Here is a 72,089-nt window from a genome sequence, read left to right as displayed (position 1 = left end):
AATCTCAGGTTGTGTAGTTGACTGATTCCTGCTTATCCACGTTTTCGTCTGTGTCCTAGGGACCCTGAGAGCAGGGATACACATCAGTTATACTCAGAAGGGCCTACGCTCCGTTTAATATTCTGCGGTCACTGCCTTGAAATTCTGAATAATTTCTGAGCAAAGGGCCTCACATTTTCATTTTGCACTGGGTCCTGCCAACTGTGTAATTTGTCCTGCCTGAAAGCATGCATCTTGGACATCCCTTCCCCTGGAAAGCCTTTTCTGATTCCCCAAGAGAGCACTGCCTGCTCTTCTGAGCTATTTTAGAGATCTGAGTTTTTCCCTCTAATGAGTCATATCACACCATTAGCCAGTCGTTCTCTATTCAACTGGAGCCCATTGAGGGCAGGAACGAAGATGTGTTCCCCTTGCGTCTTCAATGCCTAGTACAGCGTCTGGCATGGTACACATAATAGCTATTCAATACATACTTCCTGAAAGAATTTCAACATTCTGAATGCACAATTTATATATCAAATAGACTTATGAACTTAATAAGTAGTTATTAAACCTTATTATGTGCTAGGCTCAGGATAGATAATTTAAATTACACAGAGCAAAACAAACAGGGTCTTGACATGGAACACTCAAGTGTGGAGACAGACACTTAACAAACAATCTAAAAATATGTATGATTATAAACTGTGGTGATTTCCCTAAAGGCAAATATAGGGCACAGTAAAAGAGAACAATGGTCCTGAACTTGGGTGCCCCCCAAGGAGCTCGATGGTAAGTCAGACTTGAAGGACTGAGTTATGGTGCCTCAAGTAACCAGAGACTTCCAAGAAAGGGAAGAGTCTGTGCTAGGACCCTGAGGTGAGAGAATCTGCATTCCCTGATTTAGGAACTGACAGCAGGCCAGTGCTGAGCGAGTTTGCTGGGCATAAGGGATCCTGGCAGGAGGAGAGCTTGAAGAGAAAGGCAGGGCCCAGATCTTCCAGGGCCTTGAGGGAATTTGGATTTTACTCAAAATGCAACGGGGAGCCTTTGAAGAGCTGTAAGCATTAGAGTTGCACCACCCACCTTGTCTTGTCAACATGATTTCTTCAGCTGCATAGAGAAAGTAACTGGATGTGAGTGGACAACAAGAGTAATGATGAGGGCAGGTGTCAGGAGAGCTAAGGGAGGCCACAGCAGTGATGCAGGGAGAGAGAGGGCCAGCTTGGGCAAGGCGGCAGCAGAGACTGGAAGACAGATGGTTCGTGAGGTATTTGGGAGGTAGAACTGGTCAGTGATTAACATGGGGAATGAGGGAGAGTGAGAGGCTCTGAAAGACACCCGGGTTTCAGGCAGGGGTGACTGGATGGATAGAGGGCTGGTTATCAAGATGGTAAACCCTGAGAAAAGGACGCACCTGAGGTCAGAGTGGGGTGGGAGTCAGGAGTTCAGGTTTAAGTAGTTGGAGGACAGCATAATGTCAGAGTTAAAGGGGCACTATTAACAGTTTCCTGGTACAACAGGCAAACACTGGGAAACAGTCACTCGATGTGCACAGAGCTGTTTCTCCTGGAGACAGAATAAGAGTGGGAACCAGAGTGGGGAAGAGGAATGACACCCCTCACTCCTATATGCAGTGATCCACTTCACACTTGCTCCAGTCTTGGTTCCTGTGTTGTTCTTCTCAAAAGGACTCCCCCTAGAAGGTTCCTTGGAATTAAAGGTGGTACTGGTACCTGTTTCTGTGGTTGGCTGTTGAGAAACCAGACCAATATGGTGAGCACTGGTCCGGAAGCAGCCAGCACCTAGAGGAAGTCATCAGCTCTCCGTCCTACTCTGCAGGAAGGGGGCTGTGGGGAGAACTGCCTGCACTGGGCTGGCCGCCAGAGGAAGTGGTGCTCCCAGAGTCCTGGCTTCTGAGAAGGCCAAGAACTCAAGAGCACGTTCAGTGATGTGACTGAAGGTATTGTGGGGCTTCCGGAACTTCAGGGGACACAGGGAAAGGGTTGAGGGGGAAGAATGGGTGGAGTTTGGTTCAGAAGGGAAATCAGATGGGGATGGGATAAGCTGGTAATGACAGCAGGGGTACCATACTTGGACTTAGAGCAGTGATTAAACTGAACAGGAATGTGTCCTTGAGGAGATGGATGGGCAGGCAGTGTAGTGCTGTGGCCCCGAGCACGTCACCAAGTGGAATGGAGGTCCCGGGACCGCTGCTCCCTCAGCAGTGATAGAGCTGGAATGCAGGGCTGAGAGTCCTGCGGGAGCTGCTCTCAAACCGTGGGCGGGTCTCCAGCCCATGCGAACTCAGTTAGGGGAATTTTGACCCGTTTGGATATAGACTTCTCATGTCAGAAAACCATGGAAGGAATGATATTCTGGGATTGGATGGGCTTCAAGCATGCTGTTTTATTTGTGTCACTTGATAACCTCTGCTCCTGTCTCCCACATAAACTAGAAAGTCATGACAATGTCTTGGATGAGAGTTGGTGGCTCCACCCTGGGTGGACACTGAGGCAGTCTGTCTTACATTCTTATAAATTGTCGTTGGCTGGGAAGTGAGCCTATTGGCCAGGCCATCTTTTTAAATGACCTTTCTATACTAACCGACACATGGTGAGTGGTGTACAATACAGTGTTGCAAAATAATAACTTCTACATAGTCCTTGAGGTTGGAGACAGAACAGGACATAGATCTTTCTTGAAATTGCTCTTCCTTTGCTCCTTTTTCTTTTATTACTTCCAATGGTCAAAATGTCCTTTGATGAGATCTGGTGGCCTGGATGAGAGACTCATTCACACATCTTCTAGTCTTTATATTGATTATACAATTAATCTCCTGGAATTGTGCATTTGGAAACACAGAAACTGTGAATTCCCTTATTCTTGGTATGAGACCATCAAATGTGGGGAGGTGTGGGCTAACTACCCAAAGAGGACCCACTTTTATTGTTTAGAAAAAAGACAGTGGAATAGTTTCTACTTAGAGTGGAATAATAACCTATTATTATATGCTAGGCACTGGAATTACAGTGTAAGATAAACCTGCCCGAGAGTTTACAGTATCATAGGACAGTTACTGTGCATTATGACAGTCACTTATAGTGGCAAGTCTGGTGGCTATGAGCACACAGGTAGGTGGCCAAGCAGGTAAAATAACAACAGCCAGACTGAGCTGTGAATGTTGAATAGAAGTCAACCAAGTAAGACTGTAATGTAAGTCCCTGAACTTCAAAACTTTAGTCATACACCCCTGTCGGAAAGTTTTTGAACATGGACCCCAAAATATGAATATTTATTTATAAGTGATATTTTATCACTGCTGTGTATTTTGATACAAAATAAATGATATTATGTATAATTCAAATACATGGATACAAGTAGCCTCCACTTTTCAAAAGTTCGTGTTACACCACTTTGCTTTTATGAAAGAGCTTCATTAGTACCTGTCTTCACTACCATAAAGAAATCTGAAGAGGATTTTCATTTTCATTAAAAAAAAAGATAAGAAGAGAGAACAGCATTCAGGGTTTGTTTTGCAATGAGCCCGTGTAGAGGCAGCATGCCCCATGCAGTGAGAGAGGCCTGCCAAGCTCCTTCCCTAGGAACTGCACTCGGCATCTCAGGTCCGGCCACGGCTCTGAACTGTGTTGATGAGCTTCTGGGCTTTACCTCCATTTATTATGTGCATCTGTTAGGAAGATGTGTCCTAAGGAATCAAAAAGCCTGAGAGGTTATTTTTTGGGTCTGGGAATGCTCAAATTTTTTTCCATATAAATTAAAGGTAATTGCTTCTTACGCCATTTGGCTTATGGAAGGTTTCATAATAAAGCTCTACTTTGGGATACTGGGGGAAGCCTGCATATATATTCAATATTTATGAGCATATATAATAAATACTACTTTGAAAGATGAGATAAATATACAAAGATAGAAGTTCTAATCTTTTTTTCTCCCCTTGCAGCGGATTCTCTAGTGCAGCCCCTACACTGGGGACCACTGGCTGAGGCCAGTCTGAGCCCAAGATTGTGATCCTAAGGCTGCAGTGGAATTTGGGACCATGTTAACAGAAGGCTCTGCCACCAGCTCTTCTGAGGTACATCTGGGTCTGAGAACCATGGGCCTAAGGTCAGTGTCAGATCATTTGAATTCTATCCACAAAAGATTCTAATGTGAATGTTTCCATTGCTTGGGAAAAGTCAACTCTCAGGCAACTTCCAACACTTAGAAAGATGAAAACAGCACCATCTCTTACCAAAGCAAAGATAATTTTCCCCCAAATTTCATGTTTTCTTCCTTTTTAAAAATATCATTTCTATGTTACTGAATAAAAGTATTTTGGCTGAGGATCCGGGGGGGAATTCCTCATTGGCTTGGCTGAATTTCTAACATCTCTTGCTAATTTTGACTTACTGGCCTGCTTGTTTACTCGTGAAGGAAGGCTTGTGCTCTTCTGACTGAAATCTTCCAATCATGAAGGTGGTGGCAGGGGCTTGCGCTGCCTGGGCCAGCACTGTGACACAGACCATCTCTATGAGGGGTCTAGCAACTTCAAGGGTGGTCTGTGTGTAAAGAACCCAGGTGAATGCACAGATACAGTGTTGCAATGGTTCCCTAAAAAATAACTCTGAGAGCAGAACCCCTCCAAGAAATCAGCCTATGAGTATGAAGTTCCTCGTGTTGGGTGAGCAGAGCTGTTTTCTCCCTAGACTTGACCTTCCCCTTCCTTCTTTGTCAGGGCAGCCTCCTGCTGGCCCCACAACTCCTCATGGTCTTTCTTAGACACCAAGACTAACGATGGCTCCTCAAGCAGGTATGCTGGGCAGAAGGCCCAGGTGACAAAATTTCAGCATGACTTTTGCTCCTTTGCGGAAATCATTTGGAGATATTTTTCTTCCTCCAGGAGACAGATGCTCTTTCCCTAACCAAGTCCCCAGGCTAACAGATGTATATTTATAAGTAAATGGAACTAGGGCATCTGTGAAAGCACATTTCCATATCTAAATATTTATGGCGACAGAGGGGAGTATGGAAGGGGTAGCGTGAAAAGAACAATTAAATGTTTCAGATATTCTAATTTAAAAAAAAAATTACACTTTCTGGTTGTATTACATATCTGCAGCTTTCAGGTCTTGAATTTTATAGATACATATTTTTACAGAGACGTGCAGGCCTGTCTCCACAGGTAATATGCACACACGGGTAAGTACAGGAAGTGGCAGATTGTCTTATTCGAGGTGTGGGGGCACTCGGGTCATCACCTACAGAGACCAGGGGGGGATTAAGCTACACAAAAACTCAGCAAACAAAGCCAAGGAAACAAGCTAATGAGAAGGTTCCAAAACCTAGTCATAGAACAATACTTTATTTTTTAAATAAAATAATGGTTTCTCTGGATAACTACTGCCTTTCTTCTGTCTCCACTCTAACAAATTTCTCTTCTCTTTACTTGGAGAAAAATAAAAATTTTAAATGCTTTCCCTAGATCGTTTACTTCTTTTTTACTATTTGGTTTCCCCAACACACACACCCTTTTTTTTTTCTTAAAAGAGACAACAGTGGATACTAGAAGTCAAAGTTACTTCTTTTTTTTTTTTTTTGGCCAGAGAGATAAAAGGCTAAAAGTTAAGGGCCTTTGGCATGTGTAGGGAAATCACTAGGGGAGATGAGAGGGTGGGGATAAAGCAAAGTGGTTTGGGCCAGGAGGAGGTTCCAGCTAAGCTCTGGTCCCTACAGGCATCCAGATAAGTCTGGTGGGAAAAGCCTGCATGGAATTCATTTACTCAGTGGGACTGAGAAGTCACCTGGACACTCGTCTTAAGGAACAGGAAGGTCAGATACAATTAGCCCATTTCATTCTCTCACTTATTCATCCATTTGACAAAGATTTCTCCAGCCCCTGTTGTGTGCCAAGTACTCCTCTCAGAGCTGGGGATACAGCAGTGGACAAAGTCCCCTTGCTCATGGAGATATGTTCTAGAGGGGAGAATAGACAAAAGACAGAAGGGTAAATATGTGGAATGTCAGAGGGGGTAAGCGCTAAGGTGAAAACTGAAGGTGGTGAGAGAGAAATGGGGAGAGTCCTGAGGGGAGTGAGGGAGCACCTCCCCTCTTGATGAGGAGCCCAGTGGGCTGTGCTTAGGGATGCTCTGGGATGCTTAGGGATGCTCAGGATGCTCTGGGATGCTCAGCAATGCTCAGGGATGCTTAGGGATGTGTAGGGATGCTCGGGATGCTTAGGGATGCTCTGGATGCTGATGGGTGCTCAGGATGCTCTGGGATGTTCAGGGAAGCTAAGAATGCTCAGGGATCTTCAGGGATGTTCGGGAGGCTCAGAGATGATCGGGGATGTGGAGGTTGGCCAGCAGCACCCACAGCTGCAGAGGCAAAGGCCCCTGATTCTGGCTGCAATTCAAAGCCAAGACACCTCTTACTGCTTCTGAGTCAGATAAAACCTCAATAGAATGTAGAGGCTGGGAAGGACCCTGAGAAGCTGTAGATTATGGTATTACAACTGGAAATGAGGTGTTTCCCATAAGCTAGGCTAAGTCAGAATACACAATGCATTTTTCACTTGTTTGTTTATTCAGTAAATATAAATATTCACTGAACACCTACTGTGCACCAATTTTCTAAGAACACAATTCTTTTCTAATTGAACTAAGAATGACATAAAAATATTACCACAAACTAATTGCTATTAGAGCAAAAGATAAATACAAACACCTAGGCACAATCTGTTATGCTTAGAAGCAATTCTCAACCTGTTAAAAATCATTATTTAATCTAGTCCTGGTCATACTCAGGACCAAGGTAAAACTAGCTTACTAATTGACTTCTCTTAAGCTCAAAAATCTTTCTTGGGAGTATTTTAGATTTTGGCATTTTGGTCAGAGCACACTGTTTTCAACACCAGTATCATCAAGGAACTCATCAGAAATGCAGAATCTCAGGCCTGCCCCAGAGCTACCGAATCAGGACTGCACATTTTAATTAGATTTCTGAGTGATGTGTGCACATATTAAAATTTAAGAAGTACTGCTACAGACAATATCTAGTCTTTTTCTAACAGGAAATCTCTCTTTAGATCTTGCAAGGAAGGCCACATTGTCCTTCTGAACTCACAGCTAAAAGACCTCCCCATTTCTGTTACCTGTAGGTCTATGCTCTGTCCTGTCCCAGTGGCCCAGAGGTCTTCCCAGCAAGCCCTGCCCCTCTCTGAGTGTCAGCACACACTTGCTACCTCTAGATTCCACACACCCACCAAGAACTGGGGCAGAAGGTGGTTAACATCCATACTCAGCCCACCATGGTGGCACTATTGTGACAATGGGGTGAATCTTTTTAGGGTTCCACCTCCTGCCTGTTCCTTCCCTCTTGATTCAAATCCCCAGAAGCTCATTTAGTCCGTGCATCTCTGCCCCTTCTTGGTTGGGGGCTCCCTGGCATGCCCATTTGGACTCCACTCCCTGTCTGCCTCTCTGAACTGCTGCAGAATGAATGTCTAGAGCCTTGGGCCCACTTATAAATGTAATCATGGCAGAGAAACCAGTGGCGGCAAAGCAGTCAGGCTGACTGGACTGTGCTGCAGATCCCTTCTGGAAATTTGCTCATCTCATGACCATGAATCCATGCCAGGCAGCTGCTGCCAGCTCCCTCCTCCAAGCTCTTACTCCTAGCTATCCAAGGCTGTTGTTATACTCATCATGGATAGTCCCTTGTTTTAAACAAAACAAAATAAAACCCAAGAAGAGGCATGTTATAGATATAGGATCACACACATTATCTAGTACATGCCCACTTCCTTTCCCTAGTCAGCTGGGATCATTTTTCCCTCCTCTATGAGGTATTTCAGCTCACTGTATTTGCTGATTAATTACTATTTGTGCACCAAAATGTTTTTCTTCCTAATAGCTTGATTAGGTTTTTAAAAATCATTCATATGTTTAATGGGGAAAAAAAAGAAAAGAAACCAAGATCTCCTATCCAAAAGCTGAGTTTAAAAAAATAATGTTTTAAGGGACTACACATTTTTTTCCCCCATGAATATTTTAAAGTATTTTAACAGGTACAAAATTATTTCTCAGTCTTCCTGGTAGGACACTACCTGAGTTATGGGGTGTAACTTAGACAGTGAACTAATCATATTTATAGAGAACCTAGTAGGCAGGGCTCCACGAGAGAAAATAATAATGTGCCTTGCCAATCACACATAATGCCTGTCTCGACACGGCGATGTACGTGGGTAGCGTGAACTCAGCACAGCACCGAGTCCTTTCCCCATGGACCCCAGGGAGGCCTGCGGGCTGAGAGCTGGAGCCCTCCCTCTGTGAGGCTAAGCTATTGAGTACTGGAAAGCAATGGATTCTTGGGTCTGGTTGGCTGTTTTTGTGCAAATGAAATAAAAGTTCTATATAGTATGTTTTTCAGATCGTGCTACTTATGACAAATGGCAGCATTGTACAGTACACTGATGTCACCTGGAAGTAATCTGGAACCCACACATGACTGCTTTCAGTGAAGGTGACCATCCATGAATGTCTACCCCCACCTTGGACACACTGTTGGGAAGCATTTGCATCTACAGCACGAATTCTAGCGAGTGCCACCCAAGGGCACTTCCTTATGCCCTGCCACTACCGACCACATCCAGTGCTTTCTCTCTGACCAGCTTTCACATACTGTGCAATTACTGTGCTGTCTTCCGTCTTCCTCTCCCTTGACTGTTCATTAGGCCCAGTTATGGGAAGCTCTTGGAGGAGCAAAGTTGCTCTGCCTTTGAAGGCCAGAACACACACAGAGGTGACGACCATGCATATGCTCGGAGGGCAGCCAGTGGCGATGCTTGCGGTTCCGGGGCAGGACGTGTTCTCATCAGGAAGCCTGCGGTAACTTCCTCCTCTGAGCTTACGCACAGTCAGGGCCCACTGCCATCACTGTTGCTTTGCCCAGCATTTTGGAGGGATGAGGAGATTTCCAGTCCTGTACATTCCAGTTCAGTGGGTACGACCAGGACAAACACATTTTATTAAACTGAGAGCAGTCTTGGAACTTTCTCTATTGAATGTTAGAGGTATGAACAGCTATCTGGTTGCGTGGTCTGGGAATTCTGCCACCCACCCACATAAGTGAAAATCCAAAAAAAGGTCCTTATCCTTTCTAACTTCAAAGAAATAGATTTCCAGTATTCTTAAAGTTCTGGTAGCATTTATGTTACATTAGTATATATTTAGCAATATAGTAGCATTTGGCATTTCTTGTATTTGAAAGTTATATGTATCTATTTCAAAGAAAATGCAATTTTCAAGAATCCTGAAGAATACTTGGTCCTTGGCTTGATAATTGCTGACTTAAGAAACTAGTCTATGTCATGAAAATATCTTTTACTTGCAATTACTGCTGCAAAAAGGATGCATTTCTTTTTTTTTTTTTTTTTACTTTATATTATGGAAGATTTCAAATATACACAGAAGCATAGAGATAAGAGACGGTTTAAGCAGCCCATATGTACACCCGTCTCACAGCTTCAACAATCATCAGTTGATGGCCAGTTGAGAGCTCTGGCAGCTCTAGGCTGGCACTCCCACCTGGCACCAATCAGGGGAGCTGAGTAGCAGCTGCTCCCTTTGTTGGGCATGTGCTTGCCAGTTTGCCATCTGGCCCATTCACAAACTCATGTCACCTGCCTGGACCCTGTGGCTATTTGAGTTTGCAACTCCTGTGCCTCCCCTCCAGCCTTCTCCCTGTTCTGGCTCTTTGGCCCCCAAAAGAGCTGAGCCTGAAGTGAGGTGGGGGGGCTGGGGAGAAGGGTAGGCTAGGAGGAAAGCAGAATGGATGATCCAAAGACAACATCTTCATTGGCCTCAATTCAAGAAGCTGTGAATTGAGTTAGACCATGATACAGGAACCAAGAAAGCGTAAGTAAAAATAAAAATGAAAACAAAGAACAGGAAGAGCAGTGTGGGTGTGAGTCTGGCATGGGTTGAAGAGGCACAGGAAAAAAATGGAGAAGCAGGTAGGAAAGATGAAGAACTGAAAATGTTGAGGAATGAAGGGCAGTAGTAGGGGAGAAGGGAGAAAAGGGAAAATAGGGGCAGGTGCACAGTGACTATAACAGTGACTATTAATGACTATTAAAAACCAACTTCTTTTCCAGTGGATAATAGTCTTCACAAAGTATAATCCCCAGCCTGCTTAGGAATTTCTGGGGAATTCTTCTGTAAATGCAAACAGACCAGGGCTCCTTCTCTCCCTGTTCCAGACAACATTCCTTTTACTGATGGTCAGACCAGTTCTCTAGGTTTGGGACTTGAAGGGTAGCAAATGGGACTTAAGGCCAAGAGGATGTCTGATGCTTGTTGCCTTTGCAGCTAGGTGTTCCCTTCCCTCCACTGAGGGTGCTCGTCAGCTGTTGCAGCGTGACCAAGAGGCCCAGAAGAGGCCTGCCTGCTTCAAAAGAACCCCACGGGGTAACTAAAGGGCCTCAGCACCCCTTCATGCTACTCTTTACTGGTATCAGAAATAGCTGAAGGGTGAAGGAGTGATAAGGTGCAGAATGGAGAGTCATTTGGTCCCTGAAACAGCTTCTAGAAATCCCCCCAAAATGTGCATGTAATTGTTGGAAAGCAGGAAATCTGAGAATAGAAATTAGTCACATAAGATCTGCTTTAAGAAAAGGCGGGGAGGGGGAGAGGGGGACTTTGCTTTCTTGGGGAGAACAGAGCAATCTGATACGGGGAGGATGTAATATACTTACGGAGAACCTACCAGCAGAACCATCCTGCTGGCCTTACAGCAGAGCCCCAGGAAGCAGAGGGCCAATGGTCTAAGCTTGGAGCATCACCCAGATAAGGAGGTAATTTCCTCATCTTCAGACAGCTAGTTTTAGAAGAGGTACCAGGTTAAAGGGGAAGACGGTGAACTTCCCCTTCTTGTACAAGAACTTGGACTATATTTGTTCAGTTGTTAGTACACGCCTTTCTGGAAATGTTATCAACTCTTCCATTTGGATCTTGCATATTTCTTATTAGGATATTCCTAAGGATTTTATTTAGTGTTTCTATTGAAAGTAAGAGTCTTATTGAAATTTTCAACTGGTTAGTTCCAGTGAGTCTAATGTTATCTTCACTTCTATGTAAATCTTTAATGTATATATCTTGCTGGATCAATTTGCAGGCATCTTATTTAGGAATTTCACCTTTGTTCATATGTGACATTGCGTATCATTTTCTCATGCTCTTTGCCTAGTTTCGCCATGAGAGTTCTGCCAAAAATCATAAAAGGGAATGAGTGGGATCATATACCTTTCTAAGCTCTGGAACAGTATTCACAATATTAGAGGTATCTCCTCTTGAAAGCTTGTTAGAATGTACTTTTCAAAATTCCAAACCTAGTGGCATTTATTAGGAACATATCTTTGCCTTTTCAGATTTTGAGTGTGTGTGTATGTGTTTTCATGTCAGGACTCAGAAGAAGACCAAATTTTGGCTAATATTTTTTATCTCCACAGAAAATCATAACTTGCACTTGTATTTTCCATTGTATTTCAAACCAAGTCACAAAAAGTATTCCTTTATGGTTTTAGAGATTTCTTGAGCTCTGTTCTTTCTCAATCCTAATTTTGCTTGTGTATGTGTTTTCACCCTTGTTCTTAACAGGTTTGCCAAAGATTTCTCTGTTTGGTGAAGAACTAAGTTTTTGCTCTGTTCGTCAATCCCACTACTTTTTCATATTCATAACATTTTGCTTAATGAGTTGCTTTGTTTCATTTTTCCTTCTAAGGGTTTGCTTTGTTATCTTTTTCACTCTTTGAGTATACACTTTGTTTATTTTCAGTCTTTCCTATTGAAATAGACCTTTTTCCTACCCACCCTTACTTAATATTTCTGTCAGGAGTGGACCAGATCCACTCCTCATTCAAAGTGGTCACACAGGAGTTAGTCTGAGGATTATTGCCTCTTGGCAAAAAGGCTCCCTCCCTCTTGCAGTTGCTGAACTGAGAGTGTGTACACCAGGCACTATAGGCGACCCTTATGTTACATTCACATCTAGAGAGTTTACCTGAGAATAAAAGCAACATGGAGGAAACAACAATTAATGATATTTTTTTTTGAGCTCCTGGATCTAACCATGTCTGAAGTCCACCCTGGACTTTTTAATACATAAGCCAGTATGTTTTCCCATTTGCTTAAGCCAGTTTGAGTTGGGTTTCAGACCTTTGTAAATTAAGGAATCCTACTCTGTCTTCTGATAAAGATATTGATATCTATAGATTTTTCTCTGAGCATTGCCTGTATGCTGTAGGTTTTGATACATTTTTGCTTATTGTACTTCATTTCTAAATAGCTAGCAATTTCTATCTTAATTTCTCCTTTAAGTTAAAGACTTTAGAGATTTTAATTCCTGTGGGATTGTTTTAAATTTGTTTTTTTGTTTCTCTATTTGATGTTGATTTTCTTACATTGCAATCAGTGACTGTAGTTTAATTTTTGCTTGATTAGAAATTACAGAATTTGTTAGGATTTTTTTTTGTGTTAATACATGACAGTTTTAGGAATGTTCCATGTTTATTTAAAAAGTATGTGTATATGTCTTATATCTACATACAGGTAACTTTGTTTTTTGTGTAAATACTTTGTAACCAATAATACATGCACACTAGTTTAAGTTTATTAATTGTATGACTTGAATCCTATATATCTGTATCTGTCTGTCTATTTTAATGGGAAATGTTCTAAAATATCCCTTTGGGATTATGAATTTTATTTTTCTTTGTACTTATACAAGTTCTTGCTTCATAGAGCTAAGGCAATTTGTTGGTTACATCAGGATTCATGTTGTAATTTCCTGGATAATTGCCCCTCTTCAGAATATGAAATATATCTTTTTTTTTCTTTTGATGCCTTTTTATTTCTTTGAATTCTATTTTGTCAGATATTATGTTGTCACACTTGGGGTTTTCTTGTTGCCATCTGTTTTGTAAATCTTTTCTCCAAAGATTTCTTTCTGTGTTATATCTGTATCCCTTATAAGCAGCCTATAGTTGAATTATCCTGTTTTTGTTTTTCACCCCATCTGAGAATATTTAGTTGGTGAATGTAATCCACTTATTTTATCCTAATAGAGTTAATTTCTGAGAGTAGAAATAAACTCTAACCAGTTGATGTTATAGTTCCGCTCAGGGAGATACTCCTGTACTGTTTTTTAGATTATTTCCCTATTTTTCTTTCTATTATCTTCCTCAACACAGATGTTATACTTTTTGGAGACGTTCTCTACGACTTTTCATTTTCCCATTTTCCCTCTCCTTGTCCTTTTGAACTGTCTTCTCAGACAATTCCTTGGCTCTATTCTCCAGTGCACTGCTTTTAAGCTTTGTGTCTTTTACTATTAGAACCTCTGTTGCAATTGTTATTTCAATAATCAAGATTTTTTATGTTCAGTTTCCCTGATTAATATTCATATAACCGAAGTTTGTTTTAGGGATATGTGATTTTCTTATTCCCTCTAAAGATAGATACTATTTATAATAACATTTCCTTAAATGTTTCCACCTCTTTTTTCTATCGGCCCTGTTTTCTTTCACTTGAGCTCCTTTGTGTCTAAGTTTTGGTGTCTCTCTCAGGTTGTTTACCTCATATGTAGGTACTTCTGGCATGGGCTCACATTTGTATTTGAGACTATCTTGCCTACTTGCATATATTATGCCTTTCTATGTCTCTGGTGATGTAGGGGGAGAGGCAGAGAGCACTCTCAAGGTGCTGTACTAGTCAGTAACTGGTACTGCCATGCCCCCTGGGCAGGGGCTGCTTCTTGGAACCAAAGTGCCTGTGTTAACTGCTCCCACACTGGACCAAAGGAAACCAATCCCACTGTCATTCTGCAGTATCTCAAATCTCATTCTGTACTTTCCTGTATCCCCTGGGAGCTGGGAACACCTCAGAACCGCACCCACCATGGATAACAGGCCTCTCTCTCTGTACTTGGGCTGCTTTGCTTTGATTTGATTTGATTATGAATGTGAAAATGTTTAATGTGCCAGATCAGACTAGTGGCCAACCTCCTATTCACTCCTGGTGTCGTTTAACAGAACTGAGTCCTTTCAGAACCTAAGTTTCAGAAAGCCTCACATTTTTAATGCATACATTAAATATTTATACCTTGAATTTGCCTAAAGACCATCCCCTTTTAAAAGAAAGGAAACATTTTCTAATTTAAAACGAGATGTTCCTCAGAATTATACTGCACACTTCAGTGTGTTCCATGGGGTTCATAAATAGTCAAAGCAGCACCTGCTCTAAATCTTAATTGCTTTCTTCCCATGAAAACTGAGGTTGGAGGTGTTGGTGAATTGATTTGTATCACATAATACGGCTGCAGACTCCGCTTTGGCATACACAATAGAGAAAACGGAACACGCTGCTGAAATTTTTCCCAAGAAGGAAAAGCTTAATTATAATTGTTTCAGGTACTCAAGTCAAGCAGCTGCTAATGAACATGATGGTGTTAGTACTACTTATCATCTGATGTCACACATACGTGTGGACATCCAAAGAGACCAAGGAGGTGGCATGATTTGTCTGATAACAACAGAAACATTCTAGAACCTGGCAACTCGGTGTAGCATAAACTGTCCTTTACATTCAACCTCGCTGTTCCTCTCACTTCAGTGTGTCCCTCTGGGTAAAGGAGCCCTATTTCTGAGCCCACCCGCTCTAGTCTGGGGGCACACTGCTCGCCTTCTCTGGACCTGGCTGCCTCATCCCTTGAGAAGGCTAGAGTCAGGCATGGGGAGCACACAGTGGCTGTCACAGGGGTTGCTGGCACCAGCTCCAAGACTCTATGAATAAAATTTATGTCAGAAAAATGTATGGGGAAAGGCCCCTTTTGTAAACTAAACTGTATTTCTAAAATAACTTTGATATTTCCTCCTTAAACAAGTAATATGTGTACTTCAGAAAAAAATATTAAAAAGGCAGAGAATTGAAGGAAGAAAATTTCCTGTTCTGCTTAATCAATTGCATTTTAAATGTCCTGGAGGGAAAATAAAAACCTTAAAAATCAAAAGTGAATCTTTGTGTAATATGGATGTTTATTAGATTTTTCATGTAGTAAATCTACTCTGAAACAGGTTTCCTGGTATTTCCTGATAGATGCTCACCTATTCATACAGCCAGAATTTCTAGAATCCTCTAGTTTAAGGCCACGTCTCATCCCTACTGCTGTCTATACCACACGTTGAGTTAATGCTACACCTTCCTGTGCATACCTGCAGCACCCTGTGGGGCAGAGGCCCTCGTCCTGTGATGGACTCGTCATCCGCCTGGCCTATGGAAGCTCTAATGATTCAGTGATTCAATACCAATGATTCAAATACCAACTGAGCTTTCCTACCATCATATTATAAATCCACTTAAGGAAAGAAACACTTTAAAAGCATGATTTACTTTTGGAGATGATTTTAGCATTTTTTTTCCCCCCAGTTACTTGGGCAGCAGTAGGATGTAGGGGGGGCCGGGTGGGGAACAGGTAACTCCCCGGGGAAAGGTTGAAAGGGTCCTTCAGCTGAAAGGGCCACTTGGCCCACGTATTTCATTAAATGCTGAAGTGCAGTAATCAGATTCAAACATATACCAATGAGCTAGCTGGAGAACTTACAAGTGCACAGACCATTTCACATCTTAGGTCTTAGTTCAAATGTTGTGCTGACAATCCCTATCTGAAATAGAACAAGGAGCCCCATTATTAGCATGAAAGGAAGCCAGGCTTATTAATTCAGTCACAGTCTCGCAGATTCCCCGTTCAGCTTCTTGTGTTAATGAAACATGCGTAGTAGTTGACAGTAGCTGTTGAAACTAGCTGTCATGTTTATAGTTTACCAGAACTTTTTCTCCTGAGATTTCTAAGAATGTGACAAGGATTTCCCAGTAAGCTAGTATTTTACTTCCCTGGGTTTATTTGCAATGTAAGTAAATGCAGGATGTGAGGGAAAAAATGTGTATTTTTACAAAGAACATTAATCTGATACTCCAAAAATATCTTTTCTTGCATAAAAAGATAGGTATTCATTGCATTGTCTTATTATTCAGAAAGCATATCATTTCAGAACAGGTTGACTGGAACAAGCAAATGAATAGTGCTTAAACACAAATCATGAGATATATTCATGGTAGGCACATATTCACAAATATGTCTATTTTAGGTCTTCACATAGACACGGTTTGGAAGCCATTTTACTTGTTTTGGGTGTATTTACCACATATAAGTTATCTGTGTTTATAATTTCCAACATATTTTAGACAACACCACCTGTGAAGTATTAATTTACTATTGGAAGTAACTTATAAAACACTAGAACTCTGTGGCTGTTGGGATCTACCTATAGTGAGTTTATAAGGGCTTAATCATTTATGAAGGGCCTACTTGGCATTGTGCTAGTAAAATAAGACCCAATCTCTAGGTCTTGGGGAGATGATGCTTCAACAGAAGGACAATATGTTCTGGGGTGGGGAGGATCAACTGTTACAGGTGCTGGTAACAGATACACATCTGGACTAAATGGTCCATTTGGTATCTCAAGGTGACATGCTGACTCACAGTTATAAGGGTGTAACCCATTTGGTTTCCCCACATCTGGACTAAATGGTCCATTCAGTATCTCAAGGTGACACGCTGACTCACAGTTATAAGGGCAACACAATAAATGGAACTGTTTAACAGTGACCCCAAGGGCAGAGTGAGTGAAGTGGGTTCCAGTGACTATCCTGAAGCTCTTCATACAATTGTGTTTCTCCCTAAAAACTGCCAGCTATGACTGATGCACGTTCCCTCATTCCACACCAACCAAAAGACACAAACAGAGTTCACAACACTTCTTACAGATCTACACACTGCCTTGCTATATCATTCTTGTATTTGAATGGAACTAATCTATTTCCAGTTGTATATTTTCCTTCCTTGGATGGGTTAAAAAAAAAAAAGATAGCAATGATTTCAACCTGCCTATTTAGGGTTTCTCAGCAATTTGTGTTTTCTCAGCAGTCTGTGGTTCAATGTGTCAGAGGAGTGGTTCTCAGCTGGGGCAACTGTGTCGCCTCAAAGATAACTTAGTAATGTCTGGAGACATTTTTGGTTGTCATTGGAGGTGGGTGGCATGCTGCTAGTGTGAGAGAGGCCAGGGATGCTGGTAAGTAAACAGCCTATGATGCACAATACAGCTGCCTGCAAGAGAGTTATCCAGTCCCAAATGTCCACAGCGGTGAGGTTGAGAAACCGCCCTTGTTGGAGGATAACATGACGTTTTTAAAGCAGTAGCTAGAGAGAAAAATTGGAATGATGGTCTGAGTGGAAGGGGTTAACACTTTTCCATAATTTGGTCTCTCCTTGAGAAAGCTTAAAGGCATCTCTATCCACTGCTAGACACCGAAAGCAAAATCTACAGCAGGAGGCGACATGGCTTGTGACCTGTCTGAACTGGGAGTCACAGCACTGCTGCTCTGGGGGCAATTCCTTCCCTTCTAACCCACTCACCTACGCATGCACCCACCCTCCCCTCTCTCCCAGTGCAGTGAACCTTCTACCCTTCACTGTCTGCACTTTTGGCAATCCTGGGTTGCGTATCAATTCTTAAATGGTGTTTAATACCACCCACCAGACACTCAACTCCAGAGTTCACATCCTAATTTCAGACAGCTGAATAGTTCTTCAAATTAAAGAATTTTGATGGCAGGAGCTGATAACAACTGCGTACATTTTTTTTCTGGCATTCACAGAGAGACGTGCATTTCAAAAGGCTGCCTCTTCTTTTCAGGATATCATCAGAAGAAAAATAAAGCAATTTACCTTTTGAAGTCTTCCTATTTTTTTTTTTAAAGAATAGGTTGGGGAGTGACAGAAAGAATGAAAAAAGGAGCTTTCTCCGAAGGAAATATTCGAGACAGATGACTTGATTTAGGGCTCTTACATGCACTTAGCTTTTAAATAGTCTGAATAACTCAGCAAATCTGAAACAAAGACGGTTCTAAAAAAGAAACCCATGGCTAGGACTGTGGGTAATAAAATTTGCTTTGAACAATATGATCACTGTGTGTGAGTGTTTCAGATGATGACCAGAAGATACACACAAAAATCTTTGTTCTTTGGTTCTGTTCTAATCTTAGAACGAGATTAGACCTTGTGATCTTGCCACTGTGGAATTTTGCTTCCCATGGAAATAGCCTCTCTTTTCTTAACAGTGATAAGAGGATAGTACTTCAAACAGAGATGTCCCAAGCTGGAAGTGCCAAAGATGTGGCACATGCATGGCACAACTGTTGGTCCCCCCTGCCTTCCTTTCCTATGGGCAACCGTTGAGTAACCAAGGTCTCTTTCTGGTTGAGCCCAAGCAAGGCCCCAGAATCCTCACATGGCATTCCTTTCTGTCTATAGCACCTGACGGGCTCTTAATGTTGAATGGAAGATTATCTGGATAGAGGCTCTTCACTGTCCTCTTTGTCACCCATGCCACACAGCCCAACCCATACTGTTGATGAAATGTAGCCAAGAAAGCACACTACTCTCACTGACCAAAAACACCTGTAAATGCTGAATCATCACATGAGTTAGTTGGTTTGAATAAATGCAGCACATCAACTGCAAAAATAGCTGCAGCAGCTCCCTACATCCACATTTGCTGTAGTATGACTTTGCAGAGGCTCACATTGAGATGGGGCCATTTTGCTCCTTGAATTTGGCCTGGTCTAATGACTCACTGTGGTCAACAGAATGCACGGGGAAGAACAATGTGACAGTTACTAGCCTGGGCCTCAAAAGGCCTTGAACTCTTCTGCTGTCTCTAGCTCCTCTGCTCTCATCATGACACAGTGAGAACATGCCCCTCTGGTCTGCTGGAGACTGGGACAAGGGAGCAGAGCAGAGTTAGCACCGTGGGTGGAGCCAAGGCCCCAGATTTGGAAGAGAGCCAACAAGATCACCAAAACCAGCCGGACTGCCACAGCACAACGCTGATGTGCGAGTGAGCCCTGCTGAGCCCAGCTCAGATCGACAGACCCAGAGGTGTGAGCAAACGAAATGTTTATTATATTATACAACTGAGATTCGGGAGTGGTTTATGAACCAGGAATCTCTGATGGATATAACACAAATCACAGTTCAATTTCCCTCTCTCTCTCATGAAGCCTTCTTAACCACTTCAGCCAATAAAAGCTTCTCATTTCCCTGTGCACTCTAAACACTTAATAAGTCAATGGTTCCCAGCCTTTGTTCCAGTGACAAAATTCTATGTATCACTTAGTGATTTTCTTTTAATATCTGTTAGTTGAGAAAATGTATCATCATCATGATTACCTGAATTTAGTAACTTTTGAGTATTTTCATAATCATACCTTCTGCATACATTTTAAAAGAGTAGTGCATATATGGTTGAGACATTATTCAGCCAAGAGATAGTGGTTGGTACAGCTAGAGGCTCAAAACCCTCTTATTAAACATTAGTGCTATTTTGGAATTTGGACCCCAAATATGGAAACTTTCGGTCCATGCTTTTTGACATGCAATGTTAAGAGGTGAGACTTAAATGTTCTCTCAGGTATCCATGGCATTGTTCATGTTTGGAGAGGAGGGACTATGCCTTGTCTTCCCCTTCCCCTGCTTAGAGCCCCACCTCCTAGCATGTACAACAGTGCTGTGTGCACAACAGCAGCAGTGTGAGTGGCGCTGGGGCCAGTTACAAAAGCCTTGTGTTGCTATAAGGCTGCAGTTTATAATCTTAGGAGGGCAGACTCTGGGGTTAGTATGTCTGGGTTCAAAGCCTGCTCTGCTACTTACTAGCTCTGTGATCTTGAGCAAGTCAGTTAACTTCTCTGGACCTCGGTCTCCTCATCTGCAAAATGGGCATATTAATAGCACCTACTTTATCAGGCTAATGAAAGGGCTAAGTATATTCATATGTGTAGAACACTCAGACCACTGACTGGCACATATTAACTTATATAAACTTGCTAATATTAACCTGTATTATTATTAATGTAACATAAGTATTAACTTATATTATTATTAATAATGAAATCCTTAGAAAGATTGCCTGGCACAAGTAAGTGCTTACTAAATGTTTTTTATTAGTGTTGCTATTGTCATTATTGTTATTATTAATAATAGACCTTCAAAGTTCCCGAAGAGCATTGATTTATTAAAAGAGGTTTTTGCTAGTAACACTGCTGAAGATATGATCTAAGCTCAGCTCCTTGATCTGACTAATTTTGAGGGTAATTTGGGCTAATTTTGGTACTGGATTTCATGATAGGAGACATTCATGCTGAAGAAACAGCATGCACTCTTTCTGTTCAGGGAGTGCTTAACAGATACTTGCAAAGTGTTTCCCTGTTAAACACTCTCCTCTGATCCACAGAGTTGCCCAAGCTCAGCTTCTGTACCATGAGCCTTCACAGTCAGAGGAAAGAGTGGTAAGAAGCTGGAAGACCTAACCCTTACTTTTACTTCCACAGCATTTGCTTCCACAAAATACACTTTACATTTTTCTTTCCACTTATTTTAAAAGCCCTCTGTGTGGCCATTATGTAATCATCTGAGCTACTGAGAAGCTAATTGTGCCCATGACTGGAATGATTATATCTAAAATCCCTCTCGCATTTTCAAACACATTGACCCTTGAGCCATGTGGGGGTTAGGCGCACTGACCCCCTGTGCAATCAAAAATCTGCGTATTTTTACTTAACTACTTACAACAACAAAAACTTAACTACTAACAACTACTTTTGACAGGAAGCCTTACCAATGACATAGTTAATACATATTTTGTATGTTATATGTATCATATATATATGCATATATATGATATATATGTATCATATATGTATATTTTTACAATAAAGTAAGCTAGAGAAAAAGCAGTATTTTCACAAACTGTTACAAATCTCCAAGATATTTTACAATGCATTTATCAAAAAAAATTCATGTACAAGTGGACCCACGCAGTTCAAGCCATGTTGTTCAAGGTTAACTGTATTTGTGAACTATAAGCAAAGGCCTCCAGCAAAGTGTCATTTAGGTTACAGTCCTCTGAGCCCCTTCATCGTTCCCAGTGTGGCTGCCCTTGTCCTTGCACGTGTGGCTGCTGACATGTGAGGATCTGCCACACCAGCCCTAGAGAAGCACAGGTTCTAGAAGGGAGGAGGTCTGCCGTTCCGGAGTGCTCTTCCGGGCTATCTGCCACAATAGCTTTCACAACGGGGGCATGTGTCTATGCACACAGCACAGATCCTAGGTTTGAGGTATGCTGAGAAGGCTTGTATGTCTTATGAATGACTGAGGCTCTGCCAAAAGAAAGTCTGAAATAGCTGAAACCCAAACGATGCTGGTAATGTTAATGTGTGCAGCCACCCCAGTCACTCACCGCCATCCTAGCGAGTTCCTTTGGTACTTTCCTGAGGGCACATTTCAGTGGGTAATATGGTGGTGACAGATGAAGGCAGAGCTCACCTAGAGCCCAAGGAAGGGGATGCCAGCTATGTGGGTGTTTGCCCCCTGCAGCAATAGTCCTAGAACCAGCCCTGCTGGAGGCCTTTGCTTATAGTTTGTTGTACTAAGAAGAGAAATCAGAGGCTGCATCCATTTTCAACTGAACTTCAAATTTCATTCAGTTTTAATAAAAATTAAATTCATATTTCATTCAGTTTGTAGAACTTGAAAAGACTTTGACAGGTCATATTACCCACTTGCCTGCCTCTGATAAGGCAGATAAGGAAATGGAGGCACATGGTGGGTGGTGATATGAAACAAGATTGGCCAAAGCTTGATGACTTGAGATTGGGTGATGAGCATATAGAGTTGTGTTTTACCACTCTCTCTGCTTAGCATTTTCCACAATAGAAAAGTTTTTTTAAAAAGAGAAGCATCTATCCTATTAAAAAGGCTAAACAAGGAGATTTCGTTTTCTTCAAAGGCAATGTATTTTACTGTCTCATAACATTTGCTTTCAGTAAATGCTTCCTATTTCTTTTCATATCTTCCATGGCCACTTGAGTCTACTCTTTATCTGGTATTCTGTGTCAATGAGAAAAGGGCCCAGACTCCTCATTCATGCACTTCACAAAGTTTATTGAACAACTGCTGTGGACAGTGAAAAAGACATGAGAGTGGCCCTATCCTGTCCTAGAGCTATTTTACTGGGCAAAATGGGGTGCAAAATAAATCAGCAAGAAAAAGAACAGATGATACATGTTATACTGTATTTTTGTAAAGGGGACTTGATATAGAATACTGGAGGGGTTGTATCAAATTAGATGGTCAGGAAGGATCTCCCAGAGGAGATAACATTAAGCTGAGATCTCAAATAAAAAAGCAGCCAGCCATGAAAGTTTAGAAGGAAGAACATCCCAGGCAGAAAGACCAGGCAGTAAAAGGCTCTGAAGAAGAACAAGCATGGTGGTATTTGAAAACCAGAGAGATGGCCCCTGTGACTGAGTACTGTGGGCAAAGGGGACTGAGGCCCCAGATGAAAGAGAGAGAGAGAGGCAGAGGTCAGCTCAAGGCAGACTTGGAAATCCATGGTAAGATGACTGGCTTTTATTCTAAGTGGGTTAGGCAAGCATTAGGAGGGTTTTCAGCAGGAAAGTGAATGACCTAACTGGAGATGAGAAGAGAATGCTCTGCTGCCATGGGAGAATGATCATGGGCAGAGCTAACGCAGGCAGGCAAGTCTGGGAGCTCTTGCGGCTAGCCTGACCAGAGGAGGTGGTAATTAGGTCAGAACTACAGCAGTGAGATGGGGAAAAGGGATTGAGTCAAGATATTTTGGGAGTGCAGCTAACAAGTTTTGCTGTTGGCCAGATGATGGTAGGGCGATGGTGAGGGAAAGAGAAGTTTTGAATTTGGAACTTGAATAGTGCAGTGGATGGAGATGCTGCTTGCAGAAATGGGGACAACTGGGAAAAAAAATGGCTATTTTGGCATTTGCGTGGGTCGAGGGAGCAGGGGTGGGCATCATCTACATGCTTTCAGTGGTTAATACTAAGTAACTAAGGACAATTTTGTCATAAAATGTGGGTAGCAGCTTCTTTCATTGGCATTATATTTAGATGTATAAAGAAAACAGTCACCTTTGCAGCAGTCTTTTTCAACATGACCAAGACTAAAATTGTTTCTTACATAGATTAGTAGAACCTAACATTTGGTTGTATTTTTTTTTTCTTTTACAGTCTTATGTGCCACAGGGCCCAAATGAATGTTTTTTCATGATAATGTTTTTCATGCAATGATGATAACTCACATGGGGTAAGCTGACCTCCATCTTCCAGATCACATCAGAACAATTATGCAGTTCCTGGCTTAATGGCTGTCTCCATCACAATGTATGCTCCTCAGAGACAGGCCTGTCTGTCTTGGTCAGTGTTCGGCATACCTTGGGTGCTCAATATTTAAGTAAACAAATGAATAAAATGTAAATGAAAAAGCTTAATTTTTAGAGAATTTTTGAAAGAAATATTCCAGTTTTGATTATTTAAAAAATAAGGTAGCACAGAGAATTCCACTTCCAGGAACATGAAGTCTTTTCTCTCTTCCTCCTGCTAAGTACAACTAAAACAAACAAAGGCTTTGGAGGTGGTGAAAGTAAGGATGAGAAATAGGGGCCTCAGGATGTGAGGTCCCTAAGTTCTGGGGGTTTTCTTTTGGCCTCATATGTCCTAAACTAGATGCTGAAGAAGGCAGTAACTCAGAAATGCCCAATGGTGTGGACAAAAGAAATCCCCAACAAAAGCCTGCTTTCTCCAGCCAAAGGACCAGGAAAGGTGTAACCTTGCAAGACAGAAAACTTGTATACAACAACCTTTCTTCTTCAGCCAAACACCTCAGAAAAACTGCAGCCCCAACCCCACTCACGGCAATCCAAGTGGGTCCTCTAAAAAGATCTAACATTCATGTCATTAGTGTCCTAAAAGGAGAGAAGAAAGAGGGTAGGGATGAAAATGTACTTAAAGAAATGATGGTAGAAAACTTTCCAAATTTGGCAGGAGGTATAAATCTACATATTTAAGAACCTGAGTGAAACTCAAACACAAAAAAAACAATAAATCTATACAATGACATATCATAATTAAACTATGAAAAATAAATAAGTAGAAAAAATCTTGAGAGTAGCAAGAGAGAAACAACACTTTACCTATGTAAAAACACTTAGAATGACAACATATTTCTCATCAGAGACCATACAGCCAGAAGGAAGAAGCACAATATATTTCAAGCCATGAAAGAAAACAACTGTCAATCCAGAATCCTGTATCCAGCAAAAACTTCCTTGAATAATGAAGAGGAAATGAAGACATTCTCAGATGAAGGAAAAGTAATAAAATTTGTTGTCAGCTGACTACCTTAAAAAGAAGGGATAAAGGGAGCTTTCTAGACAGAAAAGACACAATGAAAGAAGAAACTTCAGGAGTCTGGCGGCTCAAAGAGAAAATCTCATGGGAAATAGCAAAATATACTAAACTGAGCAAAAATGAAAATACAACATATCAGAATTTGGGGGGTACAGTTATAGCAGCACTGAGAGGAATTTATAGCACTGAATGCATACATTAGCAAAGGAAAAAGCTCAAGCCAATAATCCCATCTCAAGAATCTAGAGAGGAGCAAAATAAATCCAAAGCAATCAGAAAAAAAAAAAATGAACAGCATAAATCATAGAAACTGAGCAAACCAATAAAACAATGATGTAGTTCTTTGAAAAGATCAATAAAATTGACAAACCTCTATCAAGTTTGACAAAGTAAAAATAAGTGGAGACACAAAATTACCAGCATCAGGAATAAGGCAGGGAATATCACTACAGACCTTGCAGATATCAAAAGGAAAATAAGGGAATACTACAAACAGCTATACACACGTAAATTTGATAACTTAGAGGAAATGAACCAATTTCCTTAAAAAAAAAAAAACCACAAACTACGACAACTCACCCATTATAAAATATATAATTTGAATGGCCCTATAGCTAGTAAGTAAATTGAATTCATAATTAAAAAGACTTCCAAAAAATAAACTTCAAGGCCCTAACAGCTTCACTTGGAAAATAATATCAGTTGTTTAAAGAATGACCATCAATTCTATACAATCTCATCTGGAAAATACAATAGGAATGAACGTGTCTCAATTTATTGTATGCAGGTAATAGTAACTTTGTCTGATACCCAAATCATGCAAAGACAGCACCAAAAAACAAAAACAAAACAAAACTAGACCAATATCTATTATCATTATTGAAATAAAATTCCTTCACAAAATATTAAGAAATAATTCAGCAATATATAGAAAGAATTATGCACTCTGATCAAGTGGGATTTAGTTCAAGGATGAAAAGCTGGTTCAATATTTGAAAATCAATCAATATAGCATGCCATATTAAGAGGCTAAAGAAAAAAATTATATTGATTATACAAATTAATGCAAAAAGTCATCATTTCACATAATTCAACATTCAGTCGTGATAAAAACTCTCAAAATAGTAACAACAGAAGGGAATTTCTTCAACTTGATAAAGATTATGTACAAAAAGGCTTCAGCTAACATTATATTTAACACTGAAAAACAGTGTTTTCCTCCCAAGATCAGGAACAAAGCAAAAACGTCTGCTCATCACTCTAATTAAACATAGTGCTGGAAGTTTTAGCCAATTAGCGTAAGAAGAGGAAATAAAAGGTATACAGATTAGAAAGAGAGAAAACTCTTTCTGTTTGCATATAACATGATTATCTATGTAGAAAATCCCAAAGAATCTCCAGAATCTCCTAGGGTGAGTGAGTTCAGCAAGAACACAGGGTGCAAGACAAACATACACAAATTAATTGTATTTCCATATACTAGCAACAAACACGTGGACACTGAAAGTAGCAATACAACAAACACCATTTTCATCCTCTCAAAAAAGATTTAAATACCTAACATAAATCTAATAAAACATATACAAGATTAGTATGTTGAACACTACACCATACTGGTACAAGAAGTCAAAGATAAATAAATAGGAGACATACTGTGTTCATGGACTAGAGGACTCAATAAATTGATCTTCCTCAAATTCATTAAATTCTTAGTGATTTCTTTTTGGTAGATATAGACAAAATTATTATAAAATTTATATGAAATGACAAAGGATCTAGAATAAAAAACTTTTGGAAAAGAAAAACAGAGTGGGAAGAACCAATTTACCAAATTTCAGGACTTCCTGTATAGCCACAGCAATCAAGTCTGTGTGGCATTGGCAGAGGGACAGACACACAGATCAGTGCAACAGATCAGGGCTGAACCATTTCCCTAAAAAAATTCATATGTTGAAATCCTGTATTAGTTAGGGTTCTTCAGAGAAACAGAACTAGGCTGCAAATACATATATTTCTTATAGGAATTGGCTCATGATTATAGAGGCCAGGAAATCCCCTAATCTATTGTCCGCAAACCAGAGAATCAAAGCCAGTGTCCTAATTTAGTCCAAGTCCAAAGGCCTGAGACACATATATATACATCTATATTTATATACACATGCACATACATGTATGTGCGTGTGTATACATATATATATATATATATATATATATATATATATATATATATATATATATAGGAGAAAAGTAAGAGATTTACTATAAGCAATTGACTCACAGGATTATGGAGGCTGAGAAGTCCCAACATCTCCATCACAATGTGGATATCCACAAGAGCTGAGGGTGTAGTTCCAGTATGAGTCTTAAGGTCTAAGAACCAGGAAAGCCAATAGCAAACTTCCAGTCCAAATGCCAGCAGACCTGAGAACTAGAAAGAGCCATTGTTTTGGTGTAAAGGCAGGAAATGAACTATGTCCCAACTTAAGGCAGTCAGGAAGGTGTTCCCTCTTACTCTGCCTTTTTGTTCTATTCAGGTCCTCAACTGATTAGATGGAGCCCATCCATATTAGGGAGAGCAATCTGCTTTACACAGGCTTCCATTCAAATGTTAATCTCATCCAAAAACACACTCACAGACACACTCAGAATAATGTTTGACCAAATGTCTGGGCTCCCTGTGGCCCAGTCAAGTTGACATAAAATTAACCATCAAGATTAATGATAATAAAATGATTTAAAAAAAGAAAAAAAATTAACCATCAAAAATCCTAATCCATTGTACCCCAGAATGTGACTATATTTGGAGATAGGTCCTTTTAAAGAAGAAATTAAGTTACAGTGAGGTTGTTAGGGTGGGTCCTATTCCTATATGATGTCCTTATGACAAGAAGAAATTTGGATATAAACACGTACAGAGGGAATATCATGTGAAGACACATATCAAGTTAAGGAGAGAGGCCTCAGAAGAAACCACCCCTGCCGACATCTTGACCTCAGATGTCTAGACTTCAGGACTGTGAGAAAATAGATTTCTGTTGGTTAAGCCACCCAGTCTGTGGTACTTTGTTATGGCAGCCCTAGCAAACTGACGTATCAGAGAATCCAGAAATAGATACACACAAATGCACCTTACTGATTTTTGACAGAGAAGCAAAAGCAATTCAAACGATCTAAGGCAATTGGACTTCCTTAAGCAAATATAGGCAAATCTGAGACTTCTTTATGAAAATAAGCCTTCCTTAGGCAAATGTTTGACCCTTTACAGAAAGATGAATTCAAACAGATCGTGGACTTAAAATTTTTTGAAAAAAAAAATAGGATAAAACCTTCAGGTTCAAGGGCTAAAGGATTCTTAGATTTGACACCAAAAGCACAATCCCAGCAAAAAAAAAACCAAAACCTGATAAATTGGTCTTTATCAAAATTAAAAGCTTTGTCCTATGAACGATCCTGTTAAGAGGATGAAATAGTAAGCTAAGAAAAAATATTTGCAAGCCACGTATCTGATGAAAGACTAGTGTCTAGATTATATAAAGTACCCTTAAGACTCATCATAAAACTAAACAACAAAATCCAATTAGAAAATGGGCCAAAAACATGAACAGATATTTCACCAAAGAGAATATACAGATAGTAAATGAGCACATGAAGAGATACTCAACAGCATTAGCCATTAGGGAAGGGCAAATTAAAACCACTATGAGATATCACTTCACATCTATCAGAATGGTTAAACACAGTAATGACATCAAATACTGGCGATATGATGAAACTAGATCACTCATACATTGCTGGCGGGAATGTAAAATGGTCCAGCTACTCTGGAAAACAGCTTGGCTAAATATTATAAATCTTTCAAAAGCTAAATATGGATTATCACATAACCCAGCAGTGACACTCCTTGCGAGTTATCCCACAGAAATGAAGATTTATGTTCACATAAAAGCCTATACGTGAATGTTTTATAGCTGTTTTATTAGAAGTAAAAAACTGGAAACACTCAGATGTCCTTCAGCAGGTGATGGGTTAAACAAACTATGGTGCACCCAAACCATGGAATACTGCCCGACAATAGGAAGGACAGAAACACTGATACATGCAACCACCTGGGAGAGTCTCCAGAGAATAAACTCAGTGAAAAGGTAATTAAAAGGTTACTTACTGTATGATTCCATTTGCATAATTCTTAAAGAGAGAAAATTGTAACAGTGAAAAAAAGATGGGTGGTTCCCAGAGACTAAACAGGTGATGGGGTGGGAGGAAGATGAGAATCCTGGTAATGGTGAAAATGCTCTGTGTCTTGACTATTTCTATATTGGTTGTCAGGTTGTGACACCGTTCCACAGTTTGCAAAATGCTATCATTGGGGGAAACTTGGTAAAGGATATGTGGGATGGCTCTGTGTTATTTAATACAACTGCCCATGAATTTATAATTATCTCAAAATAAGTTTAATTTAAAAAATGAGTTACAAATATTTTAAATATAACAGCATGCAAAATGCAAGTATGACCCTGAGGGCTGGAAAGGCTTGTAGTGTTTTTCTTCTAGCCCAAAATACCATATACCACACAGAATTCATTAACTCATTTTGGTTTAAATAACAGTTTTACTTACAAATATGTTAGGATTTATGATTATGTGAATAAAATGTGTTCAGAGGCTGTTCAGTGCAGGCTGAATTTATTAATGACTTGCAAAATATAACCGAGAACATCCTGTCCTTAAAGGAATCGACTGCAGCAACTCTCCACAGCCATGAAGGAACTCTCAGCGCACGCTGAGGTCTAGCTGTTCTTAACAAAGAAGCGCTCTGGCCCTTCTTCCGTGAAGCCTTCTTATATTTTGTAAGAGATTCACCTTGAGGAGAATCCTAATGTAGTCTTTTGGGAGTGTGGCCATATATCCTTCTAGTTTCTACCACAAGGACCAACACATGGCAGGTCTGTAATAAATAAATGCATGTTGACTTGGCACTGACATTTCCTGCTTTACCTGCTATGCTGTGAACCGCCTTTCCAAGTGCAGAAATTTGCAGCAGATCCCTGAAGTGGAGAGGTGAGGGATGTGAGGACATATGAAACAAGTATGCATGAGAAAACTCTTTGCTACCCAATTAAAAAGGTAAGAGATGCCTGACACTTTGCTCACCAGGGAAGATATGTGAAGAATTCGCACCACTCTAGCGTTTCACTTTTAAAGGCCCTGGATTCTTAACAGGTATTCTCTAAGGTAGGGTGCTAGATTATGCCACTGGGCATTCTCCTCCTCTGAGGAGAGTGATGCCTTTGATGGAAACGACTTAACCCTCTCACAGAATGGTCTTCAGCCACATGTCTCCTGAGTTCTGCTGCCAGCATGGGAAGTTAGGGGTGACAAAGTGCCAGAGGCAGAAAGACAAGCAGTGACCCCGCCCGCTGTTTAGGTAAACATTGACATCCCCAGCTCTCCAGCACCATCAGTGACAGGATGCAAATCTCCCCATTTGCAGTGAAGTGAAGGCTATTTTCCTTCACCTACATGTTCCTTGTCAATATTTGAAGTCTAATCTCAGGAGAAGAAAGACTGTACTATATTTTCACCTTTTGCTTACATGGGACATATTAGGTCATAAGTCTCTGGTGGGTAAAATTTCTGCTTTATATACATTGTGTTTGCCATCTAGCCTGATACCTTGCATAGTCACTTAAGGGCTGAGTTTTTGAATTGATACTTTAGGCATTCATCCCTTCTTAATGTGAGTGCTGATACTTTCTGAGGCTGAGGGCTTGCATGGCATTTGAACTTCTCAGAAGGGAGTGGTTACATGGAGAGACTCCCGCGTCAGGACTGCCAAGCTGTGGCCAGACGAGCCCTGGCCTGTGCTCTCGGCAGGTTTGCTTCTCCCCGTCTGCTGATCCAGGGGCCACATGGTCTCTCTGGCACTGCCCTCAGCCCGAGGGGTGGCCCCGAACTGCAGCAGAAAGCATTCTTCTCCTTCCTGCCTGCCTTTAACAGACTGATTCAGGACCCAACCAACTTGTCATACAGTAACAAGCAGAAAACCAAATCAAACAAAAATACAATGGTCACAGGCATGTCCATTTTACAAATGTGCTAAGGAACAGTTTGAGTCAGATTTCTGCTTGAGCATCCAAAGCCAGCTGAGAACGTTTCAGGTTTTTTGACATCTCCTGGTATAATTGCTAATTATCTACTTTTATTTGTGTCCTTGTTCATTCCCTCAAAGCTATCAGATCATCCAACTTCTTGAGAATCTGAAACGTATTGTACAGGTAGGTGGAGCACCTGAGCTCAAAAGGAAGTACCTGTCAGGCCCCGAGGCAAAACCCCATAATGCTTTCCAGGTATCAGGAATGAAAGGGTAAGAAACCTTAGCTACTTAGGGTAATTGGTGGTAGATTATGAAAGGCTGGCTATGTCCATGGCCATCAGACAGCTGAATCTCTCAATCCCCTCTAACTGGGAGCATAAATTGACAGAGATATGGGGTAACACAAATTTGAAATGGTAATTATGCTTATGATTGCATTATGGCAGTCCTTGTTACACAGTGTAACGAAGAAAGCCAGGGACAGATCCCCCAGCCTGGGAGCACAGAACAGGCAGGAGCAGTGCATCAGCTGGGGGCTATACCCTCCGTCACAAAGTCCACAGCACTGTCCTCATCCTTGAATCCTGGTCGGTAAACCCAACCACTGCCCTTGGGGAGCAGATCAAGAAAGAGAAGACAAGTCAGCATCTATCTTTTGACTCATAAGCAAGCCAGAGTCAGTGGCCTTCCTTTTGTATGTGAAAACCAACCTGTTCCATTTTTAAATCTCCAAAGCTATTGTTGCTAAAGAGGTAAGTGTATGAAAAAGAGTTCCATCCAGGACCACAGTTTACCCCTTTTAGGCTCAGTTTATGATGACAGATGACTGCACGGTGTTCGGCCACCCATTCATCTTTTAAGCTCCTGGATGATGGATGAGCTGGTTGTAACAGGAGAAGATGAGGTTGGTGAATTGCTGCCTGGACAGAAAATCTCACAGAAGCAAGATTGCCCTTCACTGAGGCTCTGTGACCATTGAGATGCCTGGAACCTTGGCTGGTAGCTGGTTTCACAGTTCGGTCCTTTGATGTGGTACATAACTGTTTCTTTGAAACAATCACAGTGCATTCCATGTTTTAAGAGGAACACAGCAGAAGGCATAGCAAGTCCATACCCATCCCTTCTTACCAGAGGTAACATTAAGTTGGTGAAAATTTCTGCAGTCCCTCTAGCTATTACTCCTTTGACTTTTGCACAGGACTAAACAAGTGAGAAAAAAAAATCTGAAAAAAAAAGTTGGTGCACACACAGATCTTGTCTTCCTTGTTAAGTCAGAAAGGAGAGAAATTAAGGAGTAGGATTATGCAAAAGTAGTCATTAATTGTTTTTGTTTATTTCTTTGTATGTTTTACTGAACTATAATTTTTTAACAGTACAGTATACGAATCACAAGAATAGAAGCAGATTTTGACAAAGGCCCACACTGGTGTCACAATCATTCAGCAAGTCTTTATTTTTATGTGCTCAAATTTTTAAAAGTAACATTAACAGGCTTATCTAGTTTCTCCATTGTTTTCTGGTAAACCACTAGTTTTTTTCTTTTAAAGGTCAAATCTTGAGGCAGCTGATAAACAGAGAAGGGATAGCAATCTACTTCTTTCACGTCAAAGCGTTTTATGATCCCAAGTCTGGGATACTGTAGATACCCAATACAAGGCAGGCTGACCTTCCTTCTTGTTGGTTCATGCCCAGTCGTGTTCCATGTCCTGCTTTTACGTATGAAAATGACACTCCTCCAGGAAGCATGGGGCTATTTTTCAGCAAGGTGGAGGATGTGAGGCAAACCCCAACCCTCCTGCCACTGGCTGGGCTCACACATCTGGCTTACAGTAAACAGATGCAGGACATCCAGTAAACAGATGCAGGACATCCAGGAAAGAACTGGGGGCCCTTAGCCCCGTCGCACTTTGCTCGCAGTTTCTGCAACTCAGGGCAGCCTGCCACGGGCTGCACTGCAGATTAGAATGTGAACAGAAAGGAAGCACTCCTTCCTTGGGTCTGATGTCAGCCATCCAGAATTTGATCTGGAGCCCATGGGGCTTTGAAGATTTAATTGGTGGACTGAGTACATGCAGACGGGCCAGGTGGGTAGCGTGGGCGCCAGAGCACAGGTGGCCACCGGCCTCAGCTGCATCTGCCACCACCTGAAGCTTCCCCAGAGTCATCTGCAGACCCTCCAGGCCCCATCTGTTTGCCACTGCTCAGGATGCAGGCCCCCGGGGCCCTGAGCAACAGCTCTGTATTATAAAAGGAGCTGTCCTTAGTAAGAAGACCCATGCAGCCTTCTTCACCCCCTCCCCTTCCATCCCTAATATTTTGTGCAAATCTACCTCCCTGCTCCTTTCCACCCTCTCCCTCTAACTCTTATCCCATCTTCAAAGCTAAGAGTTTCTCTTCAGTCTGCTTCAGGCCACTCCCAGTCTTTGCCATTTATGTTTTTGCTGGATCTTGGCTAAGGGTTATGCAAGTAGGAAAACCTCTCTAGTGGTGAAGCTGTAACCGCACCCCCACCCCAGTGAAAGCAATTCCCCTCTGACTCTTCCATCATTAACTTGCAAAAAGAAGTCAGTTCCCTGGTGGAGTGAGGTAAAGCCCTGCATAGATTCCCTTCTGTTCACTTTGGCTGGGTTTTGCTCCAGTCACTGTCCATGGCTTGTGGAAGTTCAGTTCTGTCCGTTAGAAGGCAGGAATTATATGATCATTCATCAAAGTACTTTGAAGTTGAGTGGAATTTTCCAAAACTTTCAAGTATGCTCTATTGACATCTTCCATCATGACTGAAGAGTGAGGACAGTTATGTAGGACAGCAGAGAGTTGAAAGGCAATTCACAAACACATATATTACCTGACATTTCTTGAGTGCTAACTCTGTGTCAGGCACATTGTGAATGAATTAACTCATTTAATCTTTTCAGACACCTACAAAGTTAGGAACTTGGAATTAGGCACTATCTTGACTTTATTGATGAAGCTATTGAGACATAGAGGGATTATGTAATTGGAACAGGAGCCCAAAGCTTGGAAGCAGCAGTGTCAGGATGAGAAACCAAGCAGAATGTCCCTTGAGTCACCACCTGAGACCCCTGTGCTCGAAACAGCATTTTCTAAGAAACCATTGAGTCTTAGGGCTCTGATATCCTAAGGCTGTCAGTGCGTGTGAGGTACCAAGTTTGTGGGCACCCCATCACCCAGTCTCCACCCCTCTTTCCAGCCCACCTCCCTGGGTGGCTGCTGCAACCACAGTCCTCCTGCTTCTCTGGGGAGTGTGATCAGCCTGAGGAGAGACCCAAAGCTGCTGACCTTGGCCTTGCCTGTGGGAATGCCCGGCGCAGCTAGAACAAACGCCCCCATGCACATAGCTCCCAGTTCGACTTGCAGTCCCCTCTGGGCCTTAGGGACAGACAGCCAAGGATCAGGGTGGTTGAGGCCAGTCTCAGATATGAAAGGGAGATTTGAGAACAAACAGAAAAAAGCAACTTGGTGCAAACAGAAACTATGCAAGCACATGAGAACTACTCCCCACCCTTGTCAAAAACAAATAAAAACTACCATTATTACTCTCAGAGAGATAATAGACATTACAACTTAGAAACAGGCATAGAGTTAAGAAAGGAGAGCATAACCACATAGCAAGCATACTACACAGCTGAGCCATAAATAGTACCTACATAATCCAAACAATGTAATCTGCTATCATATAATCAGAAGTGTGATGCAACTCTATCAGGAGAAGCAGGCAGTAATGGGCAATGAAATCATGCTTTCACCTTCCACGTGGGAAGATATGAGCTAATGCTTAAAACTTAAAAAAAGCAAAAGTCACATTGTAAATAATAACAAACATATACATAAATACGAAAAGAAAATGTAAAATAAATTGATAGGGTAGCCTTGAGAACGAGGAAATAGAATAGCTGGCGGTTGGTGTTAGGGGACTGATAAACTGATATTTTGGGTAACGAACTTTGAGAATAATTTGACTCTTCAAACTTTAATAAAAAATAAAAAACAAGTTATGACAGAGCTTAGGCTCTGGCATCAGACTGCCTAGATTAGTGACCGGTTCTCACTGGATCCCTACAGGACACTGGGCAGTCTACTTAAGCTCTGCGTGTCTGAGGGTTCATTCCCTTCCACACTTAGATGAGATCGCAATGGTACTACCTTATAGAAGAGCTGTAGGCCGAAATGAGATGGTGCACATAAAGCACATAGCATGGAACCTGGCGCACGGTATGTGCTCAAAAAATGTGACCTAGTGTTTTCATTGTTGTTACTCTCCCACCCCCAGAGTTCTGACTTAATTGATCTGAGGTGCAGCCTAGGTATAGGGAGTTTGAAAAGCTACTCACGTAATCCTAAATTACAACAAAGGAAAGCCAGTGGTCTACAGCCCAGAAGCAGCAATGGGGAATAAAACTATTGCAAGAATAATAGATGATTTCTGAATGTTTCACTGTCAGTCACCCCATTTGAGCTCTGTACCATCCAGATGATAAAGAAATGGAACATTAACACCACAGCGATTCTCATTTTACAAAAGGGTTACCCATCTGGAAGTTAACTATTCAGTTTTCCAAATGGAACTCCATTTGTTCACTGAATTAAGTTTGATTTCAGACATAAATTCCCATACGTGAAAGTTGACTGTAAAACACAGTAAGACTCAGGCTTAAGAATGTAGCAAAATTTTAAGAGCACACAATTTAAGCATAAAAATATGAATAATATTAATAAGCTCTAAGTTTTTTGGAGGTGAAACTTTTGGCATCTTTAGAGCCCTTAGGTTGAACCAACATCAAAACTTGGGAGAAAATCAATTTATGTCATCTTTGTAGAGATTCACAGCTCTGCTCCAAATTTCCATGTTTAAAAACAGCATCACTCCAACACAATTCAAACTAGCTGAAGCATATAAGGGAGTTTGTAAGCTCAAGTAGCCGGGAAGGCCTCTGGGAAAGCCGGCAGGATGAAGGCAAGACAGAGGGAACCAGCGCCCTGGAGACCAGTTCTAGACTTTACGGTGCTCCCTATGCTCTGGGTCCCCCCGACATGCGGTTACAATGAAAACCACAATAAAAACGGGGAGAGCAAGACCTTCAACCAGGTGGAAATCAAGCCTGAGATGCTGGGCCACTACCTGGGCAGGCGAGTTCTCCGACCCCTACAAGCTCGTGAAGCACAGCTGGCCCGGCATCAGGGCCACCTACGCCTCCCGCTTCATCCCCCTCAGGTGGCCCATTTGCTAATAAAAGCACAGACTTCTCTCGAAAAATAAAGTAGGAAAAAAAAAGGAGCGTAAGTACATAGTGCACAAAGAAAACGACAGCCATGTCAGAGGGCCCAGAACTGCTCTGGAGCTGCGGGGAGGCCAGCAGGTTGGAGGAAAGCATGGACGACTTTTGCTTTACTCCGAGGGACGTGAGACTCCCTTGGAGGGCTTGAGCAGACGAGTGATGGGATCTAAGTAAGGTTTCAAAACTTCGTGCAAGCGACCAACCAAATGCCCTCTTTGCTGTAGGGCAGATGGCCTGCAGAGGCAAAGCGGGAGCAGGAGAACAGGTGAGAGGTCACTGGGACTTTCTAGGGGAGACACTGCGCTGGTGGGATTAAGGTTGTCATGGTGTAGATGAGTCATCACGGCATCAGGATCTGGTTCTATTTCACAGGCAGAGGTAAAAGGACTCACAGAGGGATTCTACTCTGCAAGGAGAGTTATTCCAGGCTACCAGCACTCTGTCCCTCCCTGTGCATCCATCCAGCTTTCCTCTCTGCCTGTCTCTTGGCTTCATTTTAATTCTCCATGCAGCAGGTAATAACATGATGTCTAAGAGTCTCAAATCCATACCTCCCCACTTAGCAACCAGGAAAGTGTACTTCACATTTATGTATCAGTCCTTGGCAAGGCCCTGTTATGGTCATGGGTCCAATCCTTGGGCCGGTCACTGTTGTCAGGAAGATGGGATATAAAGATCGGCGACCTGGAACACACACTTAGGCCTGCGGCCAGGGCTGCAGGGCATGTTTCGGGAATGGAGGAGTTAGGAGAAGCCTTTCTAGGCAAGCAAAAATGGCCGTTACCACAGCCTAAAAACCAGATTGCTTTTCCTGCGTTTTATCCTCTTCTCTGGACCCTGAAGACTGTCTTCCCCCCCAAACTCAGAGTAGCTTTCTACACAGGGCACTCACCTCAAAAGGAATCATTCTTTCATTATCAAACAGTAAAAAATCATATTAAAGGTCACAGTAATTTTAAAGGTGGCCTCACGATCCAGCTTCATCTGTCATTTGAAAGCAGCTGGAGGAAGGGAGGGCGAAAGAGGGAGAAAGTTCATCTCAGATTGCCAGAAATAGCCTCCATCCCCACAAGCTTAATTGTTAAGAGAGTCTCTCTCAACTGCTTTCCCAAAGAGCTGAGCGGACAGGCATTTCCTGTCGGTCCTCTGAGCATCCTGAGCTGTAGTCGGCTAGGCCGGCGTTTTTCCCCCCCACCCGGGCCTTTCTGCACTCTTCGTCAGTTAAGGATGGCTGGGCCCCAAACAGCTCTGCCACTGGTATTTGTATGCTTTGGAAAAACTGCTAAAGAACTGAGGAACTAGTCCATCATCTGAAAGTACGTACATTCTGCTGCGTTAATAGAGGATCTTGAAATGTGTGTTTAAAAAGGGGCAGGGGGCCCTGTGTGCTGTGGCAGTGGGCCAGGCCATGCCAGCCACCTTCAGTGACTCGGCTGCAGTCAGTGTGACCACGGATCCCGCCACGCCTGCCATCTTCATCCCTCCCTCTGGAACACCTGCTCCCGGTCACTGAGAAAGGACTGATCTGTGTGGACGGTTTTCCCCACCCCAAACAACCCTGGCTGTTTATGGTAAATATTGCACACCAGGAAGGTTTTATTGATCTCTTTCTTCCCAGACACCCCTCCAGCTCCTCCTCCCCTCCCCTCATTTTGTCGGTCTGCCACCTGGACGCGGCAAATGCTGTTCCTCTTGCTTTTCTGCATACCAGCGGCAACGATAATATTTACAGTGGCAGCTAGAGGCCCTTCCTGCTGTCTTCACAGCTCTGGCTCTTAGACTGTGGTGAGAACAAGGCAGAGCCAAATGCGGAGCCAGGCTCCTGCCCTCTGCACGCCCGGAGAGGTGTTCCATTCTGGCCCAAACTCCCGGTGGGATTCTGTACGGAAGCCTCTCCCTTGGCCATCTGGGACCTGGTAACCAGAGGACGCCTAAAAGTTTCCAAAAACTAAATGGTGTCCCGCTAGGTGTTCAAGAAAAAGTTCTATTTCCTTTTGGAAGAGAGTTAAAAGAGAAGATGAACACATCTGGTTGAATTTGATGAATTGTCTTCAAAATAGATTTCATGTTGCCCAGCGGGGACAAAAACAATTCATTAGGATAAAAGAAGAAAATATTATAACTTTTATTTATTTACATTTAAGCATAATTTTTGTATATGCTTTAAAATAAATATACTAGTATAGAAGTATAAACATGACATTTTAAAATGAATAAATTTACATAAATTGAGGCTACATGCTCAAATTATTTTTATGGCTTAGGGCAGATGATCAAAACAGTTTGAAAGCCATTAAATTAGAGGAGATGCTCACGTTCTTTTCTCACACTGAAATTCTGTGGTTCTGTGGTTTTATGTCCTAGAACAAACTGCTGTGACAGACTTGATAAGGGGAAGTGGTCACAGGCAACTGGTCTCCCAGGGGCAACCACATTCCAGTGGGGCTTTCTGCATCGGGGCCACCTGGCCCCCTCTGTCATACCCACCCACGGGCAGGACATGGGGTGGTTTATGGGCACAGGGTAAAGGAAGCCCCTTGGAGCTATGGGGGCCTCCCTCCTTTGCAGGGTGCAGCTCCACCAGGCATTGGGACCAGACTGCATCTGATAAACAGAAAATGATGGCTTCTGGTCTTCAAAGGTTATGCTACCTAATGGCACCCACCTTATCCCAGTTCTGTTTAGGATTTCCGTCTGATGTGGGCCACACAGTCCCTAGCTTTAAGTAGGAAAGGCCTGTCTATTCATCCCATAAGAGGCCCAATTCTGACCACTTGGTAGTTCTTCGTTTGGGATTTACCATACAATTTTATTTAAACCTTTCTACTTGTCTTGATTCTTTTCCCATTCAACTCTTCTCACTTACTTTTTCTTTCCATCATTCTCCTTTCTCCCATTATTCAATTTGTCCTTCCTCTTCTCTTCTAAGGATCTGATGCCAGCTCCCTTCGGCCAGTACAGACTGCAGTGACCCATGCTGTTTGGTAATTTTGTAGAGATTGTATAGGGAGCCTGAACCTTCACTCAGCCGCTCCCCTCTCCCTTCAGTGCTTTTAACCTATCCTCCCAAATGCCTCCGGCCTGGAGAATTTCAATTTTTTTTTTAAAAACGCAGCTCAGATGTCCTCACTTCCAAAAGTCCTCCCTGGTTCCTTATACACCATCCAAATAAGTTAACCAATTTCTTCATCATACTTCCTGCATGCACTTTTTTAAAATAAATATAATCGACACATAACATTATATTAGTTTCAGGTATACAACGTGATTCGGTACTTTACATATTGCAAAACAATCACCACAATTAAGTTTAGTTAACATCCATCACCATAGACAGCTGAGCAATTTTTTTTCTTGTCTTGAGAGCTTTTAAGACCTGTCTTGGCAACTTTTAAATATACAATAGACATTGTTAACTATAGTTTCCATGCTATATTACATCCCCAGGACTTACTTGTTTTATAACCGGAAATTTGCACTTTTGACCAACCACTTTTTTCACAGCACTTTTTCACACACTTTTTCACAGCACCAAAGATATTCAGTTGCACTGATACATTTATACATCTGTCTCCTGCTAGTCTGTAAACTCAGCCAAGGCCAAGACTGAAAGCCCGTCCCACAGTTCCTAACACAGTACCAGGTTCAAAGCAGGTTCTTAATAAACAGAGTAAAGACTGTCTGAAGCCCACTACTCTGGGCCTCCCTTTAGACCCACCAGAATGTGGCCAACTTAGGAAGCAACAATAACAAAGCTAGTATTTATTGTGTGCTTCCATTTGCTTTCAGTGAGAAATCAATGAAATATGTAAGGGCTTCAGTGGAGACCCCCAGACCAATTCTCTTTACACTCTGTTCACTAAGAAGCAGCCTCTTTCCCCCCAGCATATTTTGAAAAGTATGTTCCAGACTGAATGACAGTATGCTACTTGCTTTGCTCTAGTTGCCACATAGTTTCTTAGGTTCATTTCTGTCTCTTAATCACAGTTTATACATGATTATTCCCTGGATTTAAAATTTGCACTGGGAACCGTGACATGTTTATTCCTCGAAACATTCCAGTCACCAAAAGGATGAATCTAACTGAAACACACCTTTACAGGACTACAATTTTCTTCTTCAACAAGGAATATCACTTTTTGTAAAAGACTCAGAAAGTTGAAAAAAATAAATGCAATTTATTTGACTTTGATTATTAACTTCTCCATTTGATCCTTCATACACAGCCAGAAAAAAATCACACACTTGTTCTTATGTATCTTTTTTATCTAAATTCCACATAGCTTGCTCACTCTGGTTCTCTCACACACACCTACACACACACACACGCACGCACAACTGAAGCCATGTAGCTTTAATTCTCAGGCCGTAAAACTTCTCACACTTGCGACTGCTCTTCTCAAGGCCTTATAACCAAGTGAGTCTTTTCTACCCAAAGCTCCCTATGAGCTGCTGCCCAGAGATCAGCAGAACTTGAGAGACAGTAATGCACCCCCGGCGCGCCTCCGCCAAAGCATGCCTGCCCTCCCCAAGCCCCACCCCCAGAAGGACGCGCCCAGCCTAGCAATGCAGCCCTGAAGAAAACCTCCTCCCAAGGCACTGCAAGCCCCCACTGTCCCGAAACCCTAGAGACATGTTCTTCCCTCTCTGGTTGAGGCTCCAACCACAATCTTAGAAAACTGAACCGAAAAGTCAAGTATCTGAGTTCTGAGATGTCAGCTACCTGAAAACAGATGATTCACTGAGCCTCTGTGGGTCATTGTGAAACTGAGCAAATTGCATTTCCCTCTCTTTTTCCTCCCTTCTGTGTGATCAGCCCACTCTCCCATTCTCTCTGCTTCTATATAAGGTCACTGAGAAGACAGATAAGATAATGTTTGTGAAATGCCTTAAATTCCTACACAGAAGGTTTACAAATTCAAACTACTATTGTTTTTTGCGATGCTATTTTTAGTGCTCTGCAAACATTACTGACAAATCTTTATAGATAAAAAGATGTCTTGTGGATGGATGATGGTGATGGTAACAACAATGTGAATGTACCTAATGCCACTGAACCAGACACTAAACAATGGTTACGACTGAAAGTTTTATGTTATGGTACTTGGCTACAATTTAAAAAATAAATATATAAATAGTCAATAGGAAAAAAGAAATCATTATATGATTTGACTATTTAGAAAGCAGGCTTCCTAGCATCCATCCCCTCACTGCTCTGTATTTTGCCAATTGTGTCTCCCACATTGATGAGAAATGGGGCCCATTTGAACAGAAGAGTCAACTCCAATTTAAAGTTCCTAATGTCATTTTTGGGGGAAGAAAGTAGCACATCATTCTGTATCCTATTAGTAACTCGTAATATTGGTAATGATCATTAAAAAAATCTATAAGAACAACCTCTTGGACCTGGAGGAGGGGTGGCAGGGAGCTGAGCCCAGCATGCCAGAATGTGCCACCATTTCCCTGGTCCCCTCTGAGACGGCACCCCGAGGCTGCTCCTCTTGGGCTAACAGGCAAGGGGGGCACGCACTGCAGTGTGTCTGATTTCCATCCATCTCTCCCTTAGGTTTTAGGTGAGCAGCTTTCCTCCAGTACCATCCCAGATAACTGAACGCCAAGTTTCATCACAGGTAGCACATTTTACAACTCGGTTATTAACTGTCGTCAAGGGGCTTTGAGAGAGGCCGACATAACCTCCAGGTACCATGGCTGAGTGGCGCCACAATAACCCATCCTGGACTTTTGGAATGGGCTCTCGCTGGGAACGGGTGTGCAGAACAGAACACACGATGTGGTCACCAGGCAGGGCAGAGTCCCACGAGAGGGAACACGGCTGCCTCAGTGGCAGAGAGAACAAGAGTGGAAACGGATCTTAGCAATCTGATCAAAACCCCCTCATTTCACAAATAAAGATCTGAGGACTGAGGCACTGGGTGTGGGGGGGAGGGGGAGGGCAGCAACCTGTCCAGGGCTGCCGGTCACTCAGCTGCCTCTGGGAATGGAAGCCAGGCCATTTCCCAGCTGGGTGCCAGTGCTCTTCCCACCACACTCTTCCACCTGTGGCAAGGGAGGCAGAAAGGTATGGTGGTAAAGCACGGCCTTTGGAGCCAGACACAGCCACACAGCCCACTCCCTTCCTTAACTCTAAGGGTTTGGGGATGTCACCATTCTGAGCCTCAGTTTCCTCATCTATAAAATGGGCATAAGAATTCTCATCTTTCAAGGCTGACGTGAGGGTTACATTAAATAAGGTGTGTGACGTGCCAGCACACTTTCTGGCAGAGGAAGCAGAAGTGCCTCACAGATGGTAGCTACGGTTTATTACCCTTACAGCAGTCCCACTCTATGGGAGGGGGTCACGTCCTAAGACCCCCAGTGGATGCCTGAAACTGCAGAGTTCCACACCCTGTATATACTGTTGTTTTCTATACATACATACGATACAGTTTAATTTATAATTTAGGCACAGTAAGAGATGAGCAACAAAAACTAATAGTAAAGTAGAACAAACGTAACAATATGCAGTAAGAGAAGCCATGTAAACATGGTCTGTTTCTCTCTCCAAATACCTTATTGCGCTGGACTCAGCCTACTTCTTGCGGTGCCGTGAGAGGATGAACTGCCTCCACGGGGAGACGACGGGCCGAGGATGACGCAGCATTGTGACGTAGCACGCTGGTGACGCAGCATTGTGACGTAGTGCTCTGCGTGCACCGACCTTTCAGAGGACGATCCTCTGCTTCTGTGGCAATAAAACCGTGGAAAATGACTTCGGGCCTAAGGGGCCTTGCACCACTGTATCTCGGAGCGCAGTGGGCCTCATCCCGGTCTGGACTCCAAAGGCACCGTGGGCCCTGTTTGCTGCACTGGGGCAAGGCCGGAGCACAGAGAGGGGCCGCCACTTGGAATGGAGGGGAGCAGGGAGAGAGGCTGCCCTGGCTAATTTCTGTGCCAGTAGGTCTGAGGGGCTCCATGCAGCTGACTGGCACATGTCCAGGACACCACGTCCCTGGGATTACTGGCCACCACAGTGATAATTAAATGGCTTCCAACAAATTAACAAGAGCAGCGGAGAATAAAGCCCTTACCCTTCAGGGCTGGAACAGGAGAGGCTGGCCCCCATCAGCCCAAGGGAATAGGACAAGTTATGCCAGATGTGTCCTCCAGGCACATGCCGGGGGGTCCACAGAGCGCTATCGGCTCTGAGGGATGCACAACAAAAGCTGAATGGCTTCGTTGTCTCAGGACACATGAACGCAGGATTCATCCGGGCTCCTGGTCCTCACAGCATGGTCCTGGCACCAGCAGGACCCAGGAGCTTGTTAAAAATGCAGAATCTCCGGTCCCACCCTGACCTGCTTAATCGGAACCTCCGAGGACAGGCTCCAGGAAATAGTTTACCAAGCTCTCCAGGCAGTTCGTAGACACAAACAATTTGAGAACTGAGGACTTGGGCCATTTTTCCTGATTTCCTGATTGATAGCACAGTGGTTATCAGTCTTGGCTGCACAGAAGCAGCCCAGTGCCAAGTCTACCACACAGAGTAATTAAATCAGAATCTCTGGATTGGACCCAGGCACCAGCTTTTTTATGGTTCCCCAGGTAATTTCAATGTGCAGCCAAGCGTGGGGTCTACTGATTTGGAGCAAGAGTTTGAATGAAGCATTTAGTCATTCATAACCATTTGTGTAAATGCTGTATAATGTATGAGAGTATCAGTCGACTCAGAATGCTGAGCATTTCCTTTGCCCAGAACTTTGGTGTTTGTGTTTCCCACCACTACTTCCTCAACTGTCCTCTGCAGGTTCTGTACCCCCAAGAGAAGTTCTGAATTCACTTGTCTCCCCAGCATTCACCTACCACTACCATCGAATTGTTAACATTATTGAATTCACCAACTAGTGTTAAGGAAAATCCCAGAGGAGGCTCCATTCATTTCAGGCCCTTGGGATCTGTGAGTTTCCAAATTAAAGACAATTGTATTTCTGTCGTATGTGTGTCTCCGTCAGATTTTGCCTACAGTGTTTTGATACATATATAAATTTTGTTCAGCCTTTGGTTCAGATCAGCACTGAAGCAGGCCAATAAGGCCCCATCTGGCTTATGTATTCTGTGGCCTTTGAAACATCTTACCCGGTATAGTACTTAGCTTTGGAGACAGTGGATGGTCCTCACCACTGTTTCTTCAGCTGGGGAAGGTAGAGAGGAAAAGAGAATCAGTCTATTCTAATCAGAAAGCTGGTGAAAGGCCTTAGGACCCACACTTATGTGTCCTAATAAAAATGTTATTTTTAAATGGGACAATAGGATAGTATATCTAAGCCATCAGAAAGGCTAGGCTTACACTTTTAGCTTCAGATCAATTACTTGGAAGTTTTAGAAATTCTTTCAAGAAGCCCCATTTAGAAATGCACACAGCTGGAGGAGTTAATAGTTTTTAGTCTGCCAATATAAATCAAGTGTTCCTTCTCAGGGGATTTCCTAGGGTGCTGCCTTCCACAAAGCCCCCAGGAGAAACAAATATTGACCATTTTTGCCCATGTTTCCTGCACATATTAGGATAACTAATCATCCTGACCTCTCTGGAACTTTTACATTTTAACACTCAAAGTCCCACATCTACCTTCCATCCTGTGCAAAATGGGACAGTGAGTCATCCTACATACTGCCTAGATCTTGCTCACCATCTATTTCTTCATAAATCCTTTCTGTATGACTCATGCACTCCCTCATCTCAAACCCTCAGCACTTGTGCTTAGAACACACACACACACACGCATGCACGCACGCACGCACGCACACATGCTTGCATTGGACATCCTGAGTTCCTTCCTCTCAATGCTAACACAATACATTAATTTATTTCTCTTGAATTTCTACTTTACATTTTTTCCAAGTCCATCACTACCCTATCTCTCCACCAGGATGATTCCCAAAATATCTTGTTTTATAAAATCAAACCTCTGGAATAAATGTGAAGAAGAAAGCAACTCCTGTGTTTCAGAGCTGAAACTAGATGAAAGAGTACATCGTAAAACATAAGGAGGGCCTTTTATTTCATGAAATAAATCTCTACTGCACATCCCTTAAGTGTGGGTACTGTGCTCCACGGCACCCACAGGAAGACGAGCTAATAAATGAGACAAACGTCATCCGTTAACTCAGTGACACCAGCTCCCTAATTTCCTCCTTCCTTGACTTTCCACTGGACTGAGCAAACGCAGTTTCAGGTTTCACCATTCTTTATCTTGGGCGGCCAGCAGCACTTGACTGAATCCACTGCCAATTTGTTCTTTCTAACCTCAGTGCTGCTGCAAAATTATTATAATCAACTTGGTATTTCCCATAAGTTCTAAATTCTGTCCACACTTAAGTCGCTCACCCACCCATCATGGAGCCCATGACCTTGTAGTCCAGCTTCTTTAGTTCAACACCATCTGAGAAATGGCAGCCAGCGTTCACTCTTCTACATGGAATATCCCCGACCTCACCGTGGTCATTTTTCTCTCACCTTCTTCTCTTAAATGAGGAAATACATTTCCTCCTCTCTGAGGCTTCCTCCTTTATCTTTTGGCACCTCCTCTTCTAACTTGCTTCTCCCATCATTACCCATTTGACTTTTTTTTTTCTGCTTTTTGATTTCTCTTCAACATACAAATATTCTTAAATCACAACCGCTTTTAAGGAAACAAAAGAGGTGACCTGATTCCACCGAAATTATGGGGTGCATACCCCTTGCCCTCTTTTTGCTGCCCCCAACCCTGCCTTTCTCATCCGTTGCTCCCGCCTGTTCCGCAGCCCTGTACAGTCTGGGATTTGCTCCTGCTAACCCGAGCTCTTCTCTCAGGGGCGGCCAATAAACTCCTTGTCAACTTTGATGGTTTTTCTAGGTTCTTGCCCATCCCAGTCTCTCTGCATCATTTAAGAGTGTCATTAGAATTACCTTCTTTTGAGCTCTTTCATGCTGTGGATTCTGACTCTCCTTGTCCTACTCTCCCTGGGCCACATCACCTCCTGTTTCTCTTCTTTTTTCTCCATTATCACCTGTCTGTTTCTCCTCCTCTGCCTTATCCAGTCTCACTCAAGACCTCATCTATGCCCTGGACTTTTACTACAGCTCATTCTGTTGACTCACATATGTATGTTCCTATCTCTGAACACTCTTCTGAGTTTTCTATTCAGATTTCCAAACTCCTAAAGGACAGCTCCACATGGAAAAATACAAAGATCCTCAAACTCAATATGTTCAAAATAAAGCTCTTTATCTCCAAACCTGTCTCCCTGTGTTTTCTGCCTTAGTCCCTGAAGCCATCCTACCTAGGGACTCCTGCATCATTCTTTAGCCTTTTCTATTCCAAACTTCTAGGCATTTGGCAAAAAAAAAAATCATAGCACTTCTATTGTTAGAACTTTTTATTACAAATGGCAGAAACTCAGATTGAGATTAAATTTTAAAAAGGGATGTATTAGCTCACAGAATCAGACCATAATAAGGATGTTGCGCATGAATGAGACTTTTCTTCACCTCTCATCTTAGCTTTTGGTTTCGTTTTCCCTCATTCTTTCAGGCTATTTCAGGTGGATGGGGCTATGGCCACTAGCCACTCTGAAGGGGGAACCTGATAACAATAATGAGAAGAGACACTCAGTATGTGCCAGGCACCATTCCAGGCACTTCAGGGCCCAAGAGGCACAATGAGAGAGAGAAAAAAAAATTCCCCATTTCAAATTTAGAAAACCCATAGATGAGGTCTAAATTGGGCCGTGTGGGTCATGTCCCGACCTGCTGGGACAATCACTGGGTCTAAAACGATGAAGGAGTGTAACCGGCGGGGTCTGGATCATCTGCTCACCTCTGAGCTTGGGTGTTTCAAGTAGGAGGGGTCCAGTAAATCTCAGCAGATGAGAAAACATGCAGGTTTAGACTTTGGGGTGAGAAACTAAAATGCAGAAACTCAACATTGTTGATTAAGGTTCACAGGGCCTTGCATTATTTTATGAAAATTAAGGGGCACAATAAGGAATTTTATCTGCATAGGTGTCTGCTTCACCAAAGAGAGAGAGAAAGTCCCATACAAAGGAGAACCAAGACATTCCTTAGAAAACAACTTTGGGAATACATGAAAAAACACAAATAAAATGGGTCATCAAAGCCCAAAATTTATGCCAATAGTTCCTAGCTTCCACAAGGATAGACTATCGTAAAAAAAAAATTTTTTTTAAGTTTCAAACTTCTAAATGACAGTGGTTATAATGATAAAAATGCATAGTGATGAGACATGAGGCACACCTTTATATAACATTACCTGTTCTGCCTGCAGGTAATGTCTCATCTCTTGCACTGACTCTGAGGTCCCCTGGAGGTCTGCCGTGTGTGAGATTTAGCTCTTCTTTCTCACAGAACTTGGGAAAGAGTTCTACCTGGAAAACTGAGAGAATATTGAAACTGCCCACTGAACCCATAAAAATCTCAATAATGTACCCACCAGGTGTCTGTTTTTAGACAATTTAACTTTCCAGCATCCCCTTTTAAGATAAATATTTGCAAATTTTACCCTTAGGTAACTTGCACAAGTTAGCTCAATGCTTGTCACTGTTTTCGACTCCGAAATACTGTACATACAGGCTGGCATTTATTGTCATGGATGATGTGCTCTATTTTTTGTGTACTTCTGCATCTATAGTTCCTCTGATCATTGACTTCTCATTTATCAGAAGATTTGTAAACAAAACAAGGCCTACATGGAGCATACATGAATATGACTTCCATGGTATGTGCAAATGAAGCCTGCCACTGCAATATTTAGGGGAGAGATTTCTTCAAGGAGTGAATGCTGCCACCCAACAGGTGTGGAATGAGATGCTATTTTGATCATCCATCGCTATCGTCTGAGGTTTAGGATGTAGCTGGAAACATTCCACAGGGGAGGGGGATTGCCCAATGCTCTGTTGTAAAAACCATTACTCTACATCATACATCATACTCAGTTGGATTTAGGAGTGAATTAAAACAAATATCTGAGAATGTTCTATTTTCCTGGTAAGCTACTCCATTTGTTATCTTTGCCTCTGTCACTTAAATGTGACCAAAAGACCTTTCAAGATGGAATGCATCCTTGTATAAAATCAAATTACTTATTATAAATGTAATTCACTCATATAATATTTAAATATAAATTCACTTAATATAACTATAATATACATTTATATATAATAGTATTTATTTATAATTTATCAGAAGATATTCATTCTGACTATTATTAGGCTGCAAAGCTATCCTATTTATTAAAAAACATGTAAAAGGAGAAAAGAAAAAAGTCATTTGAAGTTTGACATTAAAATGAGAAAGCTATATTAAAACCATAATGAGATACCACCTTACACCAGTTAGGATGGCCAACATCCAAAAGACAAACAACAACAAATGTTGGCGAGGTTGTGGAGAAAAGGGAACCCTCCTACACTGCTGGTGGGAGTGTAAATTAGTTCAATCATTGTGGAAAGCAGTATGGAGATTTCTCAAAATGCTCAAAATAGAAATACCATTTGACCCAGGAATTCCACTTCCAGAAATTTGCCCTAAGAATGCAGCAGCCCAGTTTGAAAAAGGACAGGTGCACCCCTATGTTTATCGCAGCACTATTTACAGTAGCCAAGAAATGGAAGCCACCTAAATGTCCATCAGTAGATGAATGGATAAAGAAGATGTGGTACATATACACAATGGAATATCATTCAGTCATAATTAGAAAACAAATCCTACCATTTGCAACAACCTGAATGGAGCTAGAGGGTATTATGCTCAGTGAAATAAGCCAGGCAGAGAGAGGCAAACATCAAATGATTTCACTCATATATGGAGTATAAGAATAAAGAAAAACTGAAGGAACAAAACAGCAGCAGAATCACAGAACCCAAGAATGGACTAACGGTTACCAAAGGGAAAGGGACTGGGGAGAAGGGGTAGGGAGGGAGGGATAAGGGCGGGGAAAAAGAAAGAGGGCATTACGATTAGCATGTGTAATGTGGGGGGGCGGTGGACAGGGAGGGCTGTGCAACACAGAGAAGACAAGTAGTGATTCTACAGCATCTTACTACGCAGATGGACAGTGACTGTAATGGGGTTTGTGGGGGGGACTTGGTGGAGGGGGGAGCCTAGTAAACATAATATTCTTCATGTAATTGTAGATTAATGATACCAAAATAAAAAAAGAAACTTGAGACAGAAAGTCACAAAATTAAAAATTAAAAAAAGAGAAAGCTATACAGTGTGTTCAATATTTGAAATCCTGCAACCTGTCAATAAACTGAATTTTTCTTGTAAAGAGAAACATGCATCCTTTTTTCCTAAGTTCCCCACATCAGTGCTCACTTTTACGATAGAAGTAGTACCATGCCACTTTTGTGAAGTCTGAAGCTTGCTAAGAAATGCCCTGCCCCAGCCAGAATCAAAGAGAACGCTTCAGGAAGGGACTATCAGCGGCACAGCTCCCTCTGCTTGCGTCTCTCACTCCACGTTTGTTACTGTTAGCAGGGACAACATTTCAGAAAGGAAGCCACCTGCTATCAAATACAAGGGAAGGCTGTGTGCGTGTGTGTGAGACTGAGGGATGCTCCATGTGTGTGCTCCCATGTCAAGGGATTATTTACATGTCTAACCTCTCTTCAGACTGTTAGAAAAAATTCAGCAGGCTAGAATTAACCTCTCTGGAGGTTAAGCCCCAAATGGACACGTCAGGGAGTAACTACTCAGTCACATCTTCCTTGGAAGGGTCAGAAGTTATGCCAAAACAGGGCACGCGTGCTGAGAGGCCTCTAGCCTAACAGAGCGAGCATTGGCCTGGGAGATTAGGGGACCCTTGCATTTCTTAGCTGTGAAAAGTGGGGCAAGCATTCTCTCGGGAGCTTAGTTTGGACCAAGTTAGGGGTCTGCAGCCTGGCTGCACAGCAGACTTGTTTGATTTTCTTTTTTAAATAGTGATGCAAGGGCCTTACCCCAGGCCAGTTAAATTAAACCTCCAGGGGTGGAACCCAGTCACGGGTATTTCTTTTAATGGCTCTCAGTGCGTGTAGGTGAAGCCAGGCTGGGGAAGTGGGAAGCTAGGTGACCCAGGTCCGTCCAGGGCCAGCTCTGCTGGGCTTGCTCCTGTTAGATCAGGGGCTCCCAGATCGGCTCTGTCTGCTCAGCTTTCCCCTGCCCAGCCCACTGGTCCCCGTGCCTAAGTATTAGGGCTGCAGCTCCAACTGCATCTGCCGAAGCACTTACTGCACCACGCTGGACTGCCCAAACCTAGGGAGTGCGGGGTTTGAGGGAGGAGAGAGCAGGATCTATTGTTGAAATGAAGCATCATGGCTCCTAACAAAACCACAGGCCTGCAGCAAAACTGCAATTTTCCCTGGAACTCCACAGGGCAGCTCATTTCCCTGTTCACACCCAGCTAGGACTTTTCTTTTGCAGCCCAGAGCTGTGTGGCAGAGATAAACTAATTTAACCAATAGTCAGCACTGCATTTTGATCTTGCAGTCATGTCACATAATTTCCTTTTCCAGGGCCACACTGCACTCCTCTCTGCCTTGTTCTCTCATCTGCCAGGCTTTGTTTCCTCTTACTCCTTTTTAACCTTTCTGTCCCTGCAGATCTGCCCCACTGCCGTGTGCCCCCACCACCCTGGGCATGATTTTCCTTTGTAATTTCCCATTTCCCCTTACTTTTTCTGACTTCTTCATTTCCAGCCCATGTCACAGGGCCACCAATGACTGCGAGGATGTGAAAATCTGAGGCACAGGCATGAATAATGAATTGGGGGAGCCAGACTGAAGCCAGTCGGAACTGAGAACAGTATTTCAGAAATGCAGCCAAATGATTTAGTGAGAGGTGGTATCGAGTTACTGCAATCCCCCGGGATCCCCCAGACACACTGTTAATTATGAAAATGCAGTTACGACTAAGTAAGAATCTGCAGTCATCCAAAGGCCGGCTGAAGCTTCAGGCCCTGCTTTCGGGCTGAAGCTGGAGCTCTAGAAGTTGCAGAAAGACATTCGCCTGTTTCCATTGCACTGCCCAGCTAGTGCAGTGATGGCGAGGCAGCCAGCTTGCTTATTCCAAGAATATTATTGTCACTTGGGGCAGGGTGCAGCTGGACAGAGATGGTCAGAAGGCCTAGGATCGGAAACTCCACAAAGCAGCACATTCAGGAGGCAGTGATGTGGGGGGAGCGAGATCTTGCTGTGCCGGAGAGAAGACGGGCCAAGGAGAGCTGTCTGCTGTTCTTCCCTGTCATTAGAAGCCAGCCTAAGTACCAGCCCTTGGTGCAGATACGCCTCAGCCTAAACTATTTCCCATTTAGTCAGAAACCTGCTTTGGACCTCCCTGGACAAGCAAGACTGAGTGGATGGGTCTCTGAAGCTTGTGGTCCAATCTGGGGACTTGCTGGAGCTGGTCAGTGAGTGAGGACTGCAGGGCAGTCATAACTAGCATTCTTGCCACCCACTGTATCCCCTCCTATCTGTCCCTAAATGCTGCCAGATGCATCTTTGCAAAACATAAACCTGACTATACTACTATCTTGCTGGAAAGCTGTCAGTGTGATAGCTCCCCATCAGCTACCGAATAAAAGCTAAATTCCTAATCATAACCTTCAAGGCCCTCTATGACTTGCCCAGACACCCCACTCGTCTCCACCCAGTGACTTGACTGGACCGTGCAAAGATGCTGCGTGCTTTGTTTTCTGTGAATTCTCTGCTGCTCCTCACCTGCACACCTCTGCTCAGACTGTGTCCTCTGCCAGAAGTTTCTTTTCCACCCATCTCTGTCTGCTTTGTAAACGTCAATTCATCCTCCAAGATCCAGTGAGGAGTTCTCTTTTCTAAGAACTGCTACGGAGCCCTCAAATTGGACACTATCTCCCCACCTTGTGCTCCCACCTGCCTACTGCCCACTCGACATTGCAGGATCTCTTTGTGAGCCTGGAATGGACACTCTGGGGCAGAGACCATGTCCTATTCAGCCAGGAATGTTCCCAGCATCCAACACATTGCCTGGAATATAGTAGACATCAATTAATGTTCATTTAGAGAATCCTGGCTGGAATAGAATAAGCATATAGGATTATAGTATTCCAGTATTATAGGCATGGCGATTACCATAGCTCCTGCCTTGAGCTTGGAGATGTAGCAATCTGAGCAATGTCCCCCTGCCCCATCCTCACACTGGAGAGCTCCCCAGCCCATGCTCACAACCCTTCGTCCCCATCCTGATGTGCTATGCCCCCAACGGCACCGTGTCAGCTGCTCCCAAGTTCCCAGTCTCTGCTCGTCTTTGCGAGACCTTGATAGGGAGTGAGACGCCCTGGTAATGGCATGTTGCCAGTGGTGAACTAAATCTTTCCAACCAAAACTTACTTCATTTTCCCTGAATGAGGGCAACGTCTGAGTCACAGAGGAAACAGGTAGAGCAGGTATGACTCGCTGGCTGCAAATTCAGAAGTGCAGAAAAAACATATCTTGACTTTTTTTCGTAACTCAATTTAATTTTGGTTTCAAGTCCCATTTTTCCCCCCAGGATGGCCAAATCCGTTCTCTCTCCTCTCCACTTTCCCTAGTGTGGTATCTGAGTGCCTGGAGTTTACATGGTGTCTAGGTGAAGTTTACCCAGTCCTCATCTTCAGTGTATCTCAATCCCCACTGGGGAGCCCCATCCCGTTTAATATCACTGTCCACCTGCTGGTAGCTGAGGGGGCCTCATTCCCATCCTGTCTGCCACATCTGGGAACCAAGAAAACATGGTGGGGCCTGGGGAACATTGCAGGCTGACTAAAGGCACATCAGCCAAGCGATACTATACACTCAGTGCCATTTCTCCAGGACCCTAAAGAGAGGACATGCATTCGCTCTGTTCTCAGATCCTATGAGCTTTTATGTGAGGGTTTTCTGGTTGGTTGGGTGGTGTAGGTTCTGCTCTGGCATTAGTTCCAGCATCCCTAACATGTGACATGGGAACCAGCATTCATGGCCTCTTTTCTCAGGGACCCACCAGCATGTATGCTGTCATAACTCTCCGGTTCAATTCCCTCTCCTCCCGGCTATGACATCCTTTTCTAGCCAGCGTGTTTTAGGGGTGCCTCCCTCCTGTTCACCTAATACCTACCAATCTTTTCTGTTGGTCCTATTTCCATTTCCTCAGAGTCTAAGGTCACGACCGAGATTTTTTTTTTCTCCTGAAGTTTCCTGTCACATCCCATCCCTATGTCAATGATCCCTTCTCACAGTCTAGTCGCTGAATGGGGAGAAGGGGGAGTGTGTAAGAGGGGATTGGAGGGGGAAGCATCGTGAGGAATGTTAGCAAACACTAGACAACATGTACAATGAATCAGGTACTGCTAAAAGGGCTTCCCATGTTACCTCATTAAATCACAGCAGCCCTGTTATTATTCCCACTTTACAGATGAAGAAATCGAGGCTAAGTAGCAGCCAATGGAAGGCGCTGGGACTTCAACTCAAGCAGTCTGGCTCCAGAGTCTGTGACCTTAATCATGAAACCATGACCACTTCTCACTAATCAACACCCTGCCACACACATTCTTATTGTACAATCATCTTCCTTGAAGATGTATAAGGAAAAAGAAAAGTTTTAGAATATTATGATGGAGACTTCTCTTTCTATTCAAAGCGCTTATGCTGAGCTTCAACAAATTTTGACTTTGATGAGCCATCTATCAGTCATCCATGTGAAGGCCCAAAAGAGAAAAAAATAGAAAAGCCTAGAAGTCTTTAGAAATAGAATCTCCCACTACCACCAGTGCCCCTGCCTCCATCTGTCTGGAAGTGTTTTATCATGTGCTTCAGCAGTGGAGAAAGAGAAGGCCTGGAAAAGTGTGTCCATTCCATGTATTTCACTCTGCCTGCTCTTAATAATTCTAATTCTCAGAAGTATCATCCCTTCTGGATGAAAAGATGCCCAGGACAAAACATTTGTGGGGTTCTAATTCCTCAAGTACAATCATTCTTACTACTTTGGGGGGTCACAGACCTTCTGCAGTCTATGTCTACCTGCCTGGAAAAACCAAATGCATGTACCCACATGCACATAACATTTGTCATACAAATTTAGGCAAATTATGAGCCCTGCACTATGTGTGAATTATTCCTGGAAGGGAAGTTGCTTTACTCATTTCTGTACCTTCATCTCCTAGCAGGGAACAAATTAATTGAGTGAGGCCCATCCTGCTCCCACGCCAGCCCCCAGCACCCATATGTCTCTGTGCTCCCATAAGAGACAGAAAATCTTCCTCTCCCCTTTATACAATCCAGATTCCCTGCAAATGCTTGTTGCTAACAGCGACTTTGTTCTTTGTGAATTGTGTATATGCATTTGCCTCTGAGAGACAAGCACCGACAGTGTCTGCAGGAGCTGATTAGAAGCTGCCACTCTGATTTTTGGACAATTTGGAGACTGCACATAAAACTCTACAAGCCTTGTGGGGGCCAGGTAGGAGAGGCCTGAAGCTCTCGACCTCTTTATCAGCCCTTAGAGGACTCCTTCCCTCCCTGTTACTGCAGGGTAGCCAATCACTTGATTGGTCTTCCTCTTTTCAGGAGTTTTAAAATACCTTCCCAGAGAAAACAATTCATGGGTTTCCTGTACCTCAAGAGTACCATGGAAGAGCAGTTAACTCAGCTTCTCCATTCGCTAATCAACCAGCAGAGAGAATGTTTGGGTCAAGGCCAAACATTGTTCTTTCTTTGAAGAAAACACAGAGATGGTTCCGTATAAACTGTGAGTAACTCAGAGCCCTCTGCAAGAAATCATTGTACCTGCAAATGAAAACACTTACACAGGATCATCATTTGTGGTTATTTGGAATCACGCCACCACGGTGATTATTAAGAATAAGTAGGGCAAACAAAGCAGACAGCTAAAAGATATTGAGAAATTAAAACAATACCTACTTCATTCTCATGTGCCTCTTCTTTTCTAGGGCTGAGGTGGTATGGTTTACCTTTTCATTCCTTCCTATCAACACTGTCTAGTTCTTTGATGGTGTTTTTCTTGTGATCTATTCTTGCTATCAAGATTTAGGATCTTAACTGGGCTCATGGATTCCCACACCATGAAAGAGACCATCTTTGTTTCTTACAAGGGATCTCTGGGCCTTTGGGACTGCATACACATCAGTAACTATTCGAGACATCCTCCTTGTTATAGTATATTTATGATTATATAAATTGCATATGTGGAAAACTATACTAATACATCCCATGATTATAAAACACCTCAAACATAAATTTTAAAAGGATGAGGTAGAATAATTATAAACAAAGCTCTAATAGTATTTTTAAAAATAAATTATCCCTTCCCCTTTGGGATTTAGGCATCCTGCTTTGAATCATAGGCCTAGTAAGCAAGTAGACATCACAGCAAAGCCCCTTGAAACATTAAAATTATCTATCACTGCCTCACATTATAACCTGTGTTCATATAAGTGAATTCATAAGGGCCTTTCTATTATGGACTGAATATTTGTGTCCCCCCGCCACCAAGTTCATATATGGAAGCCCTAATCCCCAGTGTGGCGATATTAGGAGAATGGGGCTTCTAAGGAAATAATTAAGGTCTGTTCCAATTGGATTAAATAGGTTTAATGTCCTTATGAGGAGAGACATAAGAAAGCTCACGATCTCTTTCCACATGTTCACACTGGAGAAAGACTACAGCACCCAGCAAGACGGCAGACATCTGCACACCAGAGAGAGAGTCCTCGCAGGAACCAACCCGGCCAGCCCTGGGTCTGAGACTTTCATTCTCCAGAACTGTGAGAAAATAAATTTTTGTTGTGTAAGCCACCCAGTCTGTGGTATTTTGTTTTGGCAGCCCAAGCGGACATAGGCACTCTCAGAAATCTCCCAGATTATTCCCGTACCTCTGAACTCTATAAACACAGAAAAATATATATAATCATTCAACATAAAAATGTTTTCTTCAAAGCCGGTCATAAAATTAGCATCAGGTAACAAATTTGAGCAGTGCCAGAACTATTTGGAAGGATGAGGAACACAGTCAACATCTCCCTAACTTGAGCCAGCAGCCCTGCTGCTCAGGAGAGGTGCAGACCCTCACTTTTCCATCAGAAACGTGCCTCTTTCCGTGCCATGCTGTCTTGTAACTGCTTCTGTTATCATGATTTTAGTAGGTGCCACAGAGATGCAAGAACTGAAGTGTCTGTGGAAAATAATTCGAAACTGAAGCTCTGCTTTTGAGAATTTTTTGGACTACCATTTCTTGACATCATTTTAAAGATACAGTGTAATCTGCTCTTCCACTGAACACAAAAGGGTGGATGCCTTTTTTCTGTTTTTTTTGTTTGTTTGTTAAATAAACCCCTTTCTAAATACATTCATGAGCAAGCAAGAAAAAAAATCAATGAAGGGTAAAAGTTAATTAAAAGGAGAAACACATATAGGTAACTAAGCGCTGAATCTGGCTTCTGCTCTGGGGGATTATTTAAGCCCCGATCATTCAGATTTTGATTATTCCTGTTTTTGTCAGCTGCGCCAGCTGTGAGACATGAGACAAATCCTCAAGCCCAACCAAAGAGAAGAGTCTGAGAAGAATACCTGTGATTAACCTACAAACATCAGACCAGCTAAGAACCCATAGAGGGGACTATTAAAAGCTTTTGTTCCTCTCAACCTCAGAGCTGGGTTGAAGGGGAAAGTCTCTCTCTCGAGGATTCATAACTGTAACCCAGATTTTATGGGAAATTCGGCCCAAATTCACACCACTTCAAACTCAGAATAAAGTAGCCCCTGGTTTGGAATGCCCTGCAGGTGCCAGGAACAAGTAAATGCATATTCTCTTTGAAGGAACTTACCTTCAATCAAGGCTTCAAAATTTACTACAGGTAAATTCCCAAAGGACATTGAGTTCACATTCAATATTGTAGCAAATACATACACAAAAGGCATCAGAGGGAGAAGTGATCAAATCAATCAAGAGGATTCTGAAAGAATGTCTAAAACCAAAAACATCAAAATGGAAAGACAAAGACCAATATTCAGGTGACACAGAAAACACAGTTAAAGATTGATTTAGTGAAATGGAAACTAGCTCAGCAGAAATTACACAGAATGCAGCACAGAGAGAAATAAGGTGGGAAAAATTAGAAAGTCATTACTTACCTTATTGTAAGTATAGAGTGAATTGTAGAATCACAAAATCACAGTTTCAGATGGACATAATAAGGAGAATGGAGAAGAGGCTATATTCAAATTGAAAATGGCTACAAAATTTCCACTACTATTGAAAGATTCCAATACTAATATTAAAAAGATGAAAATATTCAAAGAAGATTAAGTTTTAAAAAATCTAGACATCATCAAATTGAAGAAGAGAAATGAGATGTCTCTAATGCAGGCAGAAATAATATCTATAAAGGAGTAACAGTGATTTCTTAACAGCAGCAAGAGAAATCAGAAGACAGTGGATGGTATTTTCAATATGCTGAGAAAAAGATAACTCAAGATCTAAAAATTTCATACCCACAAATCTATCATTCAAATATGAGGATAAAATAGATGTTTTAGGACAAATAAAAACTAACAAGAGTTTCCAACAAACAGGCCCTTACTTCAAGAACTGTCAATAAGCATTTCATATAGGAAGAAACTAATTCCACACAAAATATCTGGGATGAGAGAAAGAGTGATGTGTAAAGGACACAGTAAATTTGTGGGACACAGAAGCAAACTTTCAATGTGGAAAGCAATAATGATATATTCTTCTTCTTTCAGAGATAAAAAAAGATAAAACTAAAATACAACATTGGTACAGAAGAAAGGAGTTGGCCACTGGAGTTTGTTTATAGATTGGATTGTTTGGGAGGTTGATAAAGATATTGGTTAATTTCAGACTTTAAGTTTACATACATATTAAAAATTTCCAAGGCAACACTAAAGGAATACAATGTATATACTCAACAATTCTACTTCTAGGAATTTACACAAACAGCAATAAATTGGAAACATTATAAATGACTATTAGTAGAGAATCCATTGAAGTAATCTTGGATAGCACAATTCATGAATAGAATTCAGATACTAGAAAGCTGTGTAGTCATTTAAAAAATGCAGTAGCTATATTGTTTATCTCTTTGAAATATTTCCAAGGTAAAAGCAAAGATGGTATGTATGATGTGCTACTATTTATTGTTTTTCCAAAAGAAGAAGGACCAAAAAAATACACACATTCATTTGGCTTGTACTTCCTCTCATAGGATATCTCTGAAAGCTACATGGAAAACTTGACAACAGCAATTGTCTTTGGGTTAACTTTGGAATTTTCTAGTGCATTATATATTCAAAAGGAAGATTTCTTTTAAAAACTCATAAAACAGATGCAGGAGAAAAAACATACACCGAACCAAATATTCAGGAAGATAGACATATACACACTCGCACACAAATACAGCAAGGAACCCAGGGCAAAATATACCATCTTTAAACAGTGTGCCCTACCTTTGCTGTTCCCTTCTCTCCTGTATGTTCCCTTCTCTCCTGTATGGTAGCAGAGCTCTGCCTTGGCTGTAGAGTATAGCATGAGCATTACTCCTTTCTACCCAGATTGATTGTACATTTCTTGAAGTCCTGACTCACATGTATTATTTCTTTTCTAGTTCTCACAAAACACACAGTGTGGAGCTTTGAACATAGTAGGTGCTTTATGAATAAATTAACATATGTGAGTTCCAACATACCATAGGTTATGGATCTGAAGTGTTTTATACTGCCAAACTTATCTGGATCATATTAATGAGTTTTTATAACATATGAAACTCAATAGAATGTTATATGAGTTTTGGATGTGTTAATACTTGAAAGTCCACTGGTTTCTTTCATCTTCTAGATTGCTTACTAAATCTGACACACTAGGAGAGACATACTTCAGGCATTTAGGAAAGCAAAAAGCATGATACAAAATTGTCTTTACAAGCAACTGTATTAGCATGTTCTTAATGTTTTCATTCTGCGTGACCTAAAACCCAGCATGTGGAATGCATTCTGTGATCATGTTTGTATATGTCACATTCCTAATCTTTGTCTGAAATGAGGAACTCTTGGGCTGAAGGCCAGATTTGAGTATTGGCTCAGAGTAGGGTCCTGGGTATGTGACCATGGGTAAAGCATTAATCCTGATACCCAGGCCAACACTCCTAGGGGTCTTCAGGGACCCCTAATTTGTGCAAATCAGTTACAGCTGGAGGTGCAGAACTGTGTCCTTGCTGTACATGAAGCAAGTGGCTTTCTGGGCCCTGAAGTTATCTGGACAAAAATCACTTTATTATGCCTTCATTTGTCTTCTACCCAGAAAGACATCATCAGTGAAGGTCAGCGTGAGAAGGTCACTCTCAGGTACTCAGGCTGGAGGAATTGTTTCTCAAGTTTTTGGTTTTGGTTTTTGCTATACAACTGTTTCTTGGAATGAAAGCATGGGGGGATCCCGTGGGGTGATTTCAGTTGGGTGATTCCAATCAAATAGATAAATTTGAAATGGGGGTGGGGCAGCCCAGAACCCCAGTTTCCAACTGCTAGGTCTGTGGACTTGTAGTCAGCAGTGGTTCTCAAGTTTGGTGTTTGTAAGAATCACCCAAGGGTGGAGGGTGTCCATAAAAGTTGCAGGTTACTGGCTCTTGCCCCTGAAGAGTCTGAACAGATGGTCTGGGTGCATCTGAAAGTCTAAATCTTCATAAGCACCCCAAGGGATGCAGAGGTTGGGGCCACCCCATAATCTCACAATCTGTCATCCTTTATAGTGATGGTCAGCAGAGCCCAGGTGAGATCTACGATGCAAGGGGGCCCAGGGGAAGGCTCACTCTTTGACTTAATCATGAGGGCAGTGAGGTTTGAGATTTTCAACTCACTTTAGTTGATTTTCCCATAATTTCCTACGCCCCCCAAACTGAGGCAGCAACTAGATTTTATCAGGCTGGTGGAAAGAATTCTAAGAGCTTGTTTGTTTTAAAGCAGCAATAACAATACATGCAGAGACTATAATGCCATCAAACATTCGTTTCCCAAATTATCCCAATAGAAAGCAGAAGAGTGACTTCTAGATCATGCAGAACTGGTAAGGTCAACAGCTGAAGCCCTAAAAATAGCTAAATTGTGTTCTGAGCCCGATCAGGGTATTCCTTCCTAACATTTGACTTCAATGGATTGCCATGAACGCACAGCTGCATGAACGGCTCAAAAATGCCACACAGCACTGGAACAAAGGGCCTTCCATTTTAGAAACATTGGTCACTGGTGACCCTACATTGGACTGGCTGTTTTCCTAAGAAACTAGGCATTGGCAAAGCCTGTGTCTGGAATAGGGGAGTTGCGCAGGACAGGAAATACCTTTGTGCTTCTGCTTTGGGTGTGGAAAAGCATGTCTCCGATTAGACAGTAGAGAAACTGCAGGAACCTGCACAGATGTCTTTCTTTACTCAAATTTTGTTACAGTGTGTTTTATGGTGCTTGATAAGAGCAGGTGATTCTGTTTGGGCAGGAAAAGCCTGGGGAGATGGTTCCGAAATCCACTTTCCCCTCAGAAGAAACCATGAGCGCATTTATATACTTCTACAAAAGTTGCAAGATCACAGTTTTTTAAACATAATACCTGGGGCTAGGTACTGCCTAAAAATGCCAACCATGAAAACAACTAAAAATGTGGTAAATTACATTTCGTATTTCTCTACGACCTGAAATTTTAGAGAGCCTGGGAACCCGTATGAAGAGATATTATACAACTTGCTCTTCTTTCATAAGGACTGTGGAAAATTTTAGTCTAAAATCTGCAAAACCCTTCATCTCTTGGAGGAAACATCTAGATAAGAAAGATGATTATCAAGTATTAACCTAATTTTAAGCAAGAACAATAGAACTTTAATATTAAAATGAGCATTAATCTTCTACAAAGTCATTCTCAAAGGTTATGTCTGTATTTCGATGCAGCTGGCAATTCTCAAAAATATTTCTGGAGTCTTATTTTGTGAACTGCCTTTAGAGTCAGGTTAGGAGTCACACAAGAAACACAGTCTTACTAACTTTTTAAAAAATATTTAACAATATTTTTAACCTTTTAAAATTCATCTATCTTTTTGAAATGTGAGAAAAAAAGATCATGGGCTATTTTCTATCCTAAACCCCATTATCAATGATCATACCCAAGAAAGTTTCAAGTTGAAATTTATTTTTTGTTGCTCATTTAAGGAAACTGAGATTTTTTTCTATTTTCCATCTGCAAATAGATTTTAAAAGCATCACCCAGAATTCTTACTCTGCACTGAGAATCACTGCATTAAATTTTAGTAAAAGTTTATCACTAACCTAAACCAAAAAACAATTGAATATTCAGCTTGATTATTCCCTTTACTCAACAGCCTGCCTCTGAATGAGGTCTTTTTCAAAAATGAAATCCATTTTGAATAGAGAGGGTTTGCCACTGTAAAATAAGACATGTCACAGACTTTGAGGACAGTTTCAGTTAGATTCTTAGAGACTTTTTATATTGACATTCAGAAAAGGACAATATCTGCTTGTGTGTTCAAAATCTATTAGGTTAAGAAATGGATTAAAGACTTGAATGTAAGTCATGAAACCATAAAACTCTTAGAAGACAACATAGGCAAACGTCTCCTGAATATAAGCATGAGCAACTTCTTCCTGACTGCATCTCCTTGAGAAATGGAAACAAAAGCAAAAATGAACTCGTGGGACTACATCAAACTAAAAAGTTTCTGTATGGCAAAGGACACCATCAACAGAACAAAAAGGCATCCTACAGTATGGGAAAATATATTTGTAAATGGCATATCCAACAAGGGGTTAATATCCAAAATATATAAAGAACTTACATGCCTCAACACCCAAAAAGCAAATAACCCAATTAACAAATGGGCAGAGGATATGAAGAGAGAGTTCTCCAAAGAAGAAATTCAGATGGCCGACAGACACATGAAAAGATGCTCCACATCACTAATCATCAGGGAAATGCAAATTAAAACCACAATGAGATATCACCTCACACCAGTAAGGATGGCCAACATCGAAAAGACTAAGTACAACAAATGCTGGCGAGGATGCAAAGAAAAGGGAACCTTCCTACACTGCTGGTGGGAAAGTAAGCTAGTTCAACCATTGTGGAAAGCAATATGGAGGTTCCTCAAAAAACTAAAAATAGAAATACCATTTGACCCAGGAATCCCACTCCTTGGAATTTACCCAAAGAATACAACTTCTCAGATTCAAAAAGACATATGCACCCCTATGTTTATCGCAGCACTTTTTATAATAGCCAAGATATGGAAGCAACCTAAGTGTCCATCAGTAGATGAATGGATAAAGAAGAGGTGGTACATATACACAATGGAATACTATTTGGCCATAAGAAAAAAACAAATCCTACCATTTGCAAGAACATGGATGGAGCTGGAGGACATTATGCTCAGTGAAATAAGCCAGGCGGAGAAAGACAAATGCCAAATGATTTCCCTCATCTGTGGAGTATAACAATGAAGCAAAACTGAAGGAACAAAATAGCAGCAGACTCAAAGAATGAACTAGTGGTTACCAAAGGGGAGGGGTGTGGGAGGGCAGGTGGGGAGGGAGGAGAAGGGGATTGAGGGGTATAATGTTTAGTGCACATGGTGTGGGGGATCACGGGGAGAACAGTGTAGCACAGAGAAGGCACATAGTGGATCTGTGGCATCTTGCTACACTGATGGTCAGTGACTGCACTGGGGTATGGGTGGGAACTTGATAATATGGGTAAATGTAGTAACCACATTGTTTTTTCATGTGAAACCTTCATAAGAGTGTATATCCATCATACCTTAATAAAATTTAAAAATGCCTAAAAAAAAAATCTAATAGGTTAAGGAAATTAATCTTAAGTCATATCTACTAGTTAAGTTTTTAAACATAGAGGTTATTGTTACAATTACAGTTCATTACTGATTAGAAGCTACAATGTAGAGAGCAAAGTCTGGTCCCTATTTATTAGTCATACTGAGTATTAACCTAGGACCTTGAAAACAGGCAACGAGGGAAATCTTTGTATAATGTAAATTCATAAGCGAGAACTAAATGTTATAGAAACAAGTGTGTATGTACAAGTTTTGGGAGATGGAAGGGAGATGACTCAGAAAAAGCATATATTCAAACGTACTTCAAAGACATATTTGAAGCCGACCCCTTGCAATAAACAACGAGAAGAATTTGAGCGATCAAAGAGAAGTTTGTAAACTACCTCTGCCATTAATACTGCTGGGATATTTGTTTTTACTTATTAAAAGTCTGTATCCTGTCAAAGTCCCATTAAAAATATTTGAAGTTTGAACAGGCATGGGTAATTATGGAATATAACTTCTCAGCGAAAGGAAAATCATAAATGTGGTATTCACATAAGGAAGAGAATATCACCACATTGGTGGTAGCCTAAGAAAATCAGATGCTGCTGCTGATGGTGATGACAATGTCATCAGTGATAGAGGAACATCTGTTAGTGGGTGTGACCTTTCACCTCTCTGTCACCCCTTTTCCCAAATGGCGCAACTGAAGCAAACAATGTGGTTTCCTGAAGTTTCATTATCTCAGAAGCAAAAACACAGATACTGAGTTGCTTATGTTTTGAACGTGTAGCAGAACATGAACCAAAGTGAGAGACCACATATCTTATGAGAAGCAGTATTTTTAGTTATAATGAACCTGGTGCCAGAGCCTTAATTTCCAGGTAGAGTGCTCCAGCCATGTCAACTCTCGGTGACATTCGGTGCTGTATTTAGGTTTTGTTTTTCTCTGAGAAAGGCTGTAAAAGATGTTCATTTTGAAGTGGTACTGTGGGTTTCTCTTTAAAAGCATTTTTTTCTCAGCACCAGCATTCATACAAGTGCTCCCAAAGTTAAACAGATAAAACAGTAGATAACATGGTATTACAGAATGAAAATCTGGGGAATTTGGTTTAAATCCCAGCATGCCAACTCCCATGCTGTGTGAAGTTAAACGAGTTAACCCCTCTGAGCCTCTATAAACCATTTTTACTCATAACACTTGTTGCCCCAAATGTGGGTTTTCCACATGAAGCAATCCTCCATCTCTCTGGACATCAACTGAGGGTCCTACATTCCAGTTCAATTCAATTCTGAGACTAGCTACCCAGAGTCAGCATCAGACCACAGATTATAGGCTCAGTCCCACAAAACTGACCCCATTTCAGATGCCAAGTGCCAGTTCTAGGCCTCCCATTCTTCTGACTGATTGGCTATAAATTGGGGATTCCCATGACCCCCACCTTGGGTTCTGTAATTTGCTAGAGCAGCTCACAGAACTCAGGAAGGCACTTTACTCGCTATATCACCGGCTTCTTATAAAGAATACATTTGCAGGAACAGCAAGATGTAAGAGAAGAACAGGGCAGGGTATACACGGGGAGGGAGGCCTCAGGCCCCCATGCCCTCTCTAAATTGTAGTATCTCACCTGGCTTTAGTGCATCCTCAGGGGTGGAGAGAAGTATGACTTTGGTGCATCTGCATATCAATAGGCATTCCTCAGGGGTGGAGAACCGTAGTTCATCTCTATATCAATGGGTAATTACCTGGGCAACCAGGGTTTATCTGAACCTGAGAGGTTAAGGGGAGGGCTGGTTTTGCTTCTATCAGAGCAGGAAAGAGAGATGGCCCCAGACTGCAGTTTGTAAGCAATAAGTGGATTTTAAACTTCATTTCTCCCTTTGACTGATTTCAGTTTTAGAGGTATTTTGCCCCCAGGATTTCCTGTCCCCGGAGTTACAGTGGCTCACAGAACTCAGGAAGGCACTTACTCACTATATCACCACCTTCTTATAAAGAATACAACATTTGCAGGAACAGCAAGATGGAAGAGAGGAACAGCGCAGGGTATACAGGGGGAGGGAGGCCTGGGGCCCCCATGCCCTCTCTCTGGGAGCACCCCCACCCCCAGAAACTTGATATGGTCACCAACCAGGAGGATCTATGACCCCTGCCTCACCCCACTTAGTTTAGGGATTTTTATGGAGGTTTTGTTACCCAGACGTGATTGATTAAATCACGGCCATAGCTTTCGGTGATCACCTCTCAGGAGCCCCTCCACTCTCCCCAAGGAGGAGTCAAGGGTCAGGGATAAAAGTTCCAACCCTTTCATTCTACCCAGGTCTTTGTGGCAACCAGCCCTGAAGCTATCTAGTCATCTCATTAGCATACAAAAAGACCTTCTTATCACTCCAGAGACCCCAAGAACGAGGAAGCTCTGTGTCTAGAACCAGGGACTTAGAATAAAATATCATAACAAAAGCTGCTCTTATCACCCCTATTGCTCAGGAAATTACAAGGGTGTCAGGAGCTCGGTGCCAGGAACCCAGGACAAAGACCAAATGCATATTTCTTATCATAGCAAAGCATTCATTCGTTTCTTCACCTGTGCAATAGGATTATGATCAACATATCACATGGCAAATAAGAATTACTCTGTCATTTACTAGCAAATACCTGGGACTGAGGAACTGCTTCTTTGGCACAATGACCGTATTTTTTCCCCATCCAACAATTACACAGTAACCACTCCCTCTGTGCCAGTCCCTGAGCTGGACACTCAAGGGACACCCAGAAAAAGCAGACAGGTTGAAGTCTGCCAAACACCTCTGCAGAGCTGTGCAGGCCCTAAAGGGGTTAACACCCAGCCCCACTAGGAACTTAGTTTGCAGAGCAGCTGGGCATTTATTGTTTAAGTGTGTCAAGTAGCAAAGTATCTCGAATGTCAATGATTAGCTCCCTTCCACTCTCAGTTCAGAGTTTCACTTCATGCATTTGTGTAAAGATCAAGGTCTGTGATACCAGAAAAGGAAACTGAACAGAGTTCTCCTCTATGCTAAATCAAGAAAGCTAGTAGGAACTAATATCTGCCTGGTCTTTTTAAATGAGCTGTTGTATACATCCCTTTGTTCACAAATAAAATTAAAAAGGAGGACATTTATGCAGTTACACCGGCAGGAAAATGTTACTCAGATAAGATCAAATCTTTTTAAAGTGCTTATGACAGTGCGTTCTCTGCAAAAGTTTGGCGAGCTTTCCTCTGCACATTTTAGTACCTCTGTTATGGTCGGAGGCTTTAGCACTGTGCAGATGCAAGTCCTCCTCCTGTGCTGAGGATGTTTGAGAGAGAACAGGGAAGTGTGTGCCTAGGAACGCACATACCTTAGGGGCAATGCGAAGAGAGGAAGGGGCCGTGGGGCCCCTGTAACCTGCCATTAGCTTAAAATGTTTGAAATATTGTTCTCTTTTTAAATGCTGGTTTTTTGTTTTTTCAAATTAGGTACTAAAGTTGTGCCTGATGGGCAACAATAGCATACCTTTCGTGGTAGAAATTGCATAGAAAAGTGTTAAGGAGCTGACAAAAACTAAGTGGAAGCTATGTGTGCCCAGTATTCCAAACGATGACCTTGAGCAGAAACGAAGTTACTGCCTTTGCTCTCCCAAGTGCTCCAGCCCCTCCTGGTTGAGTTATAGGAATGTGGTCCCGCTCCCCCAAACCCGCACATACCCTCATCCCGTGCCTCTCAGCTACTCAAGTTTCTCAAGGGACCCTAAGGTAGGTCCTCAAGGACAAGTTTTTGGTTCTGTTTATTTCTTGTTTTTTGGCCTGTGGCCTTTGCTGCTGCCCCTTATAAGAGCCCAGCTCTGACAGTCTGGCATTGGTCCCCGGGCTACCAGTTAGCTTCTCTTATGTCTGTGTGTCCCCAGAGCCAGGAAGAGAGCCAGCCTGATCCAGAAGGCCCAGGTGGCAGAGCCCCAGGAGAAGGTGGAGACGGCGTCCAGGCAAGTGCAACACAGTGCAGGGCCGGCTGCACACCCACCCCGTCGTTGAGGCTGGTGACGCCAAGGCCAGGTCTTCCACCTGAAAATGAAGGGGGATGAGTACCGCTACCTGGCCAGGCTGGCCCTGGTGACAAGAAGCACATTGTGGATGTTTGTCTCAGCCTGCCCAGAGGCCGTGGACATCAGCAAGGAGCTGCACCACCAGCCCCACCGCCTGGGCCTGGCCCGGACGTTTCTGTCTCCCACCACGAGATCACCAATGGTCCTGAGGAGGCCATCTCATGGGCCAACACCACCTTTGACCAGGCCATGGCTGACTTCACACTCTCAGCAGAGACTCCTGCAAAGACCGGGCCCTCATCATGCGGCTGCTGGGAGACAGCCCGACACTGTGGCTGCTGAAGAATCCCAGAGCTGAGCCCTGCCCTGCCAGCCAGTCCCCGACCCCAGCAGAGAGGATATGGCACGGGAGGCCCCCGTTCTCCCCAGATGCTCTACCCTAGCTCAGAAAGGCTCCATAGAGACAGACCAGCAGTGCTCTGTCTACCTGGAGCCAAGGACCCTACTTTCCACACAGCTGTCAGGTGCTCCCTAACCACTGGTCATCCCACGCACCCTGCTCTCTGCACCCCCTTCCTGGAGACCCCACCTGTGAACTGAGCCACTTCTCCCCCAACCCCCACTTGACTCCCTCCTGCCCCTGCTGCCACTGGATCTTAGGAATTGAGGAGGGTCCGACCCGTGGCTGAGAACTGGACCATGCATGTGTAGCAGGGGCTGGAGACATGTGTGTGAGCAAACTGTGAATGACAGAGAGAGCAAGTCTCTTGTGCCCTTGCATCTTTCCAGTGTTTTGTACATCAAAAGATACCATCCAGTGTCTTATTACATAAATGTTAAGATTTTAGGTATGTTTTTCTTAAACTTTTCAACTCAATCATATAACTCCAGGATATTACCAAGTCCTTAACCTGTTAGGGCAGCTGTAGAAATAACTAATCCCTACTGGGGACAACCTTACACCATCAGAGTGTAGATGGCATCCCAGGAGTTAGGCAGGATGAAGTTGGAAAGATTTACAAGGCATTAAAGTCCTTCAGGAAGATAAAATAATCTATTTGCTAATTTGCTATGGCCAGCGAGACTTTTCCCCACCTCCACCCCCAATGATAAGAGCAACCAACACCAACTGCCTTTTCCTTCTTTTATCGACATAATTTTAAACATGCAATTTGATTAGCTGTTTAGATAATGTGGTTGGTGCAACAAATAAACCCCATAAAAAACACCAAAATAGTAGACCACTTGCAAGTGTAGAGCAATTTAATTGTTGTTTTCAGCAAACCCAGATTGACAAAGGGGATTATAATTTAAGTTGTGCTGATGGCACTGGTTTTAGACAAAAGCTAGTATTGACTTTAGTGGCAATTATTCTCCCTGCAGTTTAAATTACTTTTTTTTTACCGTGAGTAAAAGCGCAGTAAGAAAAAAAAACAATTCTAACCTTATGTAAAGGCAGTTCTCCAAATAGATTATTTTTGCAGATTCTGGGCCCACTGAGGGAGACATGGTTGCAGACACTTAAGGAATCCTAGAATTTCAGAGATGTGGCCATAAATATCACAATCCAGTTTCCTGAGTCAGTGCTTCGTAAACTGGGCTCCCTATGCCCTGATTATGCAGGGATATACCAGAAATATTCCAAGGAAACCACAGGGTAAAGCCCCACAGAGCAACATTGTTATGAGGCCTGAGCCAAGACAGGCACTTGGGAAATATCTTTTGAATGAGTAAATCTCCAGGGTTTATCAGTTTTGCTGGGTGTTAAGTCATTTAAAACATTATTTCGATATTAAGGCAAATCTACACTAAGCATGAACCTTAATGTACACAAATTAAAAAAAAAATCATCCAGGAGATCAGGGATGCCAGGGATGGAATGCAGAAGGTGATAAAACAATCTAACTGGCTTGCAAATATATGAAGCAATCCTCACTGAGCCGAGTCGGGCTTGGGGAGGATGGTGCCGACCTCAGTAACTTCGGAAATAAGTGGCATCCGTAAGACCAAAGGCAAGAGAAACTGTACACAAGCTTTGCTTTCTAGTTGATAAAGTTGTTTCCTGCAGAGGTACAGATTAACAATTCAGGTACTGTTATACACTGGAAATGAACAATTAAGTAAATGGATGACCAGGGGTGGGAGTCAGATTTCTCAGTGTTGCAACGAGAGTTTACCAAAGAGAGTTCACAATGAGAGTTTATAAGCACAGGGAGAAGGCTAGAATGATCCACGTGTTAATGGATTCATATTGCAAACATGGTATGAACTTATGTTTAGCTGAATATAGGTACAGATGTATCTGTATATACTTTGGTTACACATGCAAATATTTATAGGCATGTGTATATATTTATAAATCAGTACACTCACATATATATTTCCTTACTCTGTCAGCCTGAGAGGACCTAGAAGCAAGGACACCAAGCCTACGTAAAACTCAGGTTGCTTACAGCTTTCTCCAATAAAAGCAACCAGGACTCCTCAGAGAAATGGCTGATTCTAGAACCAGAGTGGGAAACACACAAGATGAGCCTGTGAGCCTGAAGTATCTTTCAGTGCCAGAAAGTGTTAAAAAAAAAAAAAGAAGAAAAAATGATTGGGGTATAAGGAACACAGGAGCCAAATGAAAGAACTCCTAACGGCCAAAATTGGAACAATTTGAGCAGCAAAATAAATAGAGTTGGATTATAACCTACAGTAAAAATAAATATCCGTAAGTCTACGCAAAAATAAATAAATGAGGAAGAAGAGATACGTCTGCTGTGCAGAAAAACTATTTCTGTACTTTGCCCTCTAAGAGTTGGAGCTTAACTGTCCACTTCTTAAATGTGGGTGGCGTTTAGTGACTTCCTTCCAAAGAGAAAAGTCTGGAACAGAGTAAGAAGAGTAACTATGTAGTGGAGAAAAGGCAAATACTACCTCAACCAGGAGATCAAGAACAGCATCAACACCGTTAGGTCACATTAACAGCAGTTCTCTTGATACGATGTGATAAGTGATGCCCTTTATCTGTGGTTTTCCTCCTAAAAGCCTATAACCCCAGTTTAATCATGAGAAAAACATCAGGCAAATCCCAGTTGAGGGACATGCTACAAAATACCTAACCTCATCCTTGAAACTGTCCAAAATCTTCAGAGACAAGGCAAGTCTGAGGAATTGTTATAGCCAAGGAGAGCCTAAGAAAATTCGATAATTCTAATGTGGTATCCTGGATATAATCCTGAGACAGGAGAAGAATATTAGGTAAAAACTAAAGAAATCTGAGTAAACCATGCCTTTAGTTAATAATAATATAAAAATATTGATCTATTAATTGTAACCAACATATCACACTAATATAAAATGCTAATAACAGGGAATATTGGGTACAGACTCCATGACAACTCTCTGTACTATTGCTGCAATTTTTCCATAAATTTAAAACTGTTCTAATATAAAAGATTTATTTATTTTTTAATCTAGCTAGGTCATGGGATAAAACACCAAGTATAATGAATCTTTAAAGAAACAGGTTGAAGTCAAGCTGAGTAAGGACCATTCCAGAATGTCTTTGAATCCTCTCTGCCATTAGGGGTACTTTGTTGGCTAGGTTTGTGGTTTATGAAACACTACCTTAAACTTTGGACTTTACCTAAGATAATTCTAAGGAAATTTCAAGGATTTACAATCTTCTTCTTGATTAAGCTGTGGAACAAAGACCAAGCCTCGGAGTCCTTTAACGATTAACTAACATATTTACATTATCCAGGTTGAAAAAAAAAAAGGAATTTCATTTACCAAGAACTAAATCAACCACTTATCAGTAAGACTTGCTAAAATATTTTGTTTTCATAATGTACAAAGACACTAAGTAAAGCTGCTTTGTTTTAGCACTATTTCCTTGTTTGATTTTAAAATCCTCTGGAAGTTTATGGTGACTGTACATATTTATGCAAATAATCCACCTGACCTCTGCAATTTCTCCCTTTTTACCTTTTATTCTTCATAAAGCTAATATCCCATGTAATTCCTGAGGATGAGAAATCTCATCAGTTTGTTTTATATTTAGTAACTGAAAGCCTTTTAAAATGTTTTGCACTTGCTTTTCATTATGTTAAGGCCCACAAGTTAAATTATAACTTGTGTTTTAATCCTAAGTAAATCAATGCTGGTTATTAATAAAATGATACCACAAATTAAACTACATGTTCTACCTCGTCCAATTCCTTTATAGACATTATAATGAACTTTTGCCTCTCCCTTCCTTCTTTCTTTCCTTTCTTTCAAAATGCTTATCGAGCATCTACTCTGGCCAGGATTTAGCAATGGGCAGATAATTAAAACTCATTATGTGAATCTTAGGCCAGAGATATGCAGAGGATGCTTATGATATGGGAACACTGGACAGAGGCTGTTACTCTGGGGTCAGGGGTCCTCTGTCCGTAGCCCCCTCCCTCCCCCAGCACTCAGCTATCATTTTTAGGAGTTGCTTCCTCTGCCCTTAGGTATATCTGAAACCTGATCATTTCAATCAATTCACAAATGCATCAGATGCAATGGAATCAATCAAGACTTCTATCTTGTCATGTCCCAATTTCTCTTTGTAATACTTCCTGTAAGTGAAAAACAAGGTGTATGTGATAAATCCTGGAAAGAGCAGTGAAATTCTTTCTCTTCTCTGGCCCCCTCCACATTGAATACATAAAACAGAAGGGGTTTAGGAAAGTGATCAAGTTTAACTGCTTCATATATTATTTAGCCAAATACTTGAGTGGAAAACCAGATTGCTTGAAGAGTTTAGAAAGTTTGTGCAATATTAAAAATATGTATTTCTTTAAAACTTTCTTCCCTGATAACGCTGTGTCCTTTTAAAGTTGTGAATGATTAAGGATGCCTGGTTTTTACATCAACCCGAAGTGATAACTAGCTTACATAATCTGATAGTGCTGGTCTCAACCATTATCTTGGAAAAAGAATTTCCCCATTATAAACCTGCAAGGGGCAAAGTGAAAGCTTATCAGAAGGGTTGTAGTGTCCTGCTTTTGCTCCAAAATGTGCTGAATATCATGGACTCACGTCACAGTGTTACAGTCATAGGTAGATAGCCAGGCATGAGCAGGGAGGGGGTTGGGGACTTTGGCTGGTGTTTACATTAGGTTAGATGTTTGTTTATATTCTAAACATTCCATGTAAACTGTTCTTGTGGCATGTGGGGAGTGAGGGTATAGATACCAGACCTACCAAGACTGACTGGGTCAAACATGGAGGAGAAGTTGGCCCTGACTTTAACTGCAAATACACTATACACTCCTGAGCGTACTAAAAACGAATCCCCTTGGTATAATGACAGTTCTGAGGTAGGCCATCTAAGGACAAAAAGAGGGCATCACTCCACTTCCCAGAAATCCCCTCCCTACT

The 72,089-nt window shown here is 42.1% G+C and overlaps 1 pseudogene; it reads left to right on the top strand.

Annotated features, from left to right (window-relative positions):
• The first annotated feature begins 35,434 nt into the window (after positions 1–35,434).
• LOC118916822 (14-3-3 protein sigma-like) lies at positions 35,435–67,132 on the top strand (annotated as a pseudogene).
• Positions 67,133–72,089: the final 4,957 nt, after the last annotated feature.

The sequence above is a fragment of the Manis pentadactyla genome, chromosome 7 (assembly GCF_030020395.1).
Source record: "Manis pentadactyla isolate mManPen7 chromosome 7, mManPen7.hap1, whole genome shotgun sequence".
Classification (NCBI taxonomy): domain Eukaryota; kingdom Metazoa; phylum Chordata; class Mammalia; order Pholidota; family Manidae; genus Manis; species Manis pentadactyla.
The sequence above is the reverse complement of the archived record's forward strand: the minus strand, read 5'-3'. Positions and strand labels throughout refer to the sequence as shown.